Source organism: Carex rostrata, chromosome 30 (genome assembly GCF_964058835.1).
Source record: "Carex rostrata chromosome 30, lpCarRost1.2, whole genome shotgun sequence".
Lineage (NCBI taxonomy): Eukaryota > Viridiplantae > Streptophyta > Magnoliopsida > Poales > Cyperaceae > Carex > Carex rostrata.
Window position 1 is genome coordinate 4,155,153 of NC_135947.1, and position 66,127 is coordinate 4,221,279.

At 32.6% G+C, this 66,127-nt stretch overlaps 4 protein-coding genes across 15 annotated transcripts; 1 reads left to right on the forward strand and 3 right to left on the reverse strand.

Annotated features, from left to right (window-relative positions):
* Positions 1-20,093: 20,093 nt before the first annotated feature.
* LOC144546793 (uncharacterized) lies at positions 20,094-22,207 on the reverse strand. Of its 2 annotated transcripts, XM_078295353.1 has the most exons (3): positions 21,943-22,207; positions 20,859-21,667; positions 20,094-20,798 (listed from the first exon to the last, which is right to left on the reverse strand). In XM_078295353.1, the coding sequence occupies exons 2-3, from the start codon at positions 21,445-21,447 to the stop codon at positions 20,431-20,433; spliced, it is 957 nt and encodes a 318-aa protein (XP_078151479.1). In that variant the 5' UTR covers positions 21,448-21,667; positions 21,943-22,207; the 3' UTR covers positions 20,094-20,430. The 2 variants fall into 2 exon arrangements, with proteins under 2 accessions (XP_078151479.1, XP_078151478.1); XM_078295352.1 differs by having other exon boundaries at positions 20,094-21,667; positions 21,943-22,206.
* A 19,723-nt stretch (positions 22,208-41,930) lies between these two features.
* On the reverse strand, positions 41,931-44,419 carry LOC144547076 (Nucleic acid-binding, OB-fold-like protein). Its single transcript, XM_078295683.1, has 3 exons — positions 43,910-44,419; positions 42,462-42,562; positions 41,931-42,195 (listed from the first exon to the last, which is right to left on the reverse strand). Exons 1-3 carry the CDS (start codon positions 44,362-44,364, stop codon positions 42,113-42,115), a joined length of 639 nt encoding a protein of 212 aa, XP_078151809.1. The 5' UTR covers positions 44,365-44,419; the 3' UTR covers positions 41,931-42,112.
* A 4,373-nt stretch (positions 44,420-48,792) lies between these two features.
* Positions 48,793-52,795, reverse strand: LOC144546904 (beta-fructofuranosidase, insoluble isoenzyme 6-like). Of its 2 annotated transcripts, XM_078295495.1 has the most exons (8): positions 52,470-52,794; positions 52,326-52,334; positions 51,764-52,214; positions 51,252-51,663; positions 50,965-51,127; positions 50,261-50,504; positions 49,751-49,844; positions 48,793-49,376 (listed from the first exon to the last, which is right to left on the reverse strand). In XM_078295495.1, exons 1-8 carry the CDS (start codon positions 52,534-52,536, stop codon positions 49,158-49,160), a joined length of 1,659 nt encoding a protein of 552 aa, XP_078151621.1. In that variant the 5' UTR covers positions 52,537-52,794; the 3' UTR covers positions 48,793-49,157. The 2 variants fall into 2 exon arrangements, with proteins under 2 accessions (XP_078151621.1, XP_078151619.1); XM_078295493.1 differs by lacking the exons at positions 48,793-49,376; positions 52,326-52,334 and having other exon boundaries at positions 49,754-50,504; positions 52,470-52,795.
* A 340-nt stretch (positions 52,796-53,135) lies between these two features.
* On the forward strand, positions 53,136-60,247 carry LOC144546786 (WW domain-containing protein). Of its 10 annotated transcripts, none has more exons than XM_078295340.1 (15): positions 53,136-53,240; positions 53,519-53,584; positions 53,660-53,715; positions 53,810-53,844; positions 53,994-54,072; positions 54,165-54,243; positions 54,558-54,635; positions 55,132-55,262; positions 55,809-55,859; positions 56,115-56,271; positions 57,172-57,376; positions 58,300-58,410; positions 58,961-59,074; positions 59,600-59,651; positions 59,959-60,247. In XM_078295340.1, exons 2-15 carry the CDS (start codon positions 53,524-53,526, stop codon positions 60,118-60,120), a joined length of 1,371 nt encoding a protein of 456 aa, XP_078151466.1. In that variant the 5' UTR covers positions 53,136-53,240; positions 53,519-53,523; the 3' UTR covers positions 60,121-60,247. The 10 variants fall into 10 exon arrangements, with proteins under 10 accessions (XP_078151466.1, XP_078151464.1, XP_078151467.1 ...); XM_078295338.1 differs by having other exon boundaries at positions 53,137-53,349; XM_078295341.1 differs by having other exon boundaries at positions 53,137-53,349; positions 53,669-53,715.
* Positions 60,248-66,127: the final 5,880 nt, after the last annotated feature.

Sequence of the window (66,127 nt, forward strand, 5' to 3'; positions counted from 1 at the left end):
TTTTTAAAGTAATTACGAATCAAGACAATGCATTAATTTGTTGAGAAAGAAATTTGAAGGTCGAGTACCCTCAAGATTCTATTGATGAGGACATCAAAGGTGTCCAATTTAAGATAGTGCATTATTAGTCTAATGGGTTGTTAAATACATTAATTTAGATGTTAAGGGTAAGTAGAAAGAGGTTTTGTTAATTAAATGTGGATCCAGAAAAATATACAGGCCAGTTCTCTCCATTCTAAAAATATATTATGAACAAGTAATATTATTGAAAGAAATCAATATAAACAAAATAGTAAAATGTGATGGTGAAATTGTCTAGTTTGGTTTAGATAGATGACATGAGGAGAGTGTTTCTTACCAACATCATTATGTTTTCCTAAAATTATAGTAGCAAAGGGCTACATGGATAAATATCTCGTTTGGAAAATATATTAGTAGGGAATTATTTAAATGAATGACAAGATTGACATAAATTTCTAGTTTTTTAATCAGACCCCTTGCTTTGGATCAAATTATTTGGCGATGACATCCATCTAAAATTTTACAGTCCACTTTATTCTTGTTTGATTAGAATTTGATGGTATATATTAATTATGCATACGTGTTCAAATTATTTGGCGATGACATTCATCTAAATTTTTACAGTCCACTTTATTCATGTTTGATTAGAATTTGATGGTATATATTAATCATGCGCCGTGTAATGTTGTTTAGCAAGTCAGAATCCCTCTTAAAAGTACAATTTTTTTTTTTTTTTGTTATTTAAATGGTGTTGTCTTCTTGTAAGTTTTATATGATGGGTTTTATTGTATGTCTTTTAAAAATTAGTGAAATTGTTGTTGACTAGTAGTTTTATTTTTATTAAATCTAGGTTTAGACAAAGGATATTATTTTGGTTCTACTATTTAGTATCCAAAATAATGAAAAATTTCATTGAAGGAAGTTGCTTACACCTGGTGCTGTTTCAAATCAACAGCAACCGCATCAAACGATCAAAAGCAAAGAGGATAAATGTAAGAAAGGCCAGCATATGTTAAATTTGGTACCGCTGCTAAGTCCCCTAGCAAATAATAAATTCTCTCTATTCATGGACCACGGTAATATTTATGAATATGATGTCGTCAAATTTCAGAACATTTTATTTATAGAAATTAATTAAAAATAATATAGAGAAATAGATAGATGACAATAGTATTTTGATAGTATAGAAGAAACCGAATTATTAATAAAAAAAATTCCTACACCACCTTATTTTTCTAGAAATTAAATATTTTAAGGATCGAATTTCCAGATAATCCATCAATATTCCTATATTATTTCCAACAAATTTCTATAAATAAAAAATTCTGATCAAGTTTCAATACAACTTACCCCATGAATTAATTTTCTACGAGACAACCATGAAGGAGAGTCATGTCAAATTAATTAAATTATGTAAAGAGACCCGCAAAACAAGAGGTGTACTGGTGAGCGGTGAGTGGTGTAGTGATGATAAGACAAGAAAGAAAGAGAAGTATGAGATGAAATGTGGACCAAAGCTGGGATTCTAAAGCTTCAATTGTTTGGTCAGATTTGCTTATCCCTAGGCATATTAGTCAGAGATAGAGAAAACTAGAGAAACAAATAAATAAACAAAGCCAGATAGTGGATACTCATGTCATGGTAATGACAATATATGGTGCATCAACTCAAAAAAAAAAAAAGACAATATATGGTGCAGAACTCAGAAGCTTTGTTGGTCACAGGTTGGGCATGAAAACCTGGAGTTATTGCTTCTCCCTCGTTTAGAGAGCCTTTATTTGCTTTAATGCAATTTTTGATTTTTTTCTCTCCAGTCAAAGATACAAGTATTGCGGTCCGTGGAGATGACATTTGATTTGATGGTTATTGTTACTATTGTTGTATCCATTTTTTTTTTTTTTTTTTGAGAAAAAGCCCATGGGCATATTGTTGTATCCGTTAGAAGCAAGAAAATATCTGTTCTTTTGATGATGATTTTGTTTGGTTTCCATAATTTGCTTATCAGTGTTGTCCTAGATTTGACGAATTAAATCTACCTCAAATCAGGAGTTTTTTTTTTATAAAATCGTAATTTAAATAAAAATATTAACAAAACAGTTGAAGTTACAAAAATCATCAATACCAAAGGTAAAATTCGATACACCTCGGGAATTTAGAAGTGTACCAAATCCTACATTTCATACAGTTTCTATCACAAGCTGCATACAAGACCACATCCAATTTTGTAAAAATTGGGTTGTACCGAACTATAGATTAGATCAGGGTTGACCAGATCTATGTTTCGGTACAACTTTTTTTTTTTAAGCCCTAAACCCTTAAAAGAAATTAAGAGAGATGTACCAAATCAAGGGTTCGATACTATTTTTTTAAGAATCGCAAATTGTAGAAGGGTAAAAGGGATGTACCGAATCTCCCATGTTACCATGTAGCACTGCCACCCAATCACTTTTGTTATATTTTTTATTTTAATTACATTTTATAAAAAAAATCTCAAACTGGGATTATATTAGAATCTCACGAAAATTTGTTGAAGTGCTCAAATATAATTCTTCGATCAGGTGAAGAACAAGCATGTTTAAGAAATTTAACAAGATTTTCGAGAACTTCAACATCATGTTTATGTGTAACATGAAGTTATATTAAAATATGTGTATTATAAATTAAAGATAAAAAATATCACCTAATCAATTAAATGTTCAAACTTAATAAATGTTTTTCATTCAATTCTGTCTTATATGCTTGCGTTATAACACACGTTTTCTAACCTTTAACGCAATACAGTCTGAATCTGAAAATCCATTTATTTTTCAAGTAGAATGAACTTACAATATAACCCAAAATTTTTATTTATACCCTTTAAAAAAAAAAAAAACCAAAACACCTCGAGAATTCCACATTTACTCGGGCCGCTAAGCCAATTTGCGATCCATTTATGGGAGACCGCTGATTGGCTTAGAGGTCTCTCAAAACTGTAATATATTCAATATTACAGTTTAGTTTTTGAGCTTTTGGGACTGCAAAGCCAATCTACACCCTTTCATAAATGGACCGCAGATTGACTTAGCAGTCCGGATAAACGTGAAATTCCCTCATTTTAGAGGTGTTTTTCTTATGCTATTAATAAAAATTTCGACAATATAACAAATGTGAACTAAGCCAACTTATGTTATAACGGTTATCATGTAGAAAATTAACATGTTCTCTGATCAATATAAATCGCATTAAAGATTTTTTTTTTTCAGAAATTGAACATGTTCCAATTGATTTTCATACGATCGCAAAAGTTTTATATTATTGACCTTTATATTTATAAAAACAAAATAAAATTAAGTTTTTTCATGGCGTATAATATAGAAATTCGGAATGTTGATTTCTGTATAATAATGTTCTGTCTCCGCTTCTATAAGCAAGTTAACTAAGATAAATAAAAATGGAGAAATCCAAAACAGCCTACAGCAGTGGTCCTTTGGCAAAGGGGACAAAGCTGTATCCAGCTTCCAGCCTCTGATATATTTATAATTTTCCTGCCCTTTCTGACCTTGTTGCCCCCTCATAATTTTATAATTATTGTCTTTGCTTTTTGTCTCTCTATTCTTTGTTTTTTTTCTTTGCGTTTTAAAGCTTTTTGGCAGCCGAGCAATTTCTACTTGATTTAATCCGAATCTAAATTTTAGTTCAATCAAACCAGAATTTTTTATTTATATAAATTACTAAAAATAATATAGAAACATAGATGAATTGTTCGAAGATTTTAATCATCAATGTAACCGTCCTTTTAATAGCCACACCACACGACTACACAAAATATTACACAACAGATTCGGCTCTTACATACTTTAATTTTATGTAGACCTGTAAACCACTGTCACAAAATATCCACATAGCTTCATAGCTCTAAAGAAACATAATTGATTAGGTTGCATCTATGAAATTAAAATTCTCTTATACTTTATCTAATCCTCTATATTATTTTTAAATAATTTCTATAAATAAAAAATTATCAAATCAAATCATGGCATATCATTGGCGCTTACGTACTGTGCTGAGGATGTTTGAGATAAAGCATTAGAACTGAGAATAATAACGCATGACATGAATGATAAATTGATGATGATGTATTACGCACATGATATTGACGTAAAATTTAAGCATGGCATAGTGATGATCTAATTTCATTTCATTATATCTAATCGTAAACATTACATATTAAACTTAGTACAATAGGAAAACAATATAATAGGAGGCCGGTTGAACTAAAAACATTCAACTCAAAGATAGTATTTTTTTAGTAAAAATTTATTTTAATCGAACATACCCATTAAAGAAACCACTGCAATTATTTTCTTACATATTTATGTACGCTTTTGAAATCCGTGTATTCTCTTTTGTTAGCTCATAAATAGTGGCAAAATAGTACTTTTGGAGTACAAAACACACCATTTTTTAGGGAAAAAAAAGAAAGATATATGTTTGATCCAATCCACTTTAGTCTGACATGTGTGATTTTTTCAAAAGGAGCTCATCATTTATTAATTTTTATGTAAAGGTCCACAACTAACTAGATCAGAAGAAATAATAACAAACAAACAAAATATCATTAGAATCATGCCAATGTATTCAAACTGATAAACATGATATGTCTAATTTTGAAATAATTATCAGATACAAGAAAAAATAGACATGTATCAAGATACCGACTTGTATTTTTTGCAACACCAATTTGAGCTAGAGGTATTATTATTTCAATTACTTGATTTCAATTTGGATTTGAACTCGATCATAAATGGATAAAGACACAAATTTTATCAGATAAGATAAAATATTAGCACAAAACTTGTTAACAGAGATACAAACTAATACAAATGATATGCATAATTTTGAGGTAACTCGATAACTGAGAGAAAAGTGTAGGTCAGATAAACATCGAACGTTTCTTTGGATTTGATGAGTACTGGAGCTGTCTGATGCACTTTAAGATTCATGCGCATTCTGTTCTGAGATTCATGTGCACAAATTTTAAAATGTATTAGACAATTTCTGTGGGATCTGCAATCGAACGATTTATGTGTGGCATTAATTCTTCACTCGGCTCAACCATTTCTTTCTTATAAGGTCCAACGTGATATTCCCACTTTTGTTGACCGTATTGCCAAATTCATTTTTAAAAAATAAACACATCTTAAAAAAATAAAATTCCAGGACTACCAGAATTTCTAGCAGTCTTAAAAATATATATATATATTTTTTTTAAAAAGCCCAGAGTCACCAGAATTGCTGGCAGTCTGGGTATTTTTCAAAATATGAAAAAAGTTGGGTATTTTTATAACTTCTTTTATTTATGGATATTAATTAAAAAATCGGAACACAACACCTATTTATAGCCAGACCGTATCCTACACAGTATACACAGTAAAACCTATTTATAGCCAGTAATAAAACTAGGAAACATATAAGAGTAAAGCTAGCGTGTGACATGCTCATCAAGAAAGTTTGGTGATCATAACTCCAAAAGTATATCGGATCGACGTCAAATGTCAAATCCAAACCGTTAAAATCCATGTACTTCATGAGTGATGAATATACATGCAAAATTTTGAAAGTTTCGAGTTTATTTGCTACACGGTCAAGTGGTCAAAGAAATAATAAAAATTGAATATATAAAATAACTTATAATAAAATGTTCATTTCTTTGACCACTTGACCGTGTAGCAAATAAACTCGAAACTTTCAAAATTTTGCATATATATGCATCACTCATGAAGTACATGGATTTCAACGGTTTGAATTTGACATTTGACGTCGATCCGATATGCTTTTGGAGTTATGCTCACCAAACTTTCTTAGTGAGCATGTCACACGCTAGCTTTACTCAACATATAAAGCGGGTGCCACTTTTACAAATTATCAACAAGAGCCAACTCGGTTATTTTATCTATAGTGTCAGGGGAGAGGGGGGCGTCCAATGTCCATCGGACTACTTTTGTGTTCGATGAGTTCTCTTCACCATCGGATCTGCTTTAGGATTCGCGCCTGCAATTTCGCATCTACTTTAAATTCCGTACACACGAATCCTAAAGCAGATCTGACGGTGAGAAAACCCATCGAACACAAAAGTGGTCCGATGGTCATCGGACAGCCCCTCTTCCTAGTGTCAGCTGTACATTTTTTTTTTACTAAATGAAGAGAAATAACAAGTAATAATAACAGAGACAGCGTGGAACCCGTGGGTGAAGTTAAATTGTAAAATACCGTACAGAATCCGACAATTCGTATTTGCGGTAATTCAATGAATAATTCCCTTACGCATTGGTTAATTTAATGGGCTTAATTAATATCTAATTACTATTTTTTCAGTCTCATATTGATTCAGTCGTGGTGTTGGATGCAATGGGGAGTGTTGTGGGATTGATCAATGGCTGCTGAACACCATTTTTGAGACTCAAAGTGCAACAGCTGCATTGAAACCGTTGGATCTGAGCTGTACAGTATGCATCCACAAATATTTAAGCGATTATTGGTGAAAAAATCATTACGAAAAATAATTACTCTTCGGTCTCCAAGTGATATATTGCCAACATTCTCTCTGTTTAGTGGAATATAAGCCCAACACCACTTATTAGATCATGCAAATCAAATTGGACTTCTAAATCAGGTATTTGGGCTGGGCCTCCAAAACTTGATGCATCAAAGGATTGACAGCTAATATTTCGTTAGATGTGGATTAATACTTTTTTTTTTATTGGATTAATTTTTTTTTTTGAAATTGAGTTTTTTTATTGGATTAATACTTGGGTAAAACTTAGGTGCTATGGAAAGTATAAAGTTTTCTGTAAGTGTTACGGTCTCAAAAAACTACCATATAAACTTCAAATTTTGATCAAGTACTTCAGTAAATTAGTTATATAATGAATTTGTAGAATACCATATTTTACTATTATTGAATTTTTCTTACTATTTTTTATGATTTATGAAAGACGGCAAAAAAATGACTTATATTTTTTATCATTTTTCATAAATCATAAAAAATAGTAATTTTTTTTTTCAAAAATAGTGAAAATTGATATTCTACAAGTTCATTATATAAACAATTTACTGAGTTACTTAAATCAAAGTTTGAAATTTATACGATAAATTATTGAGACATTAGTACGGAAAACCTTATGCTATCCATAGCACTTTAGCCTTACTCTTAATACTTTCAAGATGGTATGCTATTTAATTGGTTGTTAAACTGTTTTTTCTTTTCTTTGGGTATAGACCGTAGCTATGTACTCTTTTGTATTTTTTATTAATATATTTTTGGTTTAAAAAAGACAGCTATAAGCTTGAAAAAACACACTTATTGACTAATTTATTTAAACAATTAGCATGCCCCGAAGTGAAGTAAAATATTATGCAAAAAATGACTTTTTTTTTAAATTTATTAGCATGCCCCTGTGTTAAACTATATTTCTATTTTTTTAATCAATTCACTAAGAAGTTAAAAAAGATGTCACTTAGTTATTTTATTAACACTGTTTAACACTTTTTTTACTACATATATTCCCGCCTTAACAAATAGGCAAATCAATTCATAATTTGTACGCAATTTCAACTACAAATAAACAAAATCATCCAAGTACGGCCAAAATGAAATTTCAAATTGTTGTGGAGGGACAAATTAAAATTTTTGTAACCAAATTCAAACATGTATAGTTTAGAGACCTCCAGTGAAATTAATTTGAAAAAAAAAATTTGACCTAATAAGATACTACTAAAAAAAGTAAATTCAAATATAAACTATCAAAGTTAAAGAAAGAAAAATAAAAGAAAACTTAAGCAAACAAATGAAAAACAAATTAACACGAAAAACAAGAGACGATAATCATCACCTCCCAGTGAACTAACAAAAAACTTATCATTCATCGTAATAATCATAAACGCAGTACAATGGTTACCAATTTTTGACTGAACAAATTCCCATTATTATAACTAATTCCTCGAATTTAAACGTGTATAATAATTAGTAACTCACAAATGATTGCTATATTTTTATTCACATAAGAATGCATGCAAAGTACAGCTAACTGCCTAACTGTACAATTTTTGCCTCTGATGATTAAAAATATTTGCAGTCTAAAGAAAGATCATGTAAAAAGAAATACAAGGAATTTGACGTGCAAAATATATATTGAATTATAGATTTTACTGTATAGTTAAGAGAAGTTTGCAAACATTACCAAAATGTATTCATTTATCTGATTAACATACATTAAAGAAATAATTTTGCATTCCATGTAACATAACACATTTTATGAGGAAAAAACAACAAAAACTAAGTGAGATAAATCTACATTGTAACTACTTAGCCAACCTGAATTTGCTGAATACCAGTAATCTCCTTGAATAACTTAGTAAAGTGCTGAATGCGGATGGTACATGGGCCGTACATAGATCTGAAAAGGAACTTAAATTGGAGAGTTAAAACTAAAGTACAAGCATTATTATAAAAAAAGTAAATACAGCTTCCATCTCAAATTTTTTTTTTTAGTAATTACAAATTTGAAAATTCACATCTACAATAAATTTGGACAAAATTGTAAAACAAATGTACGAGAGTTGAACAATGAAATTAAGTGGGCTTGTAAATTCTAGAACCATTCTTCAAATACAGTATCATCAGTCTAATATTAAAAAAAGTATCATTTACTATTTAATTACCATACAAACAGAAACAGAACATAGTACAACCTGGGGGTGCTAAGCCACCCATATCATTTCGAAAATTGTTTATCAAGTATACATATGTTCAAGTGAATTTCACTTTTTAATTTTTATACATAGAAGCCCCTTAATGTGATATTAGAAATTTATAAGGTCTTAAATGAAAATTATGAAAAGCAAAGTTCTGACCGTTTTTTTCTTTTCCGTATGCACTCTTCGGTTTCCGCACCATCTATATTAAAAAATAGAGAATTTTTTGGCTTTTGGAATTTGCAAAGTTGTCAACTCACTGTCTGTATGGCTGTATGTGAAATCTTAGGATTTACTGTTTTTTTATTGAGTAATTTTTTTTTTATGAATGTAGGAACAGGATGTTTTTTCCTTTTATGACCAGTACTTGTAGGAAGTCTTTTACCTTCAACGCACTAGTAGGATGCTTTTCTTTAAGGTGTTGGTAATTTTTATTGTTTTCTTCTGATTTTTACCTAGTAATTCTTAGAAATTGTTAGAAACTTTATATTACCAATCAAGCCTAGTAATTCTTAGGATTTTGTAAATCATAGATCAAAATTTAAATAATATATGAATTTCCATGTTTTTAATTTAGTTATGATGGATATGGCATTTTATTGATGATAGTTATCTATTGTATCCTTTTATGAAATTAAATAGTAAAAGATTTTGTGTTATAATTTTTTTATTTAATTATCTTTTTAAAATGATGTTTAGTCTCCCCATATTTAAATCCTAGTTCTGCCACTGCATAAAAAGCAATTAAAAAAGTTGAAATTTAAAGTAATTTAATTTTAAATTTTAATTACATATTGGTCCATCTCTTTTTGAAAAAGGAGATTAGTTAAAATATATAATGCTCTTCTAAGTCTATTTTAAGAGCTCTTCAATTGTCTATCTTATTTACAAATTTTTATTTTGAAAAACTAAAAAAAATCTTTATTATAAAAAATGGCACATTAATTTGCAATGGTTGAGATTGGTGCAACAATTTAGCAAAGAGGCAGTGATGTAATATTTAATGCAAGTAAAACAATTGATAAATATGTTAATATTGCTTGCGTACCTTGGTGTGTAATTTTATTAGAACACACTTAATGTAAAGAATGTTCTTCTGTTATAAAAACCACTTTACATTTTTGAGGAGACATGTATCTCTCTCCATAATCATGCATGTGCAATTTAGCAAAGAGACATGTATCCTCTCCTTCTCACTCCACACGCTGAACTTGTCTGAAATGCCACTAGCATGATTGGGATGTTAATGTTATGCATGTGCGATGAGGAAGAAAGCCGAAAAGAGTGAAAATTCTAACTAGTATTATATTTTTACATTAAATTCGGCCTAAATGAAAAATAAAAAATATAACAATTTATATTGTCAAAACTACAGATCTAAAGTGTTTTCAACTCTCTTCCAATATCTGTAATTTTTTTTCTATATGGTGCGAATAACTATTGGTTAAAGGCATGCATAGTGCACATAACTCTTAGTAAAAATAATTTAATAGCGTGCAACTGAAAATAAAAAATATAGCCGGAAACAATAGTCATAATAAAAATTTGTAAAAGTCAAGAAACAAAATGTTATGTTTTTTTTTATCAATAATAAATTTGTTACATCGATTAAATAAAAATTATATGGTCACTCGTCAAATTAAAACCAACAAAGTAACTATTAAGACTGTATTTCAGAACAAAGCGTATAAAGAAAAGAAAATGAAATTGAGCTGGAGAGGGCAAATAAAGCAGTCATCTTTTCTATATTCCGATTTAAAAGGGGATAATTAATGAGAAAAATTACAAAAGTTATATTGTAATATCACCTCCGCTCCCTTCCTTTTTTTGTCCGCAAATCGAATGGAGTCAGGATAAGTGGCGGAGTCATATTATACTAGTGCGTAGGCAGGCAACTGTCTACTCCTGAATTTTGTAAATCGGGTATAGGTCTATATATAATTGGACTGTTACCTACTCATGGAATTTTTTACCTACTCCTAAACAACTCATAATATGAATTAATTAATTTACGACAATCTGCAACCCACTAATCGTACTCGTAAAATTTTTTGTCTGTCCCGGATAATAATCCTTAATTATTACGTCCTTGATTCAAGGACGGTCCTCCATTCGCTCCCTTCTACTCTTTAAGGTTTGTTTTACAAATTGAGAAGTATGAAAAAGTTCATCAGATCCATTGATGAAGAAGGAACCAATGTTGTCAGAAATGCAATCAGGATTCAGTAGAACTGTAGAAGCGAATCCAATAAAAAGAATAGAAACACTTTGCACAAGTAAAGCATTGTACGACTTGCACCAAACTAATTATCAAATTCTGTTTTCATCTAAAAATATGGAAACACTTCGCTCAGATATAACATGAAATTTCGCACTTGCGACATGAATGATCGATGGAAGTGCCATTGGAGCCTAAAGACTGTATTTGAATAAATGGAGTTAAATTAGTGTATTTGTCTTGTACGATATAAATCTGAATTCAATTTCAAGCGCGTGGATTATAAACTCTAATCAGGTAACCCCTCAAGCAACTAAACATGCTTAAGCCATAAATCACATCACTAGATGCTTCTCAGATCAGGCGCCTCACAGATTTGCATGCGTTGGTTAGAAAATAGTCGCCTATTTCTTTCCCGCCAGAAGGCCCAGGCATCCACTGACCAAGCCACTGTCCATACCCGCCTCACCGGCGCAGTTAGGCTCACTTAACCCTCCATCTTCAACCTGTCAAATATATAAAGTTTCCAAATATTAAATGTTTCTAAACTAATTGACCACATACTTGTACATTTGATTAACAATAATCTAGAAATATGATACATTGAGAACATTTTTTTTTTTAAACAATGGCATGATACCTATTTCATTCATGAATTTAAATACATTGCTGAAAACTAACACATACCCTGCTAATCAAAATCAGGATGCAATTGTTGCCTCAGCCACAAACACTCACATTCCTAACTAGCTACTAAACATATCAAAAAAATTGATATGTAGTAGCAAGGTTTCAGCTCTGAGTTCTTTTCATCATTGGTCAAGTGCATCGAAAACACAAAATCCTACTCAGTACCAGCCGGTGTCAAATTTAATTAGTGCCCCAAATTTTTTTTAATATTCAATGCATGGTTTTATTTACATCCACCACCATCACAAAAATGAAAAATGTTTGTAAGGAGCAAATAACACAAAATCTCAGCATTCTTGTGCTGTGCACTCATCATATGTGTGGAATTTTTGGAAATCGATCTGATGTTATTTCAAAGGAATAACAGGAACCTGTCACTCTGATTCCAACCATTGATTTTTGTTGAGATTCATGCATGCAAAAACTTCTTCATTGAGATTCGCTCACGGAAAATATTGAATGATTGGGATCTAAATAAAATATTTCTGCTATTCCATTGGAATAGTGGCAGATTTTTTTCCGAAATTTGTAGCTCCCACCACATCACAACATTTTACATCTCTAAGTTAGAAATTAATAGGTGGATTGAGTTGTAAAATGTCCTTTTGAGTCTCATCTCCACAGGGAACAATAAGCGTTTATAAATAATTGCAATGTGATCTTGCCAACTCTTGAAGTAATATTCCGTGCAATCATTTTTTGAATTTGGAAATGTACCAATTAATGTAATAACATCACATCAGATGAAGTCACACATTGATGATTTTTTTATAAACCATAATTAATTAAATTAATTTTAGCAAAGCAGCATGATTTTTTTTTTTTTTACAAAAACCATAAGGACCGAATTCCCAATTCGGTCTCCCTTTATTTTGAAACAAGGGGCTGTCTCCGGCAAAAACAGATTGTTCCAAGCTGAAACAAGGGTTGTCCCTGACAGAAACATCTTATTCCTTGCAGAAATAGAGGCTGTCCCTGACAGAAACATCTTATTCCTTGCAGAAATAGAGGCTGTCCCTGACAGAAACAGAGCCGAAACATAATAATAGAAATACAAGGTGTTCATGAAAAGCCGAAATAGGCCGAAACATATCGAAACAGGTCGAAATGGGTCGAAACAAGACCGAAACAGGAGCCGAATCAGAGAAAAATGTGGAGACCGAATTAAGGATTCGGTTCTTATGGTTTTTGTAAAAAAAAAATATCATGCTGCTTTGCTAAAATTAATTTAATTAATTATGATTTATAAAAAAAAATTCACATTGATTAGTGCATAGTTGAAATACATGAAAGTGGTTGACACTTTTTTTTTTTTTTTTTTGTGAGAAACTTGACAGTAGCTAACAAGTGATTAAACACGACGTGTATTAAATTTGATGTCAATTGGAGATCCATCAAGTAGTTCGAATAATTCACGGTTTAATTTTATCGCTACTTGATTAAGGACCAAATTAATTCCAAATTGCATTAAATTTAATACAAACAATTCATATTGTATTAAACATATCCGTAAAATTTACAATTTTTATTTTGATTAAATATAGTCAACATATTTTTTTTTTCTGATCGGTTGATTCTTTCAAAACTACCAACTTTGTACCAAATAAATTGAATAAAGTTAGGTGAAAATTACAAGGCCTTTTCATTGGATGCTGGTACTCTGCACAAGAACCTAGTTTTATATTAACTTATACCTGATAAATGTTTAGTTTTTGCTGGCACCTTTTGACATTTTATACAACGACATAGTCAAAACTAATGCATAATAACATCTCTTATAAATGGAATGAAAGCGACAATTCTCACTTTCTCAGTAAATGTGACCCGCCTCACGTCCCCTTAAAATGACACCGCCACAGAAGAGAGAATTCAGATCTAAACCAGTATATTAAATGAAAGAATATGAAATAGTAACATAGATACTGTCAAGTTCCACTGTTCCAGTCAAAGATACACTGCACTTCCAGATGGGTGCCATCTGAAAGTTAACCCAATTAAACAGTACAATTAAAAATTAATACGCATGATGTGGTGGTGTCAGATTCACATCTAGTTTTGTCAAAGTTTCACAGTAACACTGCCAAGAGTAGTTGACAACTTTTAATTTATATTAAAGATTTTTGTTTTATTTTCTTCTCCCAATATATTCATATTAAAAAGTTGGAAAGAAATCTGATAAGATCCTAAGGGATTGTAGGATCCTACGATTCTAAATCCAACTTTTCATTTTTTGAGTTGTACGAATCTCTATAGAAATTATTTTTATGCACGAATCTCAAAACAAATAAAAGGTTGGATTTATAATCGTAGGACCCTACAATCTCTTTAGGATTGTAGCAGATTTATTTCCACTATGAGGAGAATAACACAAATAACAACTTAGAGTCAGGTCAATCAAATATTTTATTTTTAGAAAAATAATAAATATTTTGTAAAGAATCAGAAAAATGGCCACATTTTTTCGATCTTCTATCAGCTATATTTTCCGTTCAGAAATTTTATAAGAAATTGCATAATTGATACTGCGGATGTACCCTTTCAATTATGTGACTGCGGAATTTATTTTTAAAAATTCGCATTGGTTACGGGATTTCTTAGAAAATTCTTAAATGTCATATTTTTGCTCTTTAAAAATTTTATTACTGTTTTAAAAATAAAGTTTCGACAGATCAGGTCAAGTGACGTTCAATTATTTTGGGTTTCATGATCATGATCATGACTTTTCCTCTAACCTAGGAGATATCGTGATGTGGATTGTGGGGGCCCAATTGCATTCCTCACACAGAAACTTCTATTTAAAATGTAAGTATTAGATAGATTGCCAGGAAATTTTGACGAGATAGAAGAAACTGAACTAGTGTTGTAGTTCGTTTAGAAATGTCTAAAAAAAAACACCAGTAATTTAATTTCTTTACCTGCTAATTTTTTTTTTTTTTTTTTAAGTTTCATGGCAGTTACTGTCAGGTATTTTTAGCTGCTAACTCAAAACCGCACGGTAGACTACAGGTCTGATCGATTTTAATAAAATAGAGTTGAAAATAAATAATTTACAATTGAATTTGGGTGATTGAAAGTTTGAAACGATTAATTATAGAAGAAGAATTGATTTTGGATACATGAAGGCCTGTTCGGCTACATTACTGTTTTCATGTGAAAAACTGAATTTTTTTTTTCTCACGGAAACAATATTTTTCAGTTCAATTTCTGTGTCCATGCCCATTCCCAATTGGAGGCCGAACAGGCCCAAAAAAAAAAGACTTTAGTTATCACTTATTTACTATGTATGTTATTGAAACCGTAGAATATCACTGCCTTTATTCTTTCAGAAACAGTAAAAGCATGTTAGGTTGTTCTGTTTTCTTTGTTAGTCCTCTAGATTCATGTGAGCTTAACTTCAACTCATTACTCTTTGTTTACAACAGAGAGAAGAAGATGAGAAGGGACAATTTTGTCTTTTAACTTCAGCTAATTCTTTTTTCGTCAAATCCGACCCTTTTTGGCAAGATTTTAAATAGCATTTTTTTCCCACTTTAAATCGCGTCAATTGAACTTTACCTCTGCACATTTTTTCTTCCGGTCGTAAAATTTCCAAAAACAAGATTTTTTTTTTTTTTGCTTTCTTCGGAACAAACTAGTTCCGATCAGACCCTACATCGTAATTCAGCCCAAAAAAAGAAATAAGAATGGCAGAAGGAAAGGATGTTGTCTCAACACTTAAGGCATGATTGAGATTTGATAGAGATGAGAATCCACATCTGAAAAAGTGGAAACTCATAAATACGGATACGTACAGAATTAATTATGAAAAAATAATGAAATAGATTAAATAAAATAAAAATTTCCACAACTAAATAAAATAGATTAAATATTAACATAACTTATTAATTGTGAATTTTTGTAATTTAATTGTATTTTAGAAAGAAAAATAAAATACAATTAAATAAAATTGATTATATATTAACATAACATTTACTCAAAAAAAATATTAACATAACATTACTTATATTAACATAACATTACTTATTAATTATTATTTTATAAAATATAAATTATTTATATAATTAAATAAAATAAGAAAATGGGTACTTTAAAATAAAACAAATTGTACAAATTTAATTAAAATGTTGTCCAAGGTGCTATTAAATGACTGTTTTTAAAATTGAAAAAATGTAACATAGATTTACTTATATAATTACTAAAAATAAAAAAATAATGTCCCCCCGCACATTTCTTTCACATCCAATAAATAAGCAGAAAGGTCAATAAGTTGAGGCGGCTTCGTTTCTTTTTTCCAAAAGATGGGGACTTGGACTGAGACAATCAAACACCCATCACATCACATCTCCACCAAAACAATAATTTCAGAGTGAGTCTATGATATTATGCATATTACGATTTGTTACTGTGCTATGGGTCTATATTTGAGATTTCAAATTCTAACGGTCGATCCGAACCGTTCATCTTGTTCTCCATATTAATATGTATTTGGAGACCAAATTTTACATTTTTTGAAATTTTTTTACTATTTTTTTAGATTTATTGAAAATAACTGTTTTTGGATGGTCCAGAATTTTCAGATCAAGTGATTTTCTAAATATCTAAAAAAATAGTAAAAAAATTTCAAAAAATGTAAAATTTGGTCTCCAAATACATATTAATATGGAGAACAAGATGAACGGTTCAGATCGACCGTTAGGATTTGAAAACTCAAATATAGAGCCGTAGCACGGTAACAACCCGTGATATGCATAGTACCATAGACTCACTCATAATTTCAATATCACCTGTGGAATGTTTAAAGTACCAAAATTGAGCAAATCAACTGTGAGAAATACCACAGGGTTCATTGCATGGTAGCATTCACAGGGAATCTGTGACAGTGACAAAAGACAAGTGCACCCGTTTGTTTACCCGTTTCACATTGTACCACTACTAGTTACCTTTTTTGGGACCGAATCGTTTGCCTCCAGAGTCACTGCGGGCGGGCTCAAATTTAAAAACAGTAACAGTAATTAAACCCTTTAACAGTAATTGGTCCCACCCTGCAGTGACTCTGGGGACAGAAATTTCTTGCACCCCGGAGGGCAGGAGATTCGGTTCCCCTTTTTTTGCTTTTAGAATCAGCAATGTAACATAGTACATTCCAATAAAAACAACATGACATAGTACATTTGACTTGAGCAGGTGCTGAATTTTCTTTATTTTGCTTTTAGTCTGATTTTAGCTAAATCACCTAATGTACCAAGAACATATATATATTTCAATCTCTTAACGAAAATTATTTTGTATAATCTTCACATATTCATAATTATAAAACTTGTGACATAAATAAAACTCTATTTTGTTTAGAAAAAAGAAAGAACAAGATGGTCATTTTTATCCAGATTTTTTTAGTATTATAAATGTATTACATATTATGTGAAGAACCAGAACAATGGAAATTTTGTTTCGATATCAAAGTTAAAGAATCAAATTTTTAATTTTTATTTGATTCTGATCATTCATGCATTTTTTTTCAAGGAATTGATTGGTCCCTTAAAAATGTTTAAATGAATTCAATCAATAATTCAGTTCCTTGAAGTGCATCGAAATAAATTTCAACTTTTTCCTTCCTGACAAAATGTTTAATATATTTGTAAAAATAAAAAATTCTGCATTTTTTTTACACTGTAAGAAAAGTTATTTTTGAAACAAGTAACTAGCCACTGCGTAGCGTAGAAACAGACATTATAAAAGAAATGCAACTGGGGTCTGGGGCTACAAAAATTCCCAAATTGTGTGCACCAAAAAAAAAGTGAGCAACGAATCCTTATCCTATGTATCTATCCTACGTCAACATCAGTAGAGATACTCATCTTGGCCACATCATACGCCATGTCACAACCCACCAAAATGATGGTCCAGTAGAGTTAAGTACAGTGTATGAAAAAAACAAAGAAAGAAAGAATGAATGAGGCTCACACATTTTTTTTCAACTGGATAAACCAACCACATTGCCCAAATACTAAAACCTAATTAATTGGAAATGAAATGCATGATTGGACATATGTAGTGTAGCCTGATATGGTGTATTATTTTTAATGCCAGAGATTCTGAACATAGTTTTTTCCTTCGTTGTTTTCCCCAAACAGCTCAAGTCAGTATTGTTTTAGTTGTAATGAGTAATAGACCATCCTTTTATTTTAACTTTTTAGATACATACAAAATTATTGTTGTTAGATTATTCAAAGTTTATTGAAAAAAAAAATTGTAACTATCTTAAAAGTAAAATTTTCTAAAAAAAAGAATAATTTTTTTCTAAAAAAAAGAATAAAATTTGGTCTTCAAACATATTTTAATATGAAAATCATATTAAGCGGTTCAAATAAACTGTTTGAAAAACCGGTACTACTAGCTTTTGTAAAACCAGGTTCTCTACAGCCCTTCTGATTGGTTGAGTTGTACCAATATACCTCATGTGTCTCATCATTGCTAGAATGGATCCTGGAGTTGCCCTTTTAGATGCATATATGCAGAGGCGAATTCATGATTTTCGTCAGGAGCAAAAAATGTTGAATCGGATTTAGATAGCTAATTGGGTTTAAATCCGTTAACTAATTAGATACTTGATAAAAAAAACAATGCTTTAATTTGTACTTTTCAATATTCTGACTTGTAATTTTTGATTCTCTGACTTATAATTCTAATTACCAATTATAATTCAATAAATTTATTTAAAATTTAACTCTAAATTTAATCTGAATTACAAGGGCCAAAAGGAGAACAAACAAATAAGCGCCAAAAATGAGAACCAACTGGACCCGTACAATATTATAAAAACAACTCCAACCCCTCTTTTGTCAGTCCACAAGTGCACTTCCATGCCAATATAATCATAGTTTTAATCAGCAACGATAATATACACTTATTAAATGTGTTGCCTTAACTTAAAGGTTAGAAGCACTGTATCATAACCTCAACAAGTGAATGAGACAATGAGCAAAAGCCAAATAACCGACATGTTTAAATGGGTGATTCTAAAAGTAATAGCACCACCTCAGGTTGTAACCCAAAATTGAACACACACAATCACTTAAACCCATTCAACTAGAACCAAATAAAACAAACACATAATAATACACAAAAATTTGGTTCAATACAAATATAAGTTTTTTTTTTCTTTTCTTTTTTTTTGAAAGGAACCATGCCCGTAGGCTTTAATATACAAAGTTAAACAAACATTGTAAAACTAGAGCATACAAGAAAGATAAACAGACATTGCTATACATAATTACATAGTATACTTTTAGTACAAGCAAAAAAAAAAACCTTCCAACTGATGTGTCTAAACCTAGAGCATACAAATCCAGGCACAACATCAGTTATACAAAGAGTATACCAAACACAAGGAAGCACTTACAACATCAGTCACCACAAATAATTGGATGGATTTAACCACCTAGAAAGCAACTGGTACGGTGGCTGAATGTAGCTCTTATACCACACTTCAAAAGGCAGCAAGAGATGTGGCAAGGAAGACACTTACTAGCAAATTGGGCGAGAAGATCTGGGCAGGCGTTTAACGGTAACAGAGGGGAGTCAGCAACACTTAACTTCACTCTTAAAACAACACTCAATCAAGAACATTTCCATTTTAGCCCCTGATGGGTGGTTTGGTGGTTTAAATACCAGCAAAGGGAGTGGTACATTTCCTCCCAGACACTAGGAAGCAGGGCATCAAACCAAGCTTCTGGTTTTGTGTTTTTCTTCTTTTTCTTAGAACTTTTCATTTCTGGTTTTGTAAGATAAAACTGTTATAATTTCCAGTAAGATAGGCCTACGGGTTTCAATTCAAACAAAAAAAATGTTATACAAAGAGTTGTGAAAATGAGAATTCGCACATACATAGCAGCACAAAGAGTACCCCTAAAGACGTGGCATTTATGTCAAAACCATAGCATTTACCAGTAGCAAGGCTGAGGGAAACCTCCGGTGGTAAACAGTATGCAAGGAGAAGAATTTACAGTAGACCCCCTCGAAAAATAAAATTTACAGAAACAACCCCCAGTTTGGAATTCACATCTTCAGAAAAAGCTAGACATTGGTGTATTGGTATTGCCATTTTACCAAAGAACCCCCTGAGGTTTTAAAATTTAAAAAAAAAAAAGGAAAAAACCTTTGAACATCCCCCTGATGAAACCATATTTACAAATCATACCAAAAAGGTGAGTAATATAAAAACAAAAACTAGGAAACCATTTACCAGAACCCCAGGAGAGGAGAAAATCAGGGTAGCAATACCCCCACATATGCCAGTTTATGCAATCGGGCAAAATTAGCCAATTTGTCAGCTTCCATATTAAAAATGCGTGAGATATAAGTGCAATTAAAATTCGGATATTTTGTAAACAGCCCCCAAAATTTCCATAATTTCCAAATGAGTCCTCCAATCAATACAAATAAGTTATAACAGCTGAACAATGGTTCAACACTACAACAAACAAAGGTTTTATAGCATCAACCATAGCAATCAAATTATTATCATTACTAACTGGATAGTAAACTGGTCTAGCCAGTGTTAGGATTTTGCAAAAAAAGGAGATCTTTCAAGCAAGCTCTATGGCCTGGAAAAACTCTAGAAATCTCCAACAACCCCACTGACGATCACACACCAGTTTACTGGATTATCCTATATTACGACGACTACCCCTGCAAGCTACAACTATTTAAAATACCAGTTTTTCAAGGGGTTTTTACTAATATATATAATAATTAATAGATAGATAAATTTAATGGCCGGCAATTTCGAAGTTCAACCAGTTATCGACACTCGCAAAATCACCGATGTTCCCCCCAAAATCTTCCTCGGTCCAATCATCTAGTTCCTCAACAATCTGAGGGAACTCCATTTCATCGGACATCCCCAATTCCTCAGACATCTCCAGTCCAAAGTCCACCGAAGGTAAACCGAACAACCCATCAATCTCTGGAATCGGCTCTTGCTGCTGGTTAAACATATCTGCAATGCTCATGTACTCGATTCTCTCTCTTTCCACCGGCACCGGTTTGACTTGCATTTCAGATTTCACTTCATTTTCAGCCTTTGATTCCGGTTCCGCTCTTGATTCTGATTCCGTCTTTGTTGAACAGGAGGAAACTGGAGAACTAGCCTCACTTGGTTTCTTCGTTTTCTTTCTCAGACCCACTTTCACTAAACCCGGCTTGATAGCATCCTCCCTTGGTTTCTTCGTTTTCTTGCTCAGACCCACTTGCACTAAACCCGGCTTGACAGCAGCCGGTTTGATAGCACCCTGCTTGAGATGGGTAATGGAGTTGCCATTGACTGATTTAAGTCTCTCCTTCTCAGCCGCAAAAGAAGCCGCAGCGGAGTCGTACGCAGCCTTGGCCTCCTCGGCCGTTTCAAAAGTGCCAAGCCAATTGCGTTTTGCAGTAAACGGGTTACGGATTTCAGCCGCCCATTTGCCCCACTGGCGGAGGCGCACCCCCTTGTACTTGGTGGGTCTGACACGTGGTACACCAGGAACGGCGGGGGCTGAGGCAGGACCGGTAGAGGCTTTAGCCGTAGTGGGTTTCTGCTTTGGAATAGGGGTTTTAGCCGGAGTGGCATAGTAAGCCGGGTCCACAATAATCTCCTTCTGGAAGCGTTTCCTACTGGAGTTCTCCAGTTCATTGTCACTGGTGTCGGTTGCATCGGGATCCTCAAAGAATATGCGCAGCCGTTTGATCGCCACTCGGGGCTTCAAAGACTCCATTGTGTCAAGGTTTGCTTCCTTAGTCACCGTCATTTTTAAAGTTCTTTCTATCTCTACAAAATTTCTCTCCTCTTTCTTACCAAAATTGAATAAAAAAAAAGTTCAAACAATAAAAGAGAAACAAAATTATTTGGGGGGGGATTGGGAAGTCCAATTGGGAACTCAGGTGAGGGAGTCTATTAGGAAGGTATTAGGAAAATTCGTCGGACTTTGTATATGTAGAAACCCTGAATATTTTACTCCGAATCCGTCCCTGTAAAATTCCACAAAAAAAAAAAAAAATCTTAGTATTACATATCTGAAATGCACAATAAATCAATGTTTCATGCATCGGATTTAGAGATTGATCATTTGATCTGCTTCATCAGCTAACTACACAGATCAAATTGATACACTGCAAGCACGAAGACAAAATCAGACCACCAATCAACAGATCTGAAAACTGGATGGAAAAAATCGATAAACCCGCCCGCGCCCACCCCCCCCCCCCCCCCCCCAAAACCATATAAAATGGGGGGAAATCGGTACCTGCGCATCGAACTGGACTTGCTACAGTGGGAGCTCAGTTGTATGCGTCGCGTGCTAGAGGCGAAGAAGGAGGAGAGAAAGAAGAAAGCGATCACGACCAGGCAGATGAAGAGGCTAGTAGACATAAAATCTCTTTTGGTGAAATTTGGCGATTCGTTTCCTTCGCTTTCTCTCTCCTCTCCTCTCTTCTTCTTCAACCTCTCTCTCTAAAACCCCAAGCGCAGGTAAAAGGGAAAATAGTAGTCTTGGTAGACAGTATTTAAAGCAATGAGAATGAATTAATTTTTAGAATTAATCTCTTCTTACTATTCCTTTCAATTATTAAAACCATGCACCGAACGGTTTAATTCTTTTTCGCGACCCACAAATCAGTTTGAGAGATGTCAAGCAGTTAAGGTAGACTAGTACTAGATAATACAGTCAGAAAGAGGGGGAGACGAAATAGAAGGGACAAAGGACTCATTAAATGCTCCAGGAATAAGCGGTGAGACTGAACCGTCTTTACTGAAAGCCGTATGTGGGTCCCGGTTGTCGTCAAATATACCTCACGTACTGTACCGTACGTATCCGTTGTGTATTCAGCCCAGTTTAGAAGAGGATGAGGGGAAAGGAATTAACGAGATCACGAACCTAAGGCTATGATTTCTCCTCTCCATTTCCCTCCCTTTTCTCGTGATGTATTAACCGTGTACTTCCCACGCTACTCTTAAGTCGTGACAAAACCACTGCTATGTTGAGGTGTTGGGCCCATTAGTCGGTGAATGAACGGTAATAAACCAGGTGCATTTAATGTTGTTGGCCCACATAGTGGGGGTTTTGGGGAAGATATTTGGTGTCGAGATAAAAGATGGGAACTAAAGCTGGCACAAATATCAATGAAGGGAAATTTACCAACTTGCTCGTGATCTACCAAATCCGATTAACGGTCAGGATATGGTCTAACTTTTACCTTTTAATTTGTAATATAGACATGGTCTATTCAGAGTTAACGAAATCTACAACCATCTGTTCCCGGGCTGCCCTTCTGTATTTCGTGCACCGGGTTCCTTCTCTTGCATCTTAGTGTTAATTATAGTTTATATATGCTCGGATCTCGATGAATCAAAAATTGCTGGATTAGAAATATGATGATACCAAGTTTACTCGGGAGTTTCGGGGACTCCCCGTTTAAATCAGTAGAAAACGTGCTGTACATACTAAATGCGAGCTTGTACGGACTTGTCAATTGTTATGGTATAAGAATTTTATAATTCCAATTTTCTATTCTGAAGTTTTTGCTCTGTACAATCTGGCTGGTGAACTGTCTAATTAGGTTGTTTTTTCTGTTCTTTTCTTTGATGTTGCAATACTTTTTTATTTGAGAATGAGAATATAGTTTTTATTTGGGATTAATTTTAATTTGATTATCAATGAGATAGTTTTTTCTCTATAAAAAATGATATACAAATAAGTCACATTTTTAATATAGTTTTAAATTGCCTCAACAAGATAGCTTCATAGAGTAGAAAATGCTGGTATATTTCAAGAATAATAAAAAAAAATGAAAGGATAAATATATTCTTAATTTACAGTATATGCAGAGTATATTATTATTTTCAAGACTGATATTTCAAAAACATATTGATTCTAATTGAAAGTCAAGTATGATGAGGAGATATCACTGGTTTAAATATCAACTCTAAAGAAGGAGAATAGGATTATTCATATGACAGGATGCAATAATTGTTTTTGGATGGTATTTGAACGAAGACAAATAAAAAATATACTTAAGAGCATGTACATATCTGAAACTCTTGGAGTTTTTAAATAACTGTTAACTAATTTTTAGAAATTTTGTCTCTGAAAGTTTCTAAACCCCCACATCTCTGAAACTAAAATTAGAGTTTCTTAATTGTCACATCAGCAAATAAATTACTAGAGAAAAGAATTTCAGCGAATTATTTGGCTACGTCAGAGTTTATAAACGATTTCTTATTAAGAAACTTTGGAGCAAAGTTGCTAAATAAGAAACCCATCTGCATCCCTGAAACTGGTTTAGAAACTGACACATCAGATTAAAAACTCCAAGAATTTCAGAGATGTAGATGCTCTGATATCCTTGACACGGATAAAATTTTAAAAATATACTTTTCTCAGAAGACAAGAATGTATTTAAGATAAAGAAGACTATAAAATTGTGCTTCACTCTGAATTGTTTCTCAAAATATGCTTCTCTTTATATGCTTTTCACATAATTATTTTTATAAAAATATACTTAAAATTCAATATAATTATAAAATTGTGCCTCATCATAATTTTTTTTAACTTGGTCCCTGATTCTTAACCTGACTCGGGTAAATGGTTGGGTTTTGGTATATTATATTTTTTTCTTTTACTATTTCATGCTGATGCTGAGTCACAGTAAACAGGTAATATTCTAACCTGAACAATTCACTATTAACATTAATAAAATAATATCAGTTGGCAGTGGTAATGATAATTGAACATGATGCAAAAGAATCCAAAGCACAAACCTCATTAGTCCCAAAGCATTTTGAACCTTATAGAAAAAAAAAAAAAAATCTTGGACTTAGTCCGAAGGATTGATAATAATAATAATAATAATAATAATAATAATAATAATAATAATAACAATAACAATAATAATAATAATAATAATAATAATTATTATTATTATTATTATCATTATTTGTGTTTTAATTATCACTGCTATTATTGTAGTTACATTTATATTTTGTGTGCGTCAATATCTCATGTTTTTCTTTTACCTATTACCTCTCTTGCACATTATATATACCGAGTTGTTCTCAAAATAACTTCATGAAGAAAAGCTATCGCAAATTTAAAATTCACCAGAGTAATTTACGAGTTTTATTTTAAAATTTATCAAATTGGATTTAAAGAATAAATTTAAAAAGTTAATTTCAAACTACTCAACTAGCATAGCATTTGTATTCTACTTCTTTTTCTTAGTTCATGTTGCATAATATGAAGAGGTTGAAATTTTTTTAATCTAAAATACACATGAAAAAATTCATTGTTCAAGATATTGATCATATATAAATGGTTGAGGAATAAGAGCATTGAAATGCAAAGGTTTAATTCGTCAAGCAGATCAAGATCAATGATATAAATTTGTTATTAGAAGGTATTTAATTTTTATTAAGTACAACTCACAAACTCCTTGGTGAGTTTAAGTCCGTTATAGTTTTACTTAATTTAGGCTTTATCCTAATAATTTCAAAGGTTTATTGTCATTTTATGAATTACTTTGTTATTTTTATGAAAGATGCTTCCTTATAGGAACGTTTTTTTATTTTATTTTTTTTAAAGTGCAAAAGCTTTCTACCATAATCTATTATTTCATTTATATATGACAAGATGAAAGGTATTTTTTCTAACACGTAATTTTCCATAAGAACAAATAGATTTATGAAAAAAAAAATTCTAGTTCTCGTGTCTTTATAAACATTTCTATTTTATATGAATATTTTCGAACAATTTTTTTTTATGAAACTAATTATTTTAACTATTCTTGATTTTTTTTTTCTGTCCATCAAGCTTTATTTCTATAATAAAGAATAAATTCGAATGAATTAAAAACAAACTATTGAATGATTGTAATTGAAATTGTAAGTGCTACAGCTTTCTATAATCAGCCATTGATCTGAAAATTTATCCACTTGCTCAAAAGATTAACAACTTGAGCAAATGATCCGAAGAAAATTTCTTTGATTGATCAAATGTTTGTCTAACGTTAATTGTCTAAATCACACATTGATCAAGGCATAATTACTTAAAAAAAATGATTTATTGACACGTGAATCATTTGACAATCTTAACAATAATGCTAAACTAAAAAGTAGAAAAGGTTGAGATTGAAAAAAAAAAATTGATGTATCGTTGACATGTACATGATACCAGGGATGAATCTTAAGCTTAATTTGGAATGGCTATGTCACTCTTTTAAATTAAAAATTAGCGTCTTCATTATTTATCTCCATTCTTATATTATGCACGTAGTTGTCCTGATCCTCCAACGGCTGAGATTGAAAGATGAATTTTCAAATTGAATATCAACCCTTCAATCACATAATCTGTCTTCTTTTGATTATATATATCTATTTTATGTGTAGAAGTTTAAATTTAGTTAAAAACATGCTCGACACACAGACCACTACATGGTTTATCACATTAAAATTGAATAAATTCTTAGCAATTCGTTTCCTTATTTTTCCTTACAGCTATCTTCTATTATTCCAATTAAATTATTTCCTCCATTTCCTCCATTTCATTTCCCTGCCATCTATAAAAATTAATTAATCTACGTATGCCACATTTGGTTAACTCTCAATTAAGGTTTTTACAATAATCAATTGTTATTAATATGTGTAGACTAACTTATATAGAAAGTTTTTTAAATGCCGAAAAATTAACTCACATAATGAACAAATATTTCAAAATACAATCCAATGTCTTTTATGAAATAATTATTAATACCACAATTTATCTAGAGAATAATCATTATAATGAATATAAAAAAATTAATAATAAGGATATCACAAGGTATTCTTTATGTGAAGTTATACAGAGGAGAGTTTCAATATAACAAATTTAATGTACAATTTGTGTTAAAAAAATTCAAATATAAACAAAAAGTGAATTTTGCTACAAAATGTCGTAACATTATAGATAATTTTTTATTTTTAGAAATTATTATTAAATAATATAAAAATATAGATTCCATACGTTAATTTTTTTATGGCTTAACAGGCACTGAGTGGGTAACTCGGATTTAAATTTTGAAATTGAGTTAGTAATTTGGGTGCAAAGTTTAAGTTGGAACCACTAATTCGGCTTCAAAGTTTTAATTCAAATCACTAACTCAGAGCCTTCTAGACCTTTAAAAATCTGACGTACTCAATCAATTTTCTTATATTATTTAATAATAATTTTTAAAATTCATAATTCTCTCAAAAGTTTTGTGCTATAAAATGTTCAAAGTTTACTTTTTCATTTATATTTGAAAATTTATAACTCAAATTGCACATGCATCTCTTCTATATAAATTACTTTTTTTTTCATAAAAAAAATATCTTATGGTAATTTGTTATAAATTTATTTTACTTGTGGTATCATAATATAAGAATGGAGATTTCATAAAGAAAAACTTGATTTTTATGTTTTTTATTTTTGTTGACCATGTGAGTCAATTTTTCTATGCTTAGAAATATTAATGACAGACCAAGTATTTAATTATTGTGAAAATCATTATTGAGAGGTCCAAAATGTGGCAGACTAGGATTGGTTAGTTTTCATATATGGCAGGAAAATTCTGCCCACCGGTGAGCAGAGGATTTGATTCCTTCATTTCTCCTCTTCCTCTATAGTTTTGATAATGAAAATGAAAACAATCATATTTTTCTGTATTTTGTTTAGGGCTATTGTATTTTTGTGAATAAATAAATATCAGATCATGTGCTGACAAAAACAATAGATCTTTCTGATCTGAAGAGAAAGTGAATAATATCTAGAACTTTCATGTACATAAATGATATGTAGAAAAATTTCTATTGTTAAAATAATTTTCATGACGAATATATATGTAGAGAAAATCTTTATTTGAATCATTTAATTATATATTTTTTAAATTTGTCTCTTCACATATCATCTCATTTAAATCATTTAATAACTTATCTTGCTTGTGGAGAAAATTAGATATTAAATCGCAATGATATTTCAAAAAAAAATCATGTTATATTTGATCTTTTTTTTATTTGTTGTTGTTTATTTTATTGTTATTTATTATTTGGATTTCTGTTTTTTTCAATTTGTCTTTTATTTTCATTTAGTTTTTTTTTATTTTGTGTAAATGCATGTCAAATAAAAAGTCTCTTCATATTCTATTAAATCTTATAATATGTCTCCGTTGCAACGCACAAGCATTATACTAGTATTTTATAATTGAGTAAGGCTTGGGTGCTATGGATAAGGACATCCGTACTACGGTCTTAAAAACATATAGTATAAACTTCAAACTTCGATTTAAGTAGCTCAATAAATTGGTTATATAATAAGCTTGTAGAATACTAATTTTTACTATTTTTTATGATTTATGAAAGATGGCCTAAAAATTAAAAAAAATTTGTCAATATTTTAGACTATTTTTTGTCATCTTTCATAAATCTTAAAAAATAGTAAAAAAAATTCAAAAATAGTAAAAGTTAGTATTCTACAAGATTATTATATAACCAATTTATTAGACTACTTAAATCGAAATTTGAAGTTTATATGATATGTTTTTGAGGCCGTAACACGGATGCTCTTATGCTATCCATACCACCGGAGCCTTACTCTTTATAATTTTTGCAAGTACTTATATCTTTAAGCTCATCTATAAAATAAAATTATATTACCGTAACTTATTTAGCATCTTCAACCTCAAAAAATTTTAGCTATGCCCTTGAATAGTACCCATATAAAATAAAATTGTACAATTAAAATATCAGTTGATAATCCATAAAGGAATGTTAAATACTGACTATTAAAAATATTTAAGCACTTCGATAAACGAAAAATTATGTAATAGATCTCATTATTTTATATTCTTTAACTTTGTGCCACAAAAATTATCTGAAAGTTCCGGATTTTGATTTCAAACTTTGCTTTTGCACTTTTTAAAATTGTAAAATGAACTAAAATGTAATCAAATAACTGAAGAGATCCAAGCTCATAACTTCATGCCCAAAATCAAACAACAAATTCTACGAGTAATTTGCAAGATTTATAATCAAAAACAACAACAAAAATACTAGTTTTTTCCCAAAAAATATTTACCTAGAAAGTTCGAAGAACCGATTCAGATATATCACACGAATCCAAATCAAATCGCCAGTGTTGCAAGCACAAATCCTTCAAAGATATGTCACACGGATCAAAATTAACACGCCAATGGAATACGAAAGGGGTAGCTATTTAATGAATATTGCTTATCTCGATAAATTATGGATGTATCGTCTATGTGTAAACAATATACATATAAAAAAAATTGTACAATTTGAATTTCGTTTGATAATACATCAATAATTGTTAAATGCGGACTATTAAAAATATTTAAAAAGTTCGATAAACAATAAATTATGCTATAGATCTCATTTTTTTTTCTAATATTCATGAATTATGTGACATACAAATTGTTTGAAGTTTTAAAAACTTTACTTTTGCTCTTCTCAATTTTTTTAAATAAAATCAAACAACCATCAAGAGATCTATAGCATATAATCAATAAAAATTTAAAAAACAAGTTTTTAAAAAAATATATATTTACCTAGAAAACTCGAGGAAGAACAGACCAGATATGTCACGCAGATCGAAATCAAATCGCCATTGTTGTAAGAGCAAATTCTTGAAGAATATATCACGCAGATCGTAATCAACACGCTCATGCAATTTTGAAAGAGGATAGTGATTTAGTGGATACTTCTTATCTCGAAAGGAAAAGATAATTAACCAATGCAGGAGGGTTAGCGAGAAATTAGACACGGCTCATAGCCGTTCAATAAGAACAATGGGCACTACTCGAGCGACACGATCAATTAATGGTCATCGCCAATTAATTAGAGCGCAAAAGGCTCTAATTCACGGTGTTGCAACGAAAAATTAATCACACAGATAATATCAAAGCGTCAATTATTTTCTATTAATTTTCAAAATTTTGAAGTTTCATTTCCATATTTAAATTTTAAGATAGCCATCAACTCTTTTAATCATTATTATAAAAACTAATACGTAGGAATCAAAAAGGTTAAAATAATATTTCTTAATTTTTGAAACCAATGTAAAAAATCATTGATTCTTATGGAGCATGGAACATCTGTGTAGTTTATTCTCAAAATAAAATAATACGAGCGGTGGATCCTATGTATTATTTGACCCATCGATCCTTTATTTCCACTAACCTACTTGGTTCAAAAGTTGTACGGGGTAATGGTATATTTCCAAAAACAAATGTGCCAAGAACACCCAATTTAATTTAATTTAATTTAATGAAATTGAGAGATTTCACCGCTGTATCTCCATTAAATTAATGATTATCTCATCACACTGTGCACTGAATCAATTCATCTGCATTAAAGGAAAATACATTCAGGTCCTTACTAAAAAAATTATCGGATGTTTGCTAATTATTACAAAAGATTTAGCCTCGTCCTTTCTCATTTTAGATTATTTATGATAAATATTTTGTAACTTGCATCAGGCATGTTTGTTAATACATAGCTTATATTCATATAATTTTGGATAGAATCTGTTAAAATAAAGTTTTTTATAAATCATATGTCTAAACTTAAATAACTTTAGGATTTATTATATATTTGAACAGCATTTAGAGACATTCAGCGATCAGATGATCCCATCCACAAAGAGGAACAGTAAGAGTCTACTTGGTATACGAAAGACTCACAACCATCTGCTTATTCTGTGCAAAATTGGGGCATGATGAAGAACATTGCGCAGACCACATCAGATTGCAAAGACTGCAATTTGATCCCAGATTCGCATCCAGGCCAGAACTTAATAATGTAGGACGGCCTAAAGCAAGAGGATGGATCAATGATCCAGCTTTAGTCCCTGAAATGGAAGGAAACCCCAATCCTTCACCACAGGCCGACTCTAGGCCGTCAGCTAGTCAAGGCCCAAATCCTAACCCATACTCAACACAGTACCATCAGCACAACCCAAACCCAAGCAACACGACAGCGAGCATGAACTTTAACCACAACACCATACCATCCTCTCCAGACCCGACCCAACACCACAACCCCCAACCAGCAGTTCCTTTACAACAACAGGGTAACTTCTTAGGCAATGCCAACCTACTACTCCAACTAGACCAGCCAGGTCAGCCCAGAGTGGTAAAAAGAAGAATGTCGGAGACAAGCATGGAAGACTTGTCTCCTAATCCAATATGAATATATTGGCATGGAATTGCCGTGGGGCCGGGGGCCTACGGAAACGCCAATTCCTGACAAGAACCCTTCGGGCAACGCGGGCGACACTGGCCTTCGTTGTGGAAACAAAGTGCACCTCCCATAAATCCAACATATACCTACCGCAGCTTGAAATGGCGAATTTCACCTTTGTCCCTTCAACAGGTCGTTCCGGAGGCCTATGGCTTTTGTGGGACGACACGATCACACTTCAAATCATCAAGAAGAATAGATTCTTTATACACGCAAGCATCTCGTAACCAAACACCCCACCATGGACACTAACTTGCGTGTATGGAGACCCCTCGCATAGATATAACACTACCATTTGGAGAGAAATCCAAACTCTAACAATGGGAAACCATCATGCATCATTGGAGATTTCAATGCAATAGTTACAGCAGTGGAGAAGGTCGGGGGGAACCCTAACCTAAACGCTGACAGCCGAGAGTTCGGCAAGTTCATCTTTAATGCTGGTCTGATAGATCTAGGGTTTAAAGGTCCGGCATACACATGGACGAATAAGCAACATACATCTACGGCGATTTTTGAAAGGTTAGATAGAGCACTGGTAACCGTCCAATGGAGTCAAATATTTGCACAAGCGCACGTCAATCACTTGCCAAGAATATACAGTGACCATGCACCAATATTACTGCGAACAAAAGAAGCCCCAAAAAGAAAGCATACATTCAGATTTGAGAATGGATGGCTGTCAGACCCTAGTTTCTTCACTACTTGTCATACAAGTTGGGAGCAAACAGGCAATAGGGACTTAACCGAAAAATTGGCAAAGGTCACAGGTTCACTCAAAATCTGGGCAAAACAGAGAGACTCCCCGCAAAACAGACTACAACAACTACAAACACTCATACACAACCACCAGATGCTGCATCCGACCTTACAAAACAGTGATTATGAGGCAAGGCTCTTAGAGGAGTACCACAAGGTAGAAGATGAACTACAGGAGTACTGGAGACAACGAGCGCGGATCCAATGGCAAGTCGAAGGAGATCGCAATACTGCTTTCTTTCATGCAGTAGCAACACAAAGAAGAAGAAACAATCTCATTACCCAAGTTGAAACCGTTGAAGGAATATCGGTGGCACAAGAAACCATAATCAGACGCACCTTTGTTCACTACTTCAAGAACATCTATTGCCCACAACAACAAGGGCAGTATGATAACCCGAAAGAGTACTTTGAACAGTGTGCAGCTATGGGGTACACAAAGATTTCGGACCAAGACCAGAACAACCTAGTAGCACCACCGACAGAAGCGCAAATCAGGGAAACTCTGTTCAGCATGGGTCCGGACAAGGCTCCAGGCCCTGACGGAATGACGGCCAGATTCTTACAAAGTAATTGGGAACTAATGAAGAAAGACATTACTTTGGCAATTCAACAGGTTTTCCATACAGGAAACACACCGACTGAATGGTTATCCAGTAAAATGATACTAATCCCCAAAGTCAACGATCCGAAAACACCGAAAGATTACCGACCCATAACAATAGGAAATATCATTTATAGGCTACTTATGAAAATAATGGCCAATAGACTGCAACCACACATGGGAAAGGTAATATCCAAAAATCAAACGGCCTTTTTGAAAGGTCGATCGATTGCCGACAACACAATACTCATGAAAGAGGTAGTGCATTCCTTTAACATGAGTTCTTACAAGGAAGAAGCGTTTCTCCTAAAAGCTGACATAAACAAGGCATTTGACACAGTACGATGGGACTTTGTAGAAGGTGCAATGCGGGCCATTGGAATACCAGAAAGGCTAATCACCATTGTTATGACAGCCATGGCTAAAAGTAAGGTCACAATCCATATCAACGGACAAGGAGACGGATTTATTACACCAACAAGGGGGCTTAGACAAGGTTGTCCCCTATCACCATACTTGTTCATTCTATCAATGGAATTCCTTACCAAGCACATCCAAATGGCAGTACATTCAAGAAACCTAAAGGGGCTCAAATTGGCCGCAACAGCACCCATATTAACTAGCCTGATATACGCAGATGATCTCATGTTGATGGGCATGACAACACAAACAGAGATAATGGAGTTTAAAAGAATTATGGGAGATTTTGCAAAGGTATCAGGGCTGGCAGTGAACCCATCGAAGTCAAAGGTATGGTTCAGTACAGTTTGTGGAGAGGAGAGTAGACAATGGGTGTTGGGGGAACTTTGATCCAATTTCGCATTTAGAGACATTCTGCGCTGTTCTCGCTATTCCTATAAAAAATAGAGACATTTGAATCATTCTCATAATAATAATAATAGAATTGGATCAATGTATTTCATAAATAAAGACAGTATTTTACTTCACGCTGTATCTTCAATTTCAAAATTTAAAATAATCTGTCTGAATCCTTAAACACAATCTCTGATTTTATATTTTGTTTAGATTTTTTTTACTTTTCTTTTGTGTAGATTGGTAGGAAATATATTGATTGAGGAAATTATGGATCATAAAAAAAGTAATGTTCAATTATTTTTTTTAAGAAAATATAAAATTTGATTAGCACATTTTAATACAGAGATCATGTTGAACGATTCAAATTGATTATTTGAACATTAAAAACGGAGATATGAACGTGAAGTAAACACATGACATTTACTTCATAAAGTACATTAGTCCAATTCATAACAATAATATTGTAACTAATATAATTAATAAAGATAATATAATAAGTAATAATTATTACAAATAATAATGGTTGTTATAAGTAGTTATAAAAATTATGATATAATAGTATAATACTATAAAATAATGTTAAATGCTAAAATTAATAACAAATAAACACCACAACATAATATAAAATAATAATGAGTTGGGCTACGGTGCTTTTTGAAGTAAAGCGAATATTTTACTTCACGTTTATATTTTGCGATTTCAAAGTTCAAACAGTCGATCTGAACTATTGAACACGATCTTCATATTAAATTGTGTTTGGAAACTAAATTTTACATTATTTTGAAAATTTATTACTAGTTTGTTTAAATTTTTTGAAAATCAATGATTTTTTATGGTCCACAATTTTCTAAAAAACAATGATTTTAAAAATTCTAAAAAAATAATAAAAGATTTCTAAAAATTGTAAAATTTGGTCTCCAAGCACATTTTAATACAGAGATTATTTTGGACGGTTCAGATTAATTTTTTGAATTTTAAAATTAAAGATATAAACGTGAAGTAAAACACTCGCTTCACCGTAACTCAATAATAATAATTATTACTATTACGCGCACTATTATTTATTATTGAGCTTATGTATTGAAATAAAAAATTAACATACTATAGTATAATGCTATTCGAATCTTCTAATATAAATTAATTATCAAACTAAGGAGTAAGGCTACAGTGCTATGGGTTGCATAGAGGGCTACGGTGCTACGACTCAATATTCGAGTTTTTAAAATCCTAACGGTCTATCCGAACCGTTCATCTTGTTCTCCATATTAATATGTGTTTGGAGATCAAATTTTACATTTTTTCAAAAATTTTTACTATTTTTTTAGATAGGTAGAAAATCAAATATCTGAATGGTGCATAATTTTTTAGATCAAGTGATTTCTACCTATCTAAAAAAATAATAAATTTTTTTCGAAAAATGTAAAATTTGACCTCTAAACACATATTAATATGGAGAACAAAATGAACAGTTCAAATCAACCGTTAAAATTTTAAAAACTCAAATATTAAGCCGTAGCACAGCCCTCTATGCAACCCATAGCACCGTAGCCATGCTCCAAAGTCCAAACTATGTCCTCATATAAGCATCGATGTCCGTATTGCGTATTCTAGAATCTAGAGTAAAATACAGTGCAGTGCACGGCTGCACGCTCAAAACATGAACTGTTTATAACCATTTTTTTTTTAATTCCCTTTCTGTGGGCCTCACCTAATGTGGTGTAATCGTGTGATTGGCACGTGGGCTGTATAGGTCGTGCCCAGGCATGTTATTTTTTTGCAGGAAATTACAAGAGAGTACTTTTACCTGTCAAATATATACAAAGATTTACTACAAGCAAAGGTGGCGCATTTCTATTAGATTCTTATTATCTTTAGTACGTAAGGTAAAAGGTCGTACATTTTGATAGTGTTCAAAGATTGTAACTAATTGAGCATTGGTCTGCGTAAAGAGGTAACGGGTCAAGCGTTTCTGCTTTTAGCCCTTCAACGGCTATTTAGTAATAAGTAGTAGTTACTAAAATTAATAATGGATTTTTTTACAAACATACCTACTAAAATCTTGTTTTATTTATTACACCCAATAGGAAAGTGGTCGATAAAATTATCTTTGCTCTTTTGAGAACCTTTTTTTTTTCTTAAAAAAATTATTCAGATTTTCCATTTTCATGACTTCCATCACAGGCTTGACAAGTTTGCATATACATTCATGCAAGTAATTTAGTGGCAAATGGTTATCACACAAAATGTTCACATGAACTTGTGTTGTGAATGAATATTTTTTAGGGGAAGTTATCTGAAGATAACAAATATTGCTACTAGTGTACTGCTACTGTCTACATGAATGTTATTTGTCTTTATTTATTTTTTTATTTTTACTTTTGTTCACTTGTTTATATTTACAGCTGGTAGCCACCACCACTGGAGCAGGATAAACATAAGGGAAGTTACAAAACAGTTGCTAATTTTTGCATTTTGTCATTTTCTGTTCTCAGATGTAGTGCTATCATCTCCAGTCCTGTAGAATTGGAGAAGTCCATTGCCAATATGTTGTTCTCAAGGAAAATACTAATTTGCTGAATTATAAAAGTAATAAATATTCTTTAAATTAGAAAAATTTCAAGGATCAGAATTTAAAAGTACGATTTTATTTCATAATAATGACAATTTTCAAATTATGTACTTAATTAAAATAATGATTAAGGCTGGACATGTTTTTTAATAAATGTAATATTGTAGGCTTGAACATGAATTTTTTTTGTGTTTGCATTCCCTCTAAAACCATTTTGTTTTGGTCCTCTGTTGCCAATAAGCCTCTTCATTATTTAAAAAAAATGTTTCAAATTATTTTGACAATCATTCCAACTATCTAAATCCTCTACTTGTAATTTATTATTTTCAGTCAACTTTTCAAACCTATCTAACTTATGTAATAAATCTGTTTTCTGTCGCTTCTGTTCAGCCCTTAAACAGATTCAAGTTAACACGAACAATTTGTTAATAATCAATTTGTCATTATATAATAATAAAGAGTATTTATTTTGACCAAATCCATTTTCTGGCACGTCCATTGGTTTTCTAACAATAAGGCGGAAAAACCAATAAAAATGATAAATTGAATCTTGATCAAACATTTTCTTTTTAATTGGTTGGTGATTTCATATTTTTGCTAGCTAGCTCATCAATTGATATATAAAAATTATTGACACGAGCAAGTGTTTTAGTTCAATTAGGAAAAAGGCTAATAAGTGCTAGGTGCCATGAACCCACGATTGAGAGAGAGATTTAATATATATTTTTTTAACATGGTCATGTAGGATAGAAAATAAAAAATAAATAGTTGACATATCCATGTTTTCAAAATTAAAAAAATGATAGAGTTATGTTATGACAATTTGAAAACTAAATTGTTGGCATTTTTTACTTTAGATTTTGATGTCGAAAGTACCAAATCGAGTTGCTAAATGTCGGCATATCAAAATTTTATTAATTTTATGGTTTTTAGATTTTTTCCAACTTTTTTTTATAGATATAAAAACTATTTTTTTAAATGATATGGATCGTGAAATGATGTCATCTCTATAAAATAAAAATAAAATAAATATTCACTTTTTAACAAGTTTTTGATATGTAGATAAAATTGAATGGATTGAATTGTTTACACTTTAAAAAATGAGAAAAAAGAGTATCAATGCATCTTTACTATGTGAATCATCTTAATATAATACATATGAATATTGATAATTTAAAAATGATACATGGTACAATTGATTAAGACATAACCTAATGCACCTTAATTTGCCTAACTCTAGGTGTGAAAGGTCATATATTCAAACTATATCTTTTAATTTTTCTAATTGGTTAATGACATTTTTTTTATCAGTTTGCTTAGAAGATAGATAAGATAACCTTTATCCAAACAATAATTCGATTCAATATTATCATGATCCACGCCATTTACTGGACTAGAAAATGAATTTTAAAGCAATAAAATATATATATGCTCGAGAATTTGGGAATTAATTTGATTATTTTGTTGGGAGAATTTCATATATACTCCTAAAAAATCTTGAAATTACTTATCCTAAAATTCATAATATTATATTTACTCTCCTAAATTATTTTTTTTTTTACAAATTTATCTAATTTATTGTCTTTTCTATTAATACTTATTTGAAATTTATAAAGTTCCACTTTGCTCTTTATTAAAAAATAAATATATGTAGTTTGTATAAGAAAAATGTTTAGTTTTCTAATTAATCGATTTCCAAGATCAAGTTGTTAATTTCTCTAGTCATGACACATGTACAATGATATTTATGCATAAACTTGTCTGCACGTCACAAGTAAGAAAATAAACCATCCGCCCTCACAACCAGTCAATTAGAAGACTAAACATTTATATTAAACATGTGAGTAGAACTAGAGTGTTTTTAAGTTCACCAGACTTTTTTATGAACTCAATTCTAAAATCTATCATATTTATTTGAAATGACAAATCTGAACCATTGAAACTCATCTACCTTACGTGTGATGTGTCTACATACAATTTTTTTTAATTTTATAATTAATTATGTATAAAGTCAAGTGGTAACGTTAAAAAAATGGATGCATTAAAATTAATCTATAAACCTTCTAATGTTGACTGCTTGACTTTGTACTAAATTAATTTGAAAGTTAATTTTTTTTTTTACTGTATGAAGATAAATAACAATTAGCAAGTAATAAACAAAGACAGTGTGGAACCCGTGAGTGAAGTTAAATTGTAAAATTCAGTACATAATTCGACAAAATCCGTATTTCTTTGTGTCAATTCAATGCGTAAAGTTCATTTAATGGGCTTAATATCTACTTATTTTGCTTCAATCTCATATTTATTTAGTCGTGGCGTTGGATACAATATCTTTTTTTTGAGAAACTTGGTAGATGCGTTGGATACAATATCAGCTCTTGGATTCGCTTGGGGTGCTGAGGGATTGATCAATGGCTGCTACGCAACAGCACAGATCTCAAAACGCTGTAGCAACATCAAAACCGTTCGATCTGAACTGTACAGTATGCAACACTGTAGCAGAAGCTAGCAAGGTTTACGATCAATCGTTGATTCGAATCACAAAGCAGTAGAGCTAAGCGGAACAACTGCTCACTCATTCAAATATGAATTAAAATTCACAATAACTCGCTAATTTTAGCTAGCGTTATTCTACACCTATCTAAAAATATCTAGGAAGTTATTGGTGATTAAATTATTACGGAAAATAATTAATCTTGAGTTTTCAAATGATATATTAGCGTAAATCTTTTTTTCCATACTATCTGTGTAAAAGGTCACAATTTATAAATCTGAAAAAAAAAAATTCTTTACAAATATTAAAAAATTGATTGGCTTAATTTTCAATCTTTACTCAAAAACACATTATTTCTTAAAAAAAAGCCCAACACAACTAATTAGATCACCCAAATTAAACAAAACTTCTAAATCAGGCTGGGCCTCCAAAATTTGATGCATTAAAGGATTGTAATCCCGCCAGCAACATTTTTCTTTGTTTTTCTTTAATTTTTTGATATTTCAATTGTAAAGCTGGGGTAAAATGAAAATGTGATTTATCATCAAGAAAATCACCCTAGTGTCGGAGTATATTAAATCAGCAACAAGAGATTAAAAGTAGAGGATTAAGATCCAGCTAAAAGAAAAACAAAGAAGATAGCATTGGATACAATATCAATATCAGCCCTTGGGTTCGCTCAGGGTTTTGTGAGATTGATCAGGGATTCAAATTTGCTGTTATTCTAAGAAGAATAGCAGCGTAGTGCTTTCTATTTCTGTATCTCTCTCTTGTAAAAAGGAGAGAGAAATAGAAGAGAGAGAAAGAAGAGAGAGATAGAGAGAAGAATACGGATAGCAGGGATTTTGAATAGCAGCAGATCTCATTCCATTGATCAATGGGTGCTGAAGAACACATATCTCAAAGTGCAACAGCTGCATCAAAACCATTGGATTTGAGCTGTATAGTATGCAATGTAGGATCTCGATGCGCTGTTAATTTTGATGCATTTTTGCGAACTAAAAAGAAGATGGAATGAACAAAGCTGTTAAGCTTTGTTGATTAGAAATATTTTGCTAATTTTAAGCTAGCATTATTCTTCACACATAAAAAAAAAAATCTAAGCAATTATTGGTGGAAAAATTATTACAGAAATAATTACTTATGAGTTTCTAAGCTGTATAGCCCAGTGTTGTAAATAACAATATGCGCTCGTCGGACAGATATGGTACCGCAAAGTCATTATTCGAGAATAATCAGAAATAATCAGCTGATTATTCGAGAAAATTCGTAACAGTTTGATTACCGCCAATGACTAATCGGACGATTAATCGGTCTAAACGGACGATTTTTACAACACTGGTATAGCCCACGGCCCCTTTCCAAAAAAGAAGTGATATATCGGCGCAATATTCTCTCTTATGAGCCCTACATAACTAATTATTTCATCCAAACTAAATTATACTTCTAAATCAGGCCGGGCCTCCAAGAAATTGATGCCTGATTGTAATCCCATTAGCTGACCTTTTTGTTTTGTTTTTTTTTAAATAAATCCCATTAGCTAATAGTGGAGAGAGAGCATGGAACAGGTGGATTCCTGATTTTCATCATGGTAAAGTAATAGTGTGCACTAGTATATTAAATAATCAGGCTTAAATCCACTAACTAATTGGGTACACACAGGGTGGCAAAAAAGCTCGTGGCTCGTGGCTCAATCGTAACTCGCATGTTACTAGACTGAGCTGTTAACGAGCTAGTTCGCCACTAGTTCAGTTCATAATTACTGAGTTCAAGCTGAGACTTAGCTTGCTCGCCACCTCACGAGCTAGCTCGGGGAGGCATCAATTTGTGAATTTGTATGAATGTGTGTGCATTTTATACTGTCCAGCTCGGTTTATGTATTAGTTTTCTTCACACAGAACAAAATTCACGCGGTTTCCTTTTACTTTTTACTTTCACGAATTCACACTGATGAATTATGGGCCAGCCCAAAATTCCCTTACCATTACGCTACTGGATTGATTAAAATCATGGCATGAACCTAGTCAAATGAAACTTATTTCATTGTTAATTTGTTACGCTGCTAAACTATTTTTCTATTATAAGTTACCATTACATTAACAATTTTGAGCTCTGATATAAGTTTCATTTTTGCATTATTAAATATTGATGGTTGAAGCTATTAGTTGCATTATTTGAGATTCGAATATAAATAGTTCACGAATAAAATATTTCCACGGTTTTAATAATAATAACCAAGTTTGACCAAGAATTCAAATCAAAGTATAAAAAGCTTGAGCATGAAATGCTCTTTCTATTGAGATCCCTCATGAAGGCATTTGAAACCTCCTAAAAAAATATACATTTATATTGCAATATTTTAACAGGACGTCTGACTCTTGTTTAAGAAGAACATTTGACACTAAAAAATATTTGACAACAGTTAGCCATGAGCAATTTGGTCTTTTATACTCATTTGACACTGAAAAATATTTTTTATTCATTTTAATCTTGAATCTTTAATCCAATGTCTCACCGAACACAAGCTTCTTAGGAGACCATATTATTGGGCTTTGAGATTCATATCAAGTTAAAAAAGAGCGGTCCAAATCTAGTAATTGTAAAAGATTCCCTTATCAGGTATTGGAGAGGATGTGATTTCTAGGCAGGAGGGGGTGTAAACGATCGGATAGTGGTCAAACCGTATTCTTATCCGTTATAATTTTTTGGATATGAATAGTTTCAGATACGGATCATATATAATTTTTTCATTCATAAATTAGATATAATATTTTTCATAATAAGTTTATTGGTTACAAAATATATTATCAAAATATTAATCACTAATTATGTTATTGTATTATATTGTTCATCATAATATATATTTATATGCAATTTAATAAATTATTGGTATGCATATGCAATTTAATAAATCAATTTAAGAACACATAGTACATTTGTTAATTTAGAAATGTAAACGATTGAATACAAATAGTTACAGATAGTTAAAAATCTTATTGTATCATTATCCGTTATAATTTTTTCAGATACAGATAGTCTCAAATACGGATACAAATCAAATAATTTAAGTAATTTTTTGAATTCAGGTCCGGACAAAATCAGATAATATCCAATCTGTTTACATCCCTACCTGTAGCTAACATTTTTCCTAACGACTCAAAATGTAAATAGATTTGAATTGAAGAGCAGTACCGCTAATCGGCTGCGAACTATTTCAAACTCTATTTCATATTTGGATGAATAAATCGCTATTAAAAATAATCATTATCTCTGACGTTTCTGTTATTTCAATCAAACGTTAGGTTCAGAAGGGGAACCTTTTAGAACAAATATTTCACAGATATACTTCTATGTTTTATTCCAGAAAAATTATAAAGCTATATTTGTTCAAATTATGCCATATTCTAAAAATTTACCTCATCCTATTAAATGTCCAACTCCTCTCCACTCTGCTTGAGTAGCAATCCTATTAAATGTCCAACTCCTCTCCACTCTGCTTGAGTAGCAACTTACCACCGCCAACCACACTAACCTCCTTATCAATCCAAAGTCCAAACGAACCTTTACTGTTTCTAAGATCACAAGAGTCATCATTGACGTGGAGATTCTTGAAATACCTAACCAGCAAATATCTATCCCCACAGAAAAAAAACACAACTTTGAAATCTCACTAGCAGCTCTATACCCACCCCTCCCCCAAACCGCACACACACACACACACACACAAATAACAATCTAGTTCTTTTGGCTTAATATTCATTCGCTCGTTGAACCAGGAATGACTACAATATAAAAATCAAGCTAAAGTACAAGCTTACTTGGAACTGTCAAAATACTAAACATGAACTGTCTACAATTCTACATGAATCAAGCAAGAGTACATGCCTAATTTTATTTGTTTTTAGATTTCAGAAATAACCTACAGCTCTTGCCCTCCATTCATCCAATTTTGGAGCCTCTTCGTCTGAACCGAGATACAATATACGACCACCTGGTTTACCAACATTAACACATGAAATGTATAAATCAATTTAAAGGTAACAGATATACAATCAGGTTAAACATGAATTATAATGTCATAAGCTTCGAGGAATCATTATATGCTCATAACATAGAAGACATAAACGAAAACAGTTTGGTCTGGCTTATTTTGGTTCCTATTTAACTTAGTAAATGTTGCATTAGCAAACCTGACACAAATTATTTGAACTCATGAGTTGAGTCTTTAAAGAAAATGGAGAGAATACAAGAATTTACCATCTCCACGAAGGGCAATCTCTCTGATCCGCCTGACAATACCTGTAACAGGGTCTGAAAAAACCTTGGTCTCTATATTTCCTTCCAAATACAACACAGCTCTGCCATTCAAAAATAAACATATTAAAAGAGACCCACTTAAATATAAATTATAGGAGTGCTCTAGACTAATAAATTTCCTTTTTATTGTTTTATTTTATTATCTTGTCAACTATCTTGCAAAAATTAACTTTAAAACAACCAGACACATATATGCAACCCTTTTTCTCTTGCATGTCTCAAAGCTTTTGAACACCAAGCAACTGAACCAACTTGCACCTAAACTAAACTTCTTGCAGAATGAAAAGCAAGGAAATTGAAAAAATATGAAGGGTTAAAATGTCTCAAATACTTGTCTCCGGTCCCTCATGTCTTCAAGTTTTATAAGTTCAACTTAACATCCGAAATACAAAATAGCACAATAATATTTTCAGATATCATCTTCTTCAACTTTTTCGCAGATGTATAAGAAAAGAATTGTTGCATTTCTAGTTCATAATTCATATTAGTGGATATGAAATTATGAATACCATAATATATAATATACAAAAAGTCCACATTAATATATATTTATAAACTCTCAATGCACATCAAAACAAAGCAAAAGTACCACAATTCTTTGTGCACTTAGGTAATGTGAAATAGATCATCTCCCATTAATTAAGTTCATTATTTGGATTTATATTTCAAGTTATTAAAATTGAAATAAAGAGGCATTTTAAACCTTTTAGAAAATACAAGTTGGTTTTCTCATACCAGTTCTTAAAATGCTTCTACAACAAACCCATTGCATATTATAATAAGCTCCCATTTAATAACATTTGATTGAAAAAACCAATCCAATGTTAACATCTAACAAAATCCATTCAACAAACCACCAATAATACATATACAAATGTGTGAAAAAAAATTCAAACAGTTCATGCAACTATAGGTGATCTTTTTATCAAGAGCCGAAGGTGTTTCTTTGCACACTCAAAATTATGAGATTGCAGAGATAGTCTCAATATCAGGAAAAAAAATGCAAATGAAAAAAACTTCAGAAGATGAAATTTCCAAAAATCTCACCAATTGAATTTGTTTGAAAAGCGCAGGTGTTCAAACTTAAGCTAAGTATAAGTTATCAGATGCTCAGGTTCAACTTTTCCTCCAATTTTAAACTTCTAAAGTTATCCAGCATAGCCAAGTGAAATGAGCAGGTAACCCAGATTTCCAGAAACTAAACACTCTCTCAGAGGTTCAGAAGCACCATTACTAACCACTAACCAAGTAAAATACACTAGGCATAGTTTCCAAACCTCTGTGTTATGATGTACTGCAATATGCCCACTGTATAAAGAACAGAATCACAAGACTAATCCTCATGTAACACTTATAGGACAGGAAAAAGAACAATTATCAACACATACCCTGGTTTGACTATCTCCATTGCCATTGCTACGAGCCTATCAGGATAGACGGAAACCCGATGCCACTGCACTGAGCACCGTGACTCGTACTCCTCTGGCCGCTCGTGCGCTAGCGGCCGACGGTTGTTGCGGATTCCGCCGGTAGCGAGGGAGAAGAGCACGATTTCATTACCACTCCTCAGGCGGCGCTTTATTGGCGCCTGACCGACCTTCCCGACAAGAATGGCCTTGAAAAGGCCCGGATCCATGCCTCCTTCGAGCTCGCGCGGCTGACCAGGCTCGAAGGGGCGCACCGGACGCGAGGAAGTCGGGTCCGGGGAGGTGAAAGTGGCATGATCGGGGGAGGTGACGGTGTCTGAATCGGAAGAGGAAGGGGTGGAGAAGAGGCGGAGGGAAGGAGATGGGAGGCGGAGGCGGCCGGAGAGAAAACGGCGTGAGAGGAGGGAGTTCGCCATTCGAGGAAGGGTTTTGGTTTTGTTTGAGTGCGAGCAGTACGAAGTCAAATAGTCAAAACCCCTCGACCTAGTGAATTCGGAATCCGCATCCTCTGAGATATCTCAAACTTTGCATGTTTTTCTGGAAGACCTCAACCATTAAAATATTTCTGCACGAATCTAAAAGCACAAATAATACTGCCCCTGCGCTGTCCCGGAATAGGCACCATACAGGCGTGTTTGTTTGTTGTGGGATTACACGGGATGAAATTTGACAGAGATGGAAACCCATTTTTGAAAAAGTGGGAAACCATGAACACGGATACAGGGCCTACACGTCGGTCATGCAAAAGTTGAGATATCTCAGAAAATACACAATCGTGAATTCGGATCCTCTGAGATATCTCAAACTTTGAGTGTTTACTACGGAAAATCTCAACCGTTCAAATACGTTATGCACAAATCTTAAGGCAAACATTTCAAGGTGTACTGTTCTGCACGGAAAATCTCACCCGTTCAAACTCCGAACAGTTTAAAACATTTGAAGTTTTTTATTTTTCTAGATTTGTTTGTCAAGAATTTGATTATCAAATTAAATACCATTTGAAGTCCTTGCATTGCCAATTTCGAGTTCGTTAAATATTAGTGTAATTTCCTAATTTTAAAATATACTTTTTAATTTCTTCAGTTTTAAAATATTTATGTAAAAAATCGTGAGTTCGAAATCTGACGAAATAGACATTCATATTTTCTTTTAAAAAATTATCAAAAATTAACTCGGACTACGACAAGTCTCAGTTCCTCTCCGCTTGAAGAATATAAAAGCACAATGCAATCAAATATACACCGTCAATTTTAGATCAGATATTCGGATATTAAAATAAGCCTAAGGTTGAAGATGCATTTTAGAGCAGTCAAGAACAAGGGAATGTTGAAGCAATAGCCATGCGCGAACCAAACATGATAATGATATATGCCCTGAAATCCTTTTATTCTCTGGAATGATCTCTAGCGTGAACCAAACGCTCTCTAAAGACCACGACAAGCACCGAGTTCCAGGAACACAACCTCATTTTAATTAAATGTCATTATCCAAATATTTTAGTTGCGGTTAGTGTGATAAGTCAATATACGTATGCTCCTCATACAAGTTATATGGATGTCATTACCTGAATTCCTAAGTATCTCAAAAGTTCATCTGGTCGAGGTATTTGGCTTTAGAAGAATAATGATCTCTCCATTGTAGGTTACTTCGATGCGAATTGGGTCGAAATTGTGATTCACGATCTACAAGTGGCTATTGTTTGTTGGAGGAAATCTCACAATATGAGGGAAAAAAGCAAGAAGCAAACAGTTGTAGTAAGATCAAGTGTCAAGACGAAGTACCGGGCTATGACGGCCACCGCAAACGAGTTAACATAGTTTAAACAATCTTTAAAAGACATCAGAATCGAACATAATCAACTTATGAAGATGTTTTGTGATAATAATTCGGCTTGGCACATTATATCCAATCCAGTATTTAAAAAAAAAATGAAACATTGAAGTTGATTGATACTTAGAAAAAGGTACAATAAAAAATGATTGAAACACACTTATATGTGTATCAAGGAGCAATTGGCCGACATATTTACCAAAGCGTTGAACACTTCAAGTGAAGTGAATCATACAAATCTGTTTGTATTATTTCTTCTCCATGTTTCTCTCTGTTTCCAAATAGAGCCATATGACCGTTCTTTTTTGTTAGATTAGTTAACGGCTCTAAGCCTTATAACCCTATATAAACTTCCCTTCTTCTCATGTAAAATTATGAGATAATAATAAGAAATTATTTTTTCCAACTCCAACAATCCAGAAAGCCACATCTTTCTAATTTGTTAGGATTATTCAAGGTTCATCTTCTCTTCTAAACACAACGAGCCCAGTCCAGCGACTCAATTTGGGCCCAAGCCCAATGGTCCCGTACAACCTTCCCGTTTATTAACCCATAAAACATGCTTAGTTGAAACCTGTAAATTAAAATACACACTAAAGCAAAACTTAGCATTTTCCTCACCGATCCTCCATGGAGATTTGATTCAATTCTTGGCATTACATACTCTTCTGTACTGATGATTTTAACTTGAAGAAAAATAAGGAATACAAAAATATGATAATGAAAAGAACTATAAACGAGAATGAACTTCTATGAGAGAAGTTAAAAAAAAAAAAAAAAGACTGTTCCGTCTACTACAAGTACTGTTGAGTTTTCTAACAAGTTTTCCTCAAAAAAAAGGGAAGTTTGCTAACAAGTACATTTTTGTGCAATATGGTAAGATGTTTTGATTTTTCCTCCGACAATTCTGCAGTAAAATTTGCATATGACCGGCTCATGTTATGATCAAATTAACTTACTAATTAACAATTGTATCTGCCTATGAAATGATGCTCACCTCAATCCTTAACCTTGAAATTTGAGCTGCTAATTATCTCTGAGCTCAGTTCAAAATGAATCTAGTTTTCAATATTAAAAGAAAAGGTAATTGTTAGATAACTAGCAAAGGACTTTGCTTATCGTAATCCACTACAACAGTACAAGCAAAGCAACAAAAGAAGGAAAGAATGACCATTGACAAATTAAACAAAAAGATATTAAATTATCCAGTACAGAATAAGTTTGTCAGGCAAATATGCCTAGTTCCAGAACATATAAAATTGGACACTAAAGCCCATTTTCAATGTATGGATCTTTTTTAAGCAGGAATGACTGAAGTGGTTTAAATTAGCTGAACTTACAAGCCTACCTCATAATGGCAAGTACTTTTATTGGAAGTGTCAGCACTAAGCTATAGTGGAATGTTTAAACTATTACCTGCACAGGAAATTCGAAGACACGTACTCTTTTGATGTTTCTCAGTTTCTTAGATTCTTCAATTATCTTAGTACGGGTATTTGTTGGTAGTGATTAAATGTGAGGGAACTTGATCCACAGATCCTTGAGGGACGGGAAAAGATTTTTACAGCCCCTGATATCAATCAAGTCAATAGAGGTAAGAAGCTGCAAAGAGAGTCGAACTTGATCATCTTCCTTTCTCAAAAAAAGAAAAAGAACTTGGAATTCTTCAGTAAAAGCAGAAAGATCCTGGTAAAAATATTGAAGGGAACTGAGCTGCTTGTAGATAGGCAATGTTAAAAGGGCAAGAGAGTCGCTTTTGATTCTTTTTAAAGACAAGGAGAAGTCTGGTTCAGTCCTCAATATTTCTTTTGATGCAGAGTCCCACGCTGCAAATGAAACCAGGGCATCCAAGAAACCACAACTGTTCCATGTGTCCTTCCATTGAGCTCATTGTTTTACAGGATCTAATTTTGAGGATCTTCAAACAGATCAAATGCTCCCCAAATGTAAGGGAAGTTAGTGATTGGCACCCTGTTATATACAATTTCTCTAAAGCCACAAAATAATGCAAGTCCAAAGATTCCAAACTAGAGATATAGGATATCTCTAGAGAACGCAGAGAACTAAGCTCACAGAAAGCCAATAGTTCACCCACCTCAAGGCTCGAATTTTGATCCAGAACTAGACTTAAATATTGGCTTTTCTCCTCATAAAGCATTAATTCAATAGATCCAGTTTTTTGAATTGATATAAAAGAAAGTAGAGAACTATATGGAAGAGGTGGTAGTTGAAAAATTAGTGGACAATCTTTAATAATGAGACTCGAGAGAGAAGGAAACCTCTGCAATACCTCAGATGTAGCACATCCTGAGAGGGGTAGATCCACTAATTTAGGACAATCTCGAATTGAGAGTTCTTTGAGTTTTTTAAAGTAAAGAAATTGTTGAAGTTGGTCATTCCACACCCATTTTTCGATCTATATGATCTCCAACTCTTCCAAAGATGGAAATTTCATGCTTTGATGAGTACCATACCACTGAGGTCTAATATAAGAATTCAAAATTTTGCAAGCTGTCTTTGGGTTGTTTGCCACTGGCCTATTGAACAACTTGAGTCTTTGGGGAAGCTCAATTTTAGAAATTAATTAGACCAAATTAATAAGTTTTTTTGCAACCTAATGCTCATTTATCTAGTCTGATGGACTATTTTTCATACTTAAATCCTGCTCTGCTAGATATTTTTCTACAAGTTGTTAGATAATTCTCAAAACTTGCACTTTTAATGGTTACTTAATTAGTTCCGAAACCTACAGGAATAGGTACTTGTTAATGGTGGCATTTAATCGGTCAATATAGATTTGGTTCAATTTCCTTCAAATAAATAAATACCAATGAATGTAAATATTAGAACTTAACACGCTCAAAAATCAGAGAAGATAGTCAAATGAAAATTTAATAAACTTAACTCACTCAAAACGAACTAAATTCAAATCTAGGATATTGTGCAGCATTTACACTGCCAAGCCGAACATAATAGGAACTAAAAACAGCAGTAAATGGGAAAAATAAAAATAGTAATAACGAATCACAAATTCTCCTGAACATAAAATATCAAACCGGTCATTTCTGGCAAACATTAACTTGCCCCAGACTTGTTAATCTCTAATTTCTTCTTCTTTCAGACTATTCACAGATATAAAATGACAAACGGACTAAAAAGGGTACTTGCCAGGGGGTACGACGGACAATAAAAAAATGTAACTTCGGCAACGCGAGGCGCGCTGCAGTGACAAATAAAGTAGTTCATATAATCGATCATCGCCAGACATGAATCACATTAATGCTTTCTGAAATATTAATTTCGTCTTGCAACAAATTTTCTATCAATCAGCTCATCACAGCCACTTAATGAATGTTAAACAAGAAACTCTTTTACTAACTTAAATATAGTCCTTACTAATAAAATCATCATTTTCAATATTTACACGAGCCTTTGCCATCTCCCATGCATTGAGCTCTCTGATCTTCACCTCTTGAGAGCCATGGTTGAACACATAAAGACCTGAGGTTTGACCAGTCAACACATGTTTGGGGTAGACCCGCAGTGTCATACATGTTCTACCACCACCTCCAAAGCTCTCTACGACTGAATGATCTATCTGTTATCAAGAATTTATATATAAAACCTGAGGTTTGCCACCTTTACCAAGACCAAGAATAGAAACAACGAAACAAACGTAAAACAAAAACAAAAAAACTGTTTCTTTTTCTTCCGTAATGCGTTGTTTAATAAATTTTTAGGGCATTTAATGATTGAACGAAAATCTATATAAGACTGTAAAAGCTCTTCACAAGTCAATTGGTATATGAAAAGAGTATAGTCAATTGAAGATGTTTGCAATAGCCCTGATGGTTTATTTCAAGATTGTTATGGCTTAAGCGTGCCTTCACAGTAACCCCTGACTATGAAGTATTACAAATAAAATAAACTTAGTATGAATTAGAGATTGTGATAAAATAGACTGAACAATACCAGTGTTCTCAGAGAAATTATTTTGTCCTTGCTTATATCTACTCCAACAAAGGCACCATATGCAGGTTTGGTAACACCCTCTCTCCTTGATGAGCTAATTTTGAGACACAAAAGCAGATAATAAGAAAAAAAAAATATAATTCATACATGGCCCTAAGAATAAAGAACTTGACAGTTTTTATTAGTAGGGATTTTAACAATGAAATATATATACACATGACCTTGATATTTTTTGAGAAGTTGGCATTTTGTCTACTAAATATATACAGAACCTTGATTTTCTGTCCCCAAATAATGCAATAAATGACAATTCCCATATACGAGGACCAACATCTCTCCCAAAATTATATTATATATCTAACATGCCACTTTGTACCGAGGTAGAACACTTGGCTTTTAGCATATTTCAATGAGGTAATTGACAGTATGCACTTTCAGATTTTTAATATATTGCAGGGGAACACATGAAAATTGCCTTGTTAATTATGATAAGAAGTTGAGAAAGAGTGCCTTTTCAGGTCGGAGCACATGAAAGCCATGTATCTATCAGAGCCTTTGTATATTCTGAAATAGATAGCAGTGTGTTCTTCTTGGCCATTGACGTCACTAGACAGAACAAGAAGGCCAAAGGGGCCAATTCCTCCCTTGTCAAATGGTGTGATCTCATCACAGAGCTTGGAAGGATCTAGAAGAAATGAATCGTCTAATGATTCGGCACCTTCAAGGCTTTCTAGTTCAAATTCTACCTCAACATCTACCTGTTATTAGAAACTAATCAAGTCCGTGAAAATGACATGACAAAACCAATGCACACATTTCATTGACTTCACATACCTTTTAAGATCAACAATTCTGGTACTGCGGATCTTTCCAAATCTAGTTTACCTTCCATTTTTAATGTAATGCCTGACTTCAGATGTACCTTATTCCACCTTAAGGACCATGACTTTTTTTTTTTTACCTTAGTTATCAAGTATCCTAGGTAAAACATCCAAAGTACTATGGTACCAAATAACAATAGCATACCGCTACCAATCATACAGGCTGCAGGTATTAGGCAATATATCACTTTATTGATACATACCAATCAGATTTTATTATAGGCTGGCTAGATACAATCATCAGTGATCTTAGTATTGGTACTATCAGATCCAGCAAAATCTTTAAATTTGCATAATTATATCATCTCCCTCTCTTTCTCTACAACTATTAACTTTCCTGGGAAGTCAAGATCCCACTTATTTCAAATCTGTCACCAGATTGCAATTGAAAATCATGCAATTGGACTTGCTTTTTCCTGAGTGATTTTAGCTCTTCAACGGGCCACTGAATTAGTTGTTTTCCATCGGTATCCAGCCAGATAGCCCTTGGGAATGTCTAGAAAACAAGGTTGGAAAATGAAACCTTAGAAATTTCAAAAGTGCCAAAAGAGATGATGATATACTACAATTAAGCAACTAAATAATAATCAAAGCGTACCGAATTTCATTAAAACACGGACCTGTATACCAGACCAGCCTCTCTTGACATCATCTGCCTCACTATCCGACTCATTTACCCAAGCCCAAAGAATACGCCTATTCTTTTTGCCATCAAAGAAAGACTTAGAAGCATAAATGTGCCCGTAATCTATCATGGGCCAAGTCTTGTAATCGTCTTCGTACCCCTCATCTGGTTTAAAAACATCTTTCTTCTCGTCATACATGCCGACTAAGTAGTAATCTTGAAAGGTTTCAGCGAGGCTCACTTTCAGAACATGTTTTATGTTTCCTGTGTTAACTGATGGATCTAAGTCTAACCCATCTTTACTGGATAGTGATACAGGAAAGAAATCAGGACATTCCCACATGGCATAGTTTTCAGATTTGTGCAATGGAAACTCATTCCTTTGCCAATTTTCAAAGTTCAGACTCCTACACAATAAAAATTTAGAGAATGAGGATTCATGTCTCCTGGTATGACCTTTGGAAATCCCAGTTTCAAACAGGTATCCAGTTTATTTGAAATGCTTACTTGTATAACAGAATCTCAGCTCTTCCCTCCAGGTTAGCTCCAACCGCCACTCTCCAGTACCCGTCTTGACCAAACCATCCGGTACTCGGGTCTCTAAAATTAGCTGGGTCGATATCACCTTCCGGAAGCATAATCGGGTTGTAATCCGGTTTGGTCCATTCTCGCAACAACGGGTCTGATCCGTTCTTCCGGAAGGCGATGTTCTGCACCTGCCTCTTTTTGTCATCGAAGCTGGTGTAGAGTATAACGGGCTCACCAGCCACGAAGGTGACGGAGCCAGTAAAGCACCCGTTAATGTCAAACGGGTCGGTGCGGTCGAGTGCGACATCGAGGGCTTCCCAGTTGACTAGGTCGGTGGAGACGGAATGGCCCCAAGCGATGTTGCCCCATAGTGGGCCCTCTGGGTTGTACTGATAGAAAAGGTGGTATAGCCCCTTGTAGTACATTGGGCCTAACAGTTTTATTCGAAAGAAATTTTAGTTTTGGGAGGATCCAATGAAAATCTGCCAAATTAATTAATAGATGAGTTTAAAAAAAATGGTGATGAGAGAAACATATATACCACATGGATCTATTTTGTCGATTATCAATCCCAAATTAATCAGAAGAAGGTGCACCACATGCAAAGAAAAAAATAGTTAATTAAGAACAGAACGCACTCATCTTCTCAAGGAATGAAAGGCAAAGAAATAGTGAAGTCGATTACCATTGAGCCAGTTCTTTGAAGGTTGGAAATGGAATGAGGTTCTATCTGGGTCAATTTCGTTTGTCATTGAGCCAGTAGTTCTTTGATGGAAGGAAATGACTAGGGTATATATTACTTATAAGCAGCGCCATTGGGTTTAATTTGGATCCTTCGCCTCTCTGAAGATTGCATATTAATTGGCCAAATGTACCAAATATTAGTAAACTTCTAATCTATTTTTTTATTCATTAGATAATTAAATCCGCACTGGCTCGATCATTAGTCAAAGTTTCATAAATATTAAAATAGATTTTGGCGGAGGTGATGACTGATGACTAGGTAATGACAAGGTAATGAGCAAGATCTTTATTGGAAAATTGGGATCTTATCCTGTTCAAGAAAATGTTTCTTAGTATTTTATTCCATGCTAGCTGCGTAGGTCCCAGCCCATGAGGAGTTTGATAGCAGCATTACAATAAATGGAGAATTGGGATCTTATCTTTCTCGTTTGATGGCAGCATTTTTTTTGGGCTTGATATTGGGCTTTTCATGGGCTTAATTTAAAAGAGTAATTTGATTTGCATGGTGCAAGGAAAATTCATTAAAAATCTTAAAATACGTCCGGCCCAAAATTGTTCCTCTCAGCAGCCTAGCTGACCACCCGGCGGACAGACCCTTGTCGTTTCTCCTCCTCTTTTAATTCACAAAACATACTTCACTCTATCCCCTACAATCTCTTCCGATCAAAATCAGTAAATAATTCGAATCTCAAGAATCGGCATAACTCAGACGGTGAGTCTCCTCCGATTCAATTGTTCTTCCACGCAAAACGCGGCCAGTCCTTTTGGAAAATCGCTCAACAATCGGATTGATATGATAGAAGGTCCTAATTTTAAGTAAGGTACTTCACAGACAATTTTGAATAGGAACTGAACTGGCCATGTTCAGTACCAGTTATTACCAGAACCATTGGTGCTTCCTTAAAGATTTGTTCTTGGTATTATTGCAGTTTTGAGTTATTTAAAAAAAAAATCATCTTTTGATCGAGTTCTGTTGTACTATGTATGCAGAAGAAATGTCTGATATCCAAAACAAGCAATTACCAGCTTCAATTGAGGCATCTTCATATATGTCTGGTGAGATCAAATTATCTCTGGGTTTCATAAGAAGAACCTGAATACCATGAATTTTGTACTTATGTTTTTGAATAGTTGGCGCAGTTGAAAATATTGATTCTGCCGTACAGCATGCTGTGCTTCATGAACAAGTATGTCAGTTCTGAATTAGTAATTTGTTTTAGTATTATGGTTGTATTTTATTTTGGTAATAGCACCAAGTTATTCAGTTCCTATACTGTGCAGGAAATTGAGACTCAGCGAGCAATACAGAGCCAAAGGTCTATAACTACTTCCCATTTCATTCTTCTTTTATAGTATAAACTCTTCAGTTGTAGTCAAATTATCCTTTACAAGCTACATTTTTACTTTTAGCACTGAAAAAGGTTTATTCTATATTAACACATTCTTTCCTCTTTATGATTTCTAGACAAGAAAAGGAAATTGGCCGGCCCGTAGAAGAGAGTGGAGATGTACTCTCGGGGCAATACAACCCTAACGAATTGAAGGTATCGTAGTCTGTAACTGATTAGTTAATAGCTAATACATTAATTATCTATATATTGGTTCTTTTAACTAATTACTGCTTCATCTTGTAAAGGAGCATCTCTTGAAGATAACAGCTGACCATCGTGCCGAGGTGGCCAACAAAAGGGGCAAACTAAATCATAGTGATAATGGTACAAACCAATTATATAAATTATTAATTTTGCATTTACAAAATTTTAGTTTGGATAAGTGAATTTTGGCAGTTTTATTGATTGATGCTGAAGGCCCCCTTTGTTATGCCCTTTAAGACTCTTACGCACTACTCTGTAATTTTAATGAAACGTGTATAGAAAAATTGTACAAGTTGTAATTGTAGATGTAACAGGAAACTTAGGTAAATCTCTTACCAGAAACATGTTGAATTTTGGTTTATTTTTTCACTTTTAACATGCTTTTCTGTTGATTAGTTTTTGGCTGAGTGTTCTTTAATTTTGATGGTCATTAGGTAATGTTGAGATTGGTAATGGTTATGGCGTACCAGGAGGCGGTGCCTATTATTCTATTTCATCTAGCCTCCAATCAGGTACAACACAAGCTAATAGATTTTTGCATTTGGTTTTAGTTTTGGCCCATGTTTTTTGGTTTCCATCTTTGTTTTTGCTTGTTCTAAGAAGTGGTTTGCAGGATGCAATTCATAATAGATTTGTTCAGATAACATTCCTGTCATTTCTACCAGCTGGTATGGTACCACTACTGATTTGAAGCCAAGGCTAAACTTTTGTTAAATCATAGCTAATTGTGGACTTATTAACTATTGAGATTGTCTTCCTATATATTAACTTGTTTTTTTGGGGGGGGGTTGTTTTGTTTGTTCTTTTTTTCTGATGCTTGATAAACTCATTTGTTAAATTTGAGGCTTTTATATAGGAATCAGTCTACATATGCATATGGAAATTAGGATCAAGATATTGCAAAATAACACCCAAAAACTGCATAGAGACTGACGCTAACACTTAATAATGTACATAAGAGATCCAGAACTGGTATTTTGATGTTGTTTGGCTAATTTGTAATGTAAGGTAAACCTGAGGCCAAAACTGGAGGAGCAAATGCTGCTAAAGAGATACCTGAGTTTCTGAAGCAAAAATTAAAGGCTAGGGGGATAATAAAAGATCAAACAAGCAAAGAAGCTCATGAAAAAATAGAAAGTGTAAGCTATTCGCATCCTTTGTTCATTGTTACCATTGGGATTTTTGCAAATAAAAGCCTGATGCTTTACAATTTGCACATAACATCTTGCAATTGACACGTGTCAGGCTTCTTGGATGATTTTTCTTAAGAAAAAGTTGACTATTAGAATCGAGTTTAAGCCAAACAAAAGAAAGCCTAAGTTGCCCTCCATTCTCTTAGCAAATGTAAATATTGCACCCAAGATCAAAATCTCTTGACTTGATAATTTCAGCCTTTTGGCTTAAAAAGAAGCAGCTTATTACAGTCAAGGAGCAAATCTGTTGCCAATGTGGTAACAGATACAACTTGACTTTTAATTTGAGTTGTTACCAACTCTGGATCATTTTTATTGTTTTTTATTGAACAGAGTACAATGAGCTAATTTGCTCAAATTCTGGATAAAATTGAGCCATTATGTTGGAGAGTTGAGTGCTAGTATTTTTTTATTGTTACATGAGGATCAGTTTTACTAAATCAGTGCTTGAATTATTATCTTCTTTTTTTCAAAATTTTATGTGAAATGCAGAGTTCTGAAGCCAGAGATGGTCCTGGCAACAGAGATTTGCCTCCTGGTTGGGTCAGTACATTTTGAAGAACCTTTATTTTTTTTCAGATTTTAGGGCTCAATTTTGCTTGGTTTGCCTTTTCAATATTTTTGTGTTAATTTATGTTAGTTGGTATTAATTGATAAATTGTGGGAAAAATAGCTAAAAGAGTAAAAATGTAAAATATTGAATTGTATGTTCCTTTATGCTATGAAAATGTACCAATATCCGAGTTCGCAATTCTTCATTTGGATAAAACAGTAAACACTTATATCAAATTCAATTAGATTGAGGCAAGGGATCCTTCAAATGGGGCTGTGTTCTACCACAATCAGAGTACTGGAGCAAGCCAGTGGGACCCGCCCACAAGCTCTGCGCAAAGCAAAAACGAATCAGTGCCACCTCTTCCAGCCGATTGGGTAGAGACTTCTGATGTATCAACAGGTATTAAAATATAAAAGCTCTGTGCTTCAATTAGTTCTCATGGGAAAGTAAAAATGGTTTGCTGCATCTTAATTCAAATAACACCCTGTATTTTGCCAACATTGTAAATAGGGGTGTTCAAACGGTCGGTTCGGTTTAAACCGAACTAAAATAATTAAACCGAACTTAAAACCGAAGTTTGAAAATCCAACCGAACCGACCGAACTAAAATAGCAAACCGAATTAAAACCGAACCATTTAAACCGATTTAAACTTCGGTTTGTTCGGTTGAACCGAACTTTCTCAAAAATCAAAACTCAATACATCTATAATACTCAATTTAAACTTTGGTTTTGATTAATGAACCAATTTAAACTTCGGTTTTGATTAATGAACCAAAATAATACTAGAAGTCTTGACCCTATCAATAAAATCGGTCGGTTCGGTTTAATCGGTTTTGAGAAATCAAAACCGAACCGAACCATTTAAACCGAACTAAGTCACAAAATCAACCGAACCGAACCAATTCAACCGAACAACTGAACCATTTAAACCGAATCTTACCGGTTCGGTTCAAAACCAAATAAACCGAACCATTTGAACACCCCTAATTGTAAATGTGGTGGCAAAATCAAACTCGTGGTAACAAGTGATGAAAATCTTAGATCTCAAATTGAACTCATTTCCCACCATTGTAAATGTGGTGGGTTTATATGTTTGAGTTGTGGTAACAAGTGATGAAGAGATTGCATCATATGATAGGCAACTAGCATCATTCACTCGTTTTTCTTACTGATTTAGCTGTGTTTTAACATTTTAATGGTATGCTATTTGCAAATAAAGAAGAAATATATTATCAGGTAATGTTGCATGTTCTAGTTTCACTTATATATATATATGGAGCTCTTTATCTTCATTTAGGTCGAAAGTACTACTACAACACAAGAACACGGGTATCACAATGGGAACATCCCATCTCAACTCTCCAGTCTTCTTCTACACATGCTGGAAGCGGAATTACAGGTACTGGAAATAGTTTGCAAGTACAAATGCCAAGATGCTTAGGTTGTGGAGGGTGGGGCCTAGGGCTTGTACAGTCATCGGGTTACTGCAACCATTGTACTAGGTATGATGTATACTTCTATGAGTGAGGCTACAGTACTATGCATAGCGCACTGTGGTCCATACTATGGATCCATATCTTCATTTTCAAAGTCTAAATAGTTGATCCGAACCATTCATCATGATCTCCTTATGAAAATTTATTCGGAGACCAAATTTTACATTTTTTTAGAGTTTTTTTTACTATTTTTTTAGATAGGTAGAAAATCACTACTTTCAAATGGTCTAGAACCTTTAGATCAAGTGATTTTGTACCTATCCAAATATATAGTAAAAAAAGTCTAAAAAATGTAAAATTTGGCATACAAGCACATTTCATATGGAGATCATGTTGAGCAGAACAGATCTACTATTTGGACTTAAAACGGATATATACATCCGTAGTACGAACCAAAGTGCACTATGCATAGTACTGTAGCCTCACTCATCTTTTATTGTGATTTTTGTTACTGGTACTTTAATTTCTGTTAGTGTTATTGCTGTCATGGTTTTGCCTTCTTGATTGTGAACATCGAGAACGACCCAAGATGACGGTAGAAATCTCAAATGGTGGTAGTTTAAGCAATATGTAATAAATTTTAGAAGATTAGGGTTATATGAAATTGAAGATTAATTAATATTTAAGGATGATAGATAATTTAGCTTATTTATGCTATTATGCTAGAAGATATAAGGGTATTTTATACAAATAGGTTGAGTAATTTTTTTAAAGCTATGTGAAAAGGCAAACAACAACCTTGATCTGCAGCAATTACTATAGTGATGATGATAATTATAATGACATTGATGATAAATTAGGCCCAAAGCTTACAACATCAGTTTGAGAGACCAAGTCCAAATGCACCACAAGCCCAATTAATGTTTTAACTAAAAAGTAGACAATACCTGGAGTTAATTTTGAAAAAAAATGGTGGTTCTTTTTTGTAGGGTTAATAGCCTCCCTTTTCAACAACATCAATCTTTTGCTCAACAAAATCAAGATCAAGCTGTGAAGGTTGGTCCCACAAAAGGCCAAGGCAACATGATAGCCCAAAGCAGGTACTGTCTCGCTAAGAGATTCAAACTTTATAATCTTTATATTCAATTTTTCTTATGAATCATATAAATGGTCCTCAAATGTATTACTTGTTTCTATTGTGGCTTTAATGGTTGACACCTTTTTGGTCAATGAAGATTTAGAATTCGTATCATTTTGGGTCCATAAAGCTTCAGAGTTCCCACTTTGGTCCTACTTTGCATTAGTGTTGAATGGATAACTTTTTATTGAGAGGTATCTCTCTAAAATAAGTCATTTTATGTTAACATTTCCCTGGGGTTCATGCATTTCTTTAAAAGGGAACCATCGAGCATCTACCAAGTACATTACTGGATTGTGTTGCTGTTTTATTTTTAATCTATGATTACAGTATCCTATATCTTATGCTTTGTGAGATAGGTCCAAGTCCGCAGTGACACAATGATATAATTGGAAAATACTGATGTATTAAAATCTTGCCTTTAACTTTCGGTGAGTTCATAGGGAGTCTATGAGATGAGTTTGACTGTATTGAGCTGAAATTATTTGTTTTTGTTGGTACTTATTTCACAGACCTAGCTCAAAACCTCCACTTGGCAGAGGCCAGAAGAAACGATCCTATGAAGAGGATGATGAGTTGGATCCAATGGATCCCAGTTCTTACTCTGATGCTCCCAGGGGTGGTTGGTGAGTTCTTTTATGCTTGTTATATCTTTGTTTGATTATTTATTTTGTGTAAAATAAGGGTAAAATAAGCATGAACGACTTTTTTTGCATCACCAAAGGCACCATAATAAAATTTGTGTTTGGTAATATTAGTTGTTAGTTATTTTTTACTTCTATTTTAGTTTTGTCATACGGATGAAGTTAACACTATCTATAAGCATGATCTACTGAATGTTTGGAGAGGTTCATCAAAAAGTTCAATAAAAAGGAAAAATCAAATATAGTGTTTCCTAATAAAGATTGTAAGTAATTTGGGTTCTTTGTTTTACTTTTTGTTTGTTGATCTGGAGTATTCTACACTATTGAAATTAGTCTGTGTATAAAATTTAGAAAAATAAATTTGATATATTAGGCTGGCATGGGAAATTCTTTCCGAGGTATTTCAACATATTCAATGTAGTGATATTATTTTGGTTTACTTTTTGAGGGTTATAGTTGGAGGTGGACTTACAATTTAGTTATAATGAATTACTTTTTTCTTTACAGGGGAGTTGGCTTAAAAGGTATGCAACCAAGAGCAGCCGACACCACTGCTTCAGTATGTTTCTTGTACACTTTCTTTTCCACTTCTCCAAAAGCAATGTTCCGATTTTTTAAAATCAACATTGAAATATAACATTTTAGTGAATCATATGTCATAGTTTCATCTAGGCTGAATGAACCCTTATTTGTATAAATCAAACTTAAGCAAGCTGTTGTCTCTCTAATTAAAGTAAACCTGCAACTAGTAAATGTGTGTGTATGTTTACCTCAATTTTGCACCAAACAGTTAAAACAATCAAGGAAATACTATGGGTGATTAGGTAATGTTCACTCACTTCTTTTTTTCTGTAACAAAAATGCAGGGACCTCTGTTTCAGCAAAGGCCATACCCTTCACCAGGTGCAGTTCTGAGAAGGAATGCAGAAGTTGCATCGCAGAGCAAGAACCACAAAGGATCCCGTGGCAACATGGCACCTATTTCGAAAAGAGGCGATGGAAGTGATGGACTTGGTGAAGCTGACTAATTTATAAACAACTGCTCTAACATTAGGAAAATATATATTTTTTTTCAAAATTGCTGTTCTTTAGAAAAACAATGGAGGCGTGAGTTCTATTTTAGTGGTTTGATAAATGATTTTCATATTAGAAGAATTTTGCATGGGGTGCTCGGCAATTGTTTTAAGGGTTAATTTTCTATATGCCCTTCAAAACTACAATTTCTTATTTCTCCTCGAACTTCTTAATATTTTATATTGTATTTGCTCTTCATTTCTTCTTTATCTTTCATATTTGTCCTTAGAACAAAAATAAAATTAATTAACACTAGTTGAACTGTTGAAGTGCACAAATTAACTGTCTATCACTGTATTTTGACAAAAACTAACCTTATTGATGATCATCTCTCTTCAAATTTCTTGCCACCAACTAACCATATTGATGAAACTAATCTTTTTTAGTTTCTGTTTCTTTGATCGTGTGATTTTCTAGTACACAGATAGACAGTTAGTTTGTGTAGTTCAACTAGTGTTTATTTTTATTTTGCTGGTTCTAAGGACAAATATGAAAGACATAAGAGGTGAAGGATGAATACAATATATTAATGAGTTCGAAAAAAAATAAGAAACTGAAGTAGTCTTGAAGAGTATATAGAAAATTAATCACTTTTATGAAATGTGAACAGTATTTTACGGAAAGTGGGAACTATATACCAAAAAAAGAAGGAATGAACTGCCAATAATGTCAAAGGTTGGTGAAGCATGAGTTGAATCTCTAGCAATGCAAGACAACATTGTGGGAATGAGAAGCAGACAAGAAGCACTTTTTTGTTTAGCTATATTACTATTAGCAATCGATATAACCTCAGCCGTGTTGTTAGTGGCTTAGTCCTAGATACTATTATTAGCTGGTACAACCAGGTTTTTGTAGTTACTTTTACTGGTTGTGTAGATGATGTGGTAGCCTTTATTTTGTGGTTGTGTAGGGGTAGATATCACCTAGTGAAGTAGTGGTGAGTTGGCTTAGGCTGGGGTTCATACAATCATTGGCAAAAGAGTAGTTGATATGATTGTAAGTTAAACACTGGTTTCGATTAATGACCAGGGCTATATAGCCTTTTATAAAAATAAAAATAAAAATAAAACAACATTGTGGCGATGCAAAGAGGATTTTAGTGTCGCACCCATAATGGTTTAAGAAATAAGCATCTCCAAATCTTGGTGGCAGGCAATAATTGCTTGATGTAATGTATTTGTAAGTGCTTACAAATTGGGGCTTCAATAATGCTTAGCTTATCCCCAAGTGAAACAAGGTTATATTGCGAAAACACCTAGATTATAGGTAGCACCAATATTGTACGCTGCTCAATAGATTGCTTCTGCCAACAGCCATGGAATTCATAAGCAATGCTAGGCTAGCATCGGCCTCATGAGTCGTGTGCCGATGTGTCATGAGAAAGCTCTCAGAACGAGCTTAGATCACAAGTTCCTTTCTTGCTTTGTTGGCATGGCACTCCACTAGTGAGTTTTTAGCCTAATTTGAACTAAGATGCATTGACAGTACAACTTGTTAACCTTGGTGCATTTATATGTCGCTTTGTGTAGTGTATTGATTATATATATCATTCTGAAAGTATTTTGTGTTGTATGATTTTCCGTCGGTTAAACTCTCCTTAAAGTTTTTTCGTTGTTGGCAATTAGAAACTTGCTGATCATTATTTTTCAGAGGGTTTGCTATATGTCATTTCTTCAAGACCTCACATAAAAATGTTAAGAACTTCTCAACCAAGGTTTAAATGTGGTGATAGATTTTCTGAATTATTAAAAACAATTTAATTGAACTTTTTTGGCAAAACTTGAACTTTGTGAGGAAATAAGCACTAAGAGAATATTCTGGAAATTGCCTCATTGGGACTCATGTTTTCCATTGAGAACACAGTACAATATATCGAATTACAAAATCATTTTTTTTTCAAATACCTAGTAAAGCTGGCTGAATACAGACTGAAACAATAAATTAAGCATCAAGCACCACAGCTCTGTAAAAAAATGCAGCAGAACCTCAATTCAGTAGAGAAGAAAACCACCTTTTGGTACCAGTATTACCATTACTGATAGTCTGATACCAAACATTTTGAAGGGAAGTTTTTTCATTAAAAAGAAAAAGAAGACAGATTCCAATATTAGGAATTGTATCATTCCATATTGTAGCACTTTGTAAATCATTACTGATATAGGATTATATATGCATGTTAAGAAAAACAACATGGAAGATTGGTCGTGCAACATGGTATATATTTGTACTGGTGCATATCTTTGATATGGAGGACATGATTTGCTTTAGTGACATTTATTTATTTTTGCAGGGGCTAAGACGCAATATTGGGTGTAATTCGAAGGTGAGGAGATAAGTAGATTTACTGTTGCATGTACCCGTATGTTAGTACTTTTTCTGTTAATTGATGAGGTGGCTGATGCCACTCATTTCAAAACAAAAGCAAAAAATGTTTTTTCTTTTTAATTTTATTAACATCTTCATCATAAGCAGAAGCAGGATTTTTTCTTTTTCTTCTATTTCTGCTTCTTTCTTGATTCCTTCGAATATTTTTCCTAATTCATTGATGTTACTGTTAGGGAGATTAGGTGTTATGAATTGAATAATTTCTGGATATAATAAGAAAATTGAAATACCGGTAAAACAGTGAAATTGGGGAAATAAAATGCTAATGAGATTGATTTTTTATGTTCATCTGGTACAAAACAAAGATAAAAGATAAATAGGAGTTCCTTTTATATCGGGTCCAGATCCCCTAAAGTAACCCAATCTTTGGGTTTTGGATCGAGACCGTCCAATTCGAATCCATCGCTCGAGATTACTTCGCGATTCGAATTTACTCTCGGGATGCGTGTGCTCTACTTCAGATAGATTATCACGGATTTGAATAGGACGGTCCCGATTTAAAACCCAAAGATTGAGTTACTTCACTGGATCTAAACTATTTTATATCCCCATAAATCGGTTTAGGTGGCGAGAATAGCATTTCTATTTATTCATATCATATTCTCTAACAGACATCTAACCATAGTTAGTGTCAAATCATAGTTCTAACAGAATAACAAATTTTAGTTTGATTAATTTGATTAATTGATCTAAAGACTTATATAGAATACACATCTTACACATAGTTCTCTCATCTGTTACATAATTGCTCTTTGATTAATCTACTACATAACTAATTAACTCTCAACACTTTTTAAGTAGTAGAGATATGATACAATTATAAATTATTGTCAAAAAAAATTCTCAAATTTTGCATATACTCTCAGTAATAACACTTGGTACTGCAGGATGACATGTATTATTATTGTATGACTTGAAATTAATTTTTTCAACTTCTCCATCCAAGAGTCTCCAAGATGCTCTCAGAAATTGCATGAAATCATTATATCTAAAAATTATTAATTGAAATTAGAGTTTGGTTAGCTAAATAAGATACCCGAATCATTATTATTCGGTCAAAATCTAATGGAGAGTGACTGTGTAACTGCAATACTTCATTGCGTAAATTTGAAACTAAAAACAAAATTTTGTTTTATGTTAAAAGTTTGTCACGTAATTATTAAACAAGTCGTTTACAATAACTATCTAATTTAATAATGACTTATTTTTAACTGGATTTGGATTTATTATTTATAGAGTTAAAATATGTCATATAATTTTAACGTCACATATATTCTACTTTTAACAATATATAAATAAAAAAAAAAATATTAGAAAAAATAAGTTTGAATCAATATATTAAACTAAATGTTTTAACATTTGTAAATTGAATTATATTGGGCTGTTAATAATTATTAGACATTGCACACATAAAAGAAAATTAAAACGTTAAGTTTTACATATTATTTTACATTAATAGATTTTCTCTGATATCTTTATTGGAGAATTTAGTAAAATTTGCTATTAGTAGATAGATTTATTTGACGATAAATTTTACATTCATGTATATATAACTATTAAGTTTCACATACTTTAGAAAATATTTAAAACAATAAATACGTAAGTTATGCATGACAGATCATGCAAAACTCTCTTTATCTCTTTCTACATGCATAACTTATTTTGTTGTAAATTTCCAATGAACATCACGCACATACAATAATATCATAAAATTCAACAATATATGATGTATTTATTGCATTTATGCGCATCTATTCATGGCTTTAATCAATCTATGTCTCACTTATGATTGAAAAATCATTAAACTGATAAATAGACTCTATTTTATGTATTTAAAAATGCATAATTAAGTTGATCGGTAGCAATCACATAGATATAACAAATATTATGCATTAATTTAAACTAGAATGTAATCAATGTATTTATACTGTGTTTCTACTTTTATGTGTGTATAAATTTTAAGGTTCTAAATAACGTGCTATAGTGTCATTATAGTATTTTCGGACCATAAAAGCTATGGCGCTATCGGCGTTATAGAGTGCTATTATAGTATTTTAAGGTTGCTATAGCATGGAATAGAAACTGTCACTTGATATGTATCTGAAAAGAAATTGTTCTCGATTTAGTGTCAGTAGGTATGCGCTTGGTCAATTCTGTACTGTAATATACCAACCCTTGCCAGAACAGTAAAGACACACAATAATGAAAAACATTGTAGTTTTTGTCAATAACACCTAATATTACATTTTATGTTCAAAGAGACACAATCTGACACCGAAGGCAACAAATTTCATCAACAATCAAACAAAATTCAAAGAAAGATGGAGGAAAAAAAGATGGGGAGGGTATTTTAGTCATTAATTATTTGGAGTGGCAAAATTAAAAATTAACTAAGTTTAGAGTGGCATTAGGATGATTTCTAATTTCGGGGTGGCATTTTTTAAATTTTAAGATTTTGAAGTGGCAAATAACCAATTTTTCCATTTAATTATTGTCGACGTGTGTATAAATTTATCATTGCTAAATCAAGCAAATACAACAAATATTAGGCATATTTAGACTAAAATGCACTTACATATCATTTATGTGAGTCTACTCGTGTTTTTAATCAATTAAGGCAACATTAATAATTGGAAAATCACCAATCTAACATATAACATCAAATTCACGTCTTTTACATGTACATAAATTTAGCAGTGCTAATCAAGTAGACAGAAGAAACATAAATTGGACTATAATGCTTTGATCAATTAACGCCTCATTTATAATCATAAAATCACAAAAACTTCTAGATACTTTAACTTGTGTGTTTTTTAATCAATTAAGGTCTCATTTATAATACACTTTATGACCCCTGATATATAATCACTTTAACAAAATATTATGCCTTAATAACTTTTAACAATTTGTAGTGACATCAAAGTTATTGGAACGACAAGAATAAAATTAAAAATAAATACTATTTGTAATTCTTGTAGTACCAATAATTAATAATTGAAGAAGATATAAATATTTGTGATTTTGTTGTTCGGACTTCATGTGATTTGTAATAGAATTCTTGAGAGCCTTTCTTTCATTGATGATTTCACCAAAAAAAAATGTTGGTTTATGTATTGTATTAACTTTTAACTAAGCGGTAGCCTATGGGTTTCTACTTCGAGGTCCGACTATGATCGTAATTCGCAAAACATAATTAAATTATTAATAAAAGAATAATTAATAAGAATACAAATGTACGTATATTCAGAAAAAAAAAATGAAAAACACGTCCTAATTAATTTTACCGAAAATATATAACTAAAGTTCTTTACTTTAATTACTATTACTAAATAAAAGCGACTTAATTAAAAGAAAAAACAGTAAGTGCCTGAAAGAAGAACTATAAATATCAGTAAATACACTTCCCAGTTATATATATATAGTCCTTAGTTCTAATTTCAATGTAAACAAAAGCAAATTGCGAATAATTATTTTTCTTTGTTTATCAAACAAAAAATAAGAACAAAAACAAACAACACTATTATCTTTGTGAAAAAAGAAAAATAAATTCATAAGTCGGATCTAATTTTTTTTCCC

Bases quoted from the DNA above. Each gene is read 5' to 3' on its own strand.
- LOC144547076 (XM_078295683.1), bottom strand. From the start codon at position 44,364: ATGGCGAACTCCCTCCTCTCACGCCGTTTTCTCTCCGGCCGCCTCCGC. The intron at 42,563-43,909 runs GTATGTGTTGAT...TTTGAATGGCAG, and splicing joins ATGGAGATAGTCAAACCAGG to AGCTGTGTTGTATTTGGAAG. The intron at 42,196-42,461 runs GTAAATTCTTGT...TTGGTAAACCAG, and splicing joins GATTGCCCTTCGTGGAGATG to GTGGTCGTATATTGTATCTC.
- LOC144546786 (XM_078295336.1), top strand. The intron at 57,377-58,299 runs GTATGATGTATA...TCTTTTTTGTAG, and splicing joins TACTGCAACCATTGTACTAG to GGTTAATAGCCTCCCTTTTC. The intron at 58,411-58,960 runs GTACTGTCTCGC...CTTATTTCACAG, and splicing joins AACATGATAGCCCAAAGCAG to ACCTAGCTCAAAACCTCCAC.
- LOC144546904 (XM_078295495.1), bottom strand. From the start codon at position 52,536: ATGACAAACGAAATTGACCCAGATAGAACCTCATTCCATTTCCAACCT. The intron at 51,664-51,763 runs GTAAGCATTTCA...TTTATTGTGTAG, and splicing joins GCTGAGATTCTGTTATACAA to GAGTCTGAACTTTGAAAATT. The intron at 49,845-50,260 runs GCACTCTTTCTC...TCTCAAAATTAG, and splicing joins ATGTGCTCCGACCTGAAAAG to CTCATCAAGGAGAGAGGGTG.
- LOC144546793 (XM_078295352.1), bottom strand. From the start codon at position 21,447: ATGACGGTGACTAAGGAAGCAAACCTTGACACAATGGAGTCTTTGAAG.